Below are 59,653 nucleotides of genomic sequence, written 5' to 3'. Positions count from 1 at the left end.
TTATAGTTTTGGTTGTTGAGCTTCTTGATTCCTCCAACAACTTGAAGATCACCCATCGTATCGGCAAGACTTTGACTACACCGAACAAGCTTGAGTGACTACCGTGCAGAGTAATACACTACTCTCGACACAAAGAAGCTCCCTCTCAAGGTTTGTGATAACCCTAGCAATAATCTCAAGAAATCTTTTCTGATGTGGAAGATCAGTCAAAACTGCAACCACAGAGCATACTGGAATTTCAAGAGACTTTACAACCAATGCTCTACCAAGAACGATCCTTGACCGACTTGGCTCTAGATACCAATTGTTGAATAAGAAGAGTATCCAAGATAACTCTAATGATCCCAAGAAGAAGAAAATAGAGCACACTCTTAAAGAAAGCTCACAAAACAAACTAATTAGCAAAGCTTTTCTTATTTAGCTCTAGGCTTTGTTTTTCCTTGGATGATCTACAATGCTTGGGGACTTGGGTATTTATAGCAAACCAAATGAAAGCTACACCACACACTTACTTCACCTACAACATCCACCTACTTCACCTACAACATCCACATACTTCACCTACAACATCTACCTACTTCACCAACCTCACACACTTACTTCACCTACAACATCCACCTACTTCACCTACAACCTCCACTTACTTCACCAACCTCACACACTTACTTCACCTACAAATGACATTGATTCTCAACATACTTCAGATAACAATTCACGGACTCACACAAAAAAGCTACATTCTAGTTCGGAATTTTATCGTTCTATGTAGCTTCTGGGTATCTCATTCACGGACTCACACCAGATGATCAGAGGCCAATCAGACAGAAACGCTGCACATGGAGACGTGTGATAGGTTTGAAGGGTAAATCAGACAGAATCTAGAAGGACTTGCATGAAACAGAAACACCGTGTGAAAAATTAAAAACACGGCGACATGTGATAGGGTTGAGAAACACCGCCACCTTGATGTACTATTTCTCCAAACAGAAGCATGTCTTCAGCTTTCTTCAGAGCATTTACCCTGTAAAGTTGAAACACACTGTAAATTAAATAGATTTACCATTTTGCATCTGCCTTCGTCTTCAAGTTTCGTTGGACCTGATCACACAGTAGACGTGGGAGATGGGGACAAGGCTCCGTGTGGGTTTGCTGCTATTAGGGTTTTGTTTGAATCTTTGATCACACGCCATGGCAAGGAATTATACCAAATATACATTCCCATATTCCTGTCATTCGTGCAGGCAACACAAAGCTTATTGTTGTTCCGTACAAACTACCTCTCGTTCATGCAGTCAAGTCAAAGCCTTTTGTTGTTACGTACAAATCGCATGTACGCAATCTGACGCATATTTATAATCGTCTATACACGTGCTAAATTTTGATTTGTCTGCAAAGAGAAATCACCTATATTCTACACAAAATTCTCTTGAATGTGTGTGATCTTTCAAATTAGGCTTGACAAGCTGTTAACCTGACACGAAACGACACGAAAATAATAGTTTCAGATAAATTCGTTAATAAATCGAATCGTTATCATGCATTAAGAACTTGTTAACGAGTTGGTTCGTTATCGGATTACCTATAAAGAACCCAATAAAATATACTTTGTATAATCAAAATATTAGATATAATAATTTCTTGCATAACTCGTTAACTAACATGTTTTAAAAACCGGTTAAGACAACAGAACATATTAGACAAACACGACAAACATCATCCGTTTACCAGGTCTACTTCAATCGGACACAAGACTTTATCGCGTGGACACTTCTTACATTTGGCCAAGGAAGCAGAAGCCGCATCGTACAACTGCTTTATATAGGAGCGGGGATTTGGACACTTAATACAAAAAAATGGCGAGTCGGAGCGAGGATCGGTTCGAAATAGCCTTCTTCGACGAGTCGCCGATACGGTCTACGACATTCTCCACGGTTAGCTCCTTTCCTTTTAATTTTTGTTTTCTCAGTTTCTAACTCTGTGTTTGGCTGCCGAGAAAATTGAGGGAAAAATTTGGACTTTTATCTTTAGTTTTGTACGAATGAATTGATAATTAACGTGAAGGTTTGATTTTTATGGATGATTGTGTGTTTGGTTGCTGAGAAATAGAAGGAAAATTAGCTGAAACTAAACTAACTCAGTTTTAATTTTTGAGTGTTGCTTTGGATTTTCATTTCTGTGGTGGTTGTTGGTGGATAATTTGAGATCCATTTTTCGAAACGGCATTTGATGAGTGAAATTTGATTTTGCGGTTGTTGTGTATAGAACGTATATGGGCTGGTCACAACATTCTGAGGTTTGATTGTTATCGGATTCGGGAGGCTTTCGCACGCATTGGTCGGCCTGCACCAGAACCGAAAGGTACCATTGATTCATTGGCATTGTTGACACAGCGGTTCGGAAGGAGAGCTGGTAACATGAAGGTATTTATTTTCTCTCCATATGTTGGTAAATGTTACCGGTTAGATTTTGATCCGAATAAGTTCTTTAAATAAGGGGCAAAATGAAATATGTGGTTTTGAGGAGGGGGAGCATTTGTGCAGTTTCTAGGTGTTGATGTATGTTACTTGTGAATGTTATCGTTGATACATACATGACACATTATTTCGTGCAGATGGCCTCTCTTGCAACCTATTTCGGGCTTGGACAGCAGACACACAGGTATTTCTGCAAACCTACTTCGAGTTTAAACTAATTACTCTTGCCTCCAATTTTGTTTCCTTGAACTAATCTTTTATGTAATGGTTTGTCAGGAGTTTGGATGACGTTCGAATGAATCTTGAAGTGCTGAAGTATTGTGCAACCGTGTTACTCTTGGTAATGATATGATTTTTGAAAGGATGGTGAACCCATACTTTCTTGAATAATAAAGCATTTATATGAAATTTCATATGATGGTTTTTTAATGGTAGTAACTTGTGAGGAGCTCAAACGTGAAGGGCGGGGGGTTCACGATGTCAGAATATAAATCAATAGTATTTCCTTCATTTTTTCCCTTTGTTTTTTCAAATTTGAAATGTATGAGGCGTAAAACGTAAGACCAGTCTTTCTAAAACAGTACTTGGCTCACATCCTAAAAGTTAGACCTTTTGAAACTCAAGTTGAGCTGCTTGACTCAACAAAATATATCAATAGAACTAACTATAGTCTGATCTACTCACAGGAGTCGAGCCTCCCAGACATATTCACAGAGAATAGTTGGGTTTCTCCAAATGCTACCACAAGAAGTCGTAGTGACGGGAAATCATCTGCTGAGGGGTCTCGCATAAACATGAATACTGAGCATGCAAATCAAATAACAGGGGAGAATCATCCAATAACATCTCTTAGGACTAAAGACACTGAAGAAGTCTCTAATCTGATTGAATCTAGCACCGCTCGACCAGATCCCTTTGACATGGGCCCACTTAACGATGAAGTGATGAAAGAGCTGATTCAGCCAGACATTGCCATGGTAGAAATACCTTTGAAAGAGTCTGTTGAGAGTTCTTCCCCTTTTGCTGCATCGGGGAGTTCCAATGGCACTTTGGACTTTTTGCAGCCTGATGAAATCTCTATTCCTTCTATCTGTGCTTCCCTTGTTCCGTTGTATCGTGGGAGTCAGAGGATAAAGTTGTTACACAAAGATGTAAGTTTGCAGCTTTGCTGTAGGCATATGAAATTGCGGTTTGGAATCAATGGAAAGTTTTTTGATCATGCTGGCCGGCCACGATTGAATATTGTTTGTTACGCATCACAAAATTTGTGCAAAGTTCTTGATGCATGTGATGGCATTGCACAAAAGTTGTCTGTGGATTCCGGTAGCAGCTCCGAATGGAAGCCTGTTGTGATCCGAAAAGAGGGTTTCAATAACTATCCTACAGTGAGATTACAGTAAGTTTTAGTCTCTCTCTCTCTCTCTCTCTTTCTCACACACACACACACACACACACGAAACACATTATTCCTGCAGTCTATTGGCTACTGAGAAAGAATATTCATCTGATTAGTTGTACTTTTTTGTGTATAATTTGTTTTTGCAGCATACAGACAGCAGTATGTGGGGATATTGCAATATACGCCACAGAGATATATCAAAAAGAGCCTTCTGGTGCCGAGGAGAGGCTTGTATTCACCAAGTTTGATGCTTCAGCACTTAGCACCCTTTTCAAACCGCAGACTTTTATGGATGCATTCTTCTCCTTGGATCCGTATGACTATCAGCAGAGTGCAGGCATTCGGTTGGTGGCAAAGAAATTGATTCTTCATTCCAATTGATGGATGAATTTGTATCTCCGATTTATTTGATGGGGGAAGTTGCTCTGTAAATATGACAAGTAGATTGACATATTCAGGATGATAGTTGTGCCATGTAATTGCAGTCTCTGTTAATGTTAATTCTTTCTTATTAAAATTCTGTGCTACCATATATGTTCTTTGACTGTGCACTCTGATCAAATTAACTTATTAGTATGAAGTTATTATTACAGAAATGGTTTTCGCACTTCCCTTTTCTTCTCATATGCTCTTTCCTTTTGTCCTAGCCTTTGAATTCAATAAATCAAAGTAGATCAAACAACTGATACACCGAGAAAGAGAAAACGAGGGTGTGAAAATCATTACTGTAAACTATTCGAAAAGAAAACTCTTAATAAGTTTGCAACTAATTTGGCAACATTGTCTCTTGTGGCCAAGATGGGACCCACTTTGAGATTTGCGATTGTGAGCAAGAAAATAGGAAACTTGTATACTAATGAGGCCAAAAATCTCCTTTTAATCAAACCTTAAAAATTCATAAGACTTGAGCTCCTCCTTGATCACCAAGTTAATTATGGCTCCTGCATGCCGGCGCTGCCGTGCCATGTTAAACTCATGTGGTTTATATTTGTGAGGATTCAGAATCTTGTCCTTGAGATTTTTCAGTTCGGTAAAGGATGTGATGGATGATAGCAAAACAGAAACGGGGGCAGACATACTCTGGAAGCTTTGGAGTGTAGGTTATTTTCACTTCCAATTTTGGAAGGACAACCTTATCCCAACAACTGACTTGTTTAAGGAACTGTAACAATCTTTAGCAGTTGAAAAAATTTGTGTTAACTAGTTTGACTTATTCTGCAATAGGGATTAGTTTCTGCATGATTGAAGATGGCGGCAGACAGACGGGAGGACAAGCCAAGCCATCGTGGGAGAGAGCACGTGTGCGAGAGGAATAAGAGCTGGTCTCTAGTCCACCAGGCAAGAAGGCAGGTAAGAGAGAGCAAGAGTAGCCAATGTTAAGATGTTATATTAAGATTGTCCCTGCAGGCCCTAATTAAACATGTTTTGCTGAGCATGTGATTGAATTTTCGTTGGTGGCATGTGCTGTGCTTGATATTTTGTCATTTGGTAAAGGATGTGGTGGCTACAATGTTTTTCATGTCTGATTCTGTAAGATGCATGTACTTCTTCACTTCTTCTCTGGTAATTTCTAGCTATGTCCACATGATGATTGTATATATAGATAGACACAGATCAATACAATGCTCTGCTTCAACGAAAATGGTGTAATTCTGGTTTACTGTAGGTAACCCTTAATTCCATTTTGATTGTTTCGATCAGATGAATCTTGATTTTGGATTGTGCAACAGAAATATGGTACTCTGCAGATCCGAACATGTGGTGGTTAAGTCTGAAATGGTTCTGCTGCACTTAGTTTAGCTGTTGTAAAGCATGAGACAATGGGGGTTAATCCTTAAAATGGGGAAGGAAATAGGAGCTTAATTTAGAACTCTGAAAAGGTGAGATGTTGCAGTTGGGTAAAATCCGAGACATATATATAGACATATGTGTATAGAATTTACGATGAGATCCTCCAAAACATCCGACTGGAGGCCGTGAAACCCGACCAAAAGTTTGGTAGACCAAACTTTTTGTTGGGAAGCTGGTGTATTTGTAGCATGGGAGCGAGTCTGATTGATGCATTGCATGGATATATGCACTTCTTGAGCCTTTGTGTTTTTTGTGTGCTGGTTTGAATTGCAATGGAGAAAGATAAGCAGATCGATATTGGTAACAGCAGCAGGCAATATGGTGGCGGTAGAGCTAAGAGCAAGAACATGTCCGTGGATCGCAGTAGGGTAAGAATTTTGCTGTGTGATCGCGACGCTGGGAGTTGCGAGGAGGTTTGCACATTGCTGACAACATGCAGTTATCAGGGTACGTACACAAACGTAAATACTAATGTATGCGTGTATATATCAATATGATCAGTCCTTTTTTCTTCTGCATTTTTAATTCAAGTTTCCAATCTTTTTTTTTTTTTTTTTTTTTTTTTTTTTGCGTTCCAAACACCTTTGACAGTAATATCAGTTGCCTCGGCCGTGGAAGTGTTGGATGCGCTGAATGCCGAGTGGTCATTCATTGATATCATACTCGCTGCAATTGACCTTCCTATAGAGGCAAGCATGAGCATGCTCAAGTATATAATGCAGGATCTGCATTTCAAACACATTCCAGTTATCAGTAAGCTTTACTTCTTCTTGTTTCGCCAGCCTTCTATATAACAGTTTTCTGCACCATATTCTTGTATTTAATAGAAACCATTGCACTCGGTTTTGCTCACTTGGGGAGCAGAAAAGTGAGCAACTCCGAGCGACACTTAATCTAATGGCTCATTATCCCCTATATCTGGTATCCGGTTCCCACTGGAGATCTGACTGCTAATATTATCAAGTGCTCGCAGACGCTCTTTTTTGTTTGCTTTAGAAAGCATCCTACGTAATGCACTATCTGCACATTATGGAGTTCTACGGATACAAACAATATTTTCTTGGAAAACCATGTAAAAAGTGCATCACACTTTGCTAATCTTCTTGTTTTGAAGTGCTGGCGACGCAGGATGAAAGCCGTTTCCTTTTCAATTTCTTAAAATTTGGGGCCACTGATTATCTGGTGAAGCCACTGTGCATTGATCAAATACTAAACTTGTGGATGCACACTTGGAGGCAGAGGAAGCAACCTAAGGTAGGCATCCCTCTTGAGTTTTCGATAAATAAACAAGAAAAACGACCACGAACAAAGAAAGATGTAAACATTTGAACCGTTGTTTGGAACTGAAACCTCATGGAAATGGCAACATTGTGGTAAAATCTTTCGATCTTTTCAGGGGCTGGAGGCGCTGCAGAAGAACATTGGTCTGGTGGTTTCGTCTGAAGCAACGATGAACAACATCTTGGTCTTAGATGACACGGAAGAAGAGTTTGCAGAGGATTCAAAGCCAGCTATGTGTATCAAAAAATAAACAGCGGAATCAGAATTATGCTGAGTATTTATATTGCAAATAAAATTTGGTTATCGGGTGAGAATTTCGAACCAAATTGTTGTCGGAAAATAAGCATATGCTCCATAGAGGAAAGGCTTAGGCTCGAAAGTGCTTTTAGAATCTATTCATTCTTGTTTAAATTTGATGGTTGAGGCAAAATCTTGGCTTAAACATGAGATGTAATCAGCACTGAAATTTCCTTATCATCGAATGAGGATCATGATAATTCTTCAATCACATCCGTTTATCGTATTAATGAACATCAGAATGTATTAACTAACAATTAACCACATGGCAAGTGGTGTGTTTCGGCCTCGAATTCACACCCTCTTTTTAATAAAAAAAATAAAATAAAATAAACAATTAACCATATGACACCCAAATAGAACTTGGTTGCTGAAAAATCAGCAGCAACTCTTGCTGCTAGCCAATCATAGATAAACACGTGTTCAAGTAATTGGTTTTTTAATCACAAATTGGACATGTGGCCATCTGTAATTGGCTATCAGCAGAAGCTCCTGTTGATTTTTCAGCAATCAAGTACCATCCATGACACCCTACAATGACGCTAGCTATTAACAAGCGTCATGGAGGGAGTAAGATGACGCAATATAAGAGAAATAATTTGTTTTATTTATATATATATGTTTCACACCTAAAAAGGGGTGTTTGTTCTCATTTACAGAACCTTCATAAAAGGTTAATGAAAAAGGCTTGTGATTGATTAGGACCATTCACCTTTGTTCTTGAGATCTCTAGTTCGAATTCAAAATTATCAAAAACACAAAATGCATTTTCAAGTTTTTAATTTTTATTAATGCTAAATGCTAATACAACCAAAGTAGAGAACATATAATATTATGCTCTCTCCGTACCTTCAACCTTTCTCCTTCCCAGAAGAACCAAACGTCTGTAAGATTTCAATTTCAATGGTTCTATCTCTCAAACCCCTGAAATGTTCATGGCTGCTAAACTACCAAGGCTCCATAAAAATGAATAATCAAGCAACCCCAATAACTCATATTCCATATTTAGAAATTATCGTTGTACCAAGAACTTGGTTCTTCGACCCAAAAACAAAAACAAAACAAAACAAAACATGTATTTACATCAATCTTGGATCAAATTATCCCGATAAAAAATATCAAAGAGCATAAGGAAGTTGCACGGAGAGATCCATGGCAAAATTAACAATTCTGTTTCAATGGAGAGAGTTGGTTTCTACTCCTTTATGGGATCATTATTAGTTCTCTCTCTCCCTATCTTCATCTTGCTCAGGATGGCAGAAGCCCATAAGACGGTTGATGCAGACTTCTTCTGTTGTTTTTTGACAGAGTAGTAAGTTGAACATGATACGCATGGATCATCAGAATGTTCATTGACTATTAGGAAGCTTCGAAGATGGTGTTGAAGGTGTTTTGGGGGGTAAAGATGGCGTGGTTGTACTGATCATCAGATATGTAACCACAGAAGATACTCCAACAATGCCTTTAACAAGTATCTCCTGCATTTAGCGTGAATGTCCCGATCCTTATCTTTCTTCGAGAAATAGGAAGAAACTGAGCTAGTTTTAGTGAGATCAATTTCTGATCGTGCAACTGAGAATGCATGCATGCATCTGCTGAGCTTCCATCCAAGCAACGGTTACATATCGCCTTAGCTATTTTGATCGATAGGGGCAAGTAGGAAAGCTATCTACAACTACAAGTTAATGGTGCTTCGTTAGGCAATAACAGCAGCTCAGCTTCATCCATGTCATGGTGCAGTAAGATGGTCCCAGTCCCCCCAACTCTCAACGTGCGCGATAGATTTACGTCGATTCTTCTTGAAGTTGGCTTAATTGTGAAAGCTTTTCTTTGTTGGGTGAGTTTCCATCTGCCTATTAAGTCAGTGTGTCTTATTGACTACACTTCCTCTTGCATTTATTTTGGCTTCTCCAGCGCACTTGCTGGTGAGTGCATGTATTTGCACCTAGAGCAGTTCGACAGATAGAAAGTTCGAGCAGCAAACCCATTTGGTGAAGAGGGAGTTGGGTGTACTTGGCTTTTGTAATTACTGTTTGATATCAATGGAATTTCCTTGCCGTTTCCGAACTAGACGTACGCTTTTGCCAAACCAGTACAAATCCTCATGGTATTTCGATTTCTGAATTTATCATATTTTGCCTTGTTTTGAACAATTCCATGTGCTTAATGTGCTTGAAATTTGATTTGGTAAAGGATGTGACAGCCACCTGCTTGTGATATCATTTTGTAAGCATGTGGAGCAAAAATCTTGGAGAAGAAGAGTATAGGCTAGCAGATACATCCTCTCCCATGATACACATGCAGGCATCCTGCTTATGTTTTTTATGATTTGAGCGACGGTCCACATTAAACTAGTCTAACTACGGGAATAGAGATTTAAATTTGTGTGTGTAAGGGTATAGCACATTGATCTAGCTAACTTAGCTTATCGCGTTCTGCGCAATACACACTTTGCTTATGACTCACCTAAATGTTCTTCTTTAGTTATGGGGGTTGCTTCTGTTTTGTGGTTAGGATAAGTGGGTAGTGATTTTCATGCTTCCATTTTCTCCTTATGTACTCCTCAATTTTCCGTGAATCTTAATTTTTTTTTTAATTTATTCAATCCAAAAGAAAAACAAGGAGGAGTGCACGAAAAAAAAAAAAAAAAGGGTGGAAAATATGCAAATCAATGTAAAATTACAGTTCGGATTGGTTCCATTCATGCATAAAATTAGTTGTATAATGTGCCAAATTATTAATTTAGTTTTTTTTTTTTTCTTTTGACAAAGGATAGAATTGTATTAATAATCAAATACGAATAGAAACATTTGCATCTTCTGCTAGAACATTAAACAAAAATTCAGGTCCTAATTCATCTCAATCATAGCTCCCTCCATGCTTAAGAATGTATGTCGTCATCGTATGGATTACACGATTGCATTGTCGAGGGGTAAAGATAAACTTCACCGATTAGAATGACTGCATCATATCCCAAATATCAACTAAATAGACCTCCATCAACACATCAGCTTGAATCTCCTTATTTAACATTTGAACCAATCCTTTCAAATCAGACTCCACCTCCAGTACCTCCATGGTAGCATGAAATCCCCTTAAAATACACATCTCCAGCCCATGTCTTATGGCTGCCGCCTCAGCCAGATCTGATGACAAGAAGTACTCCCCACCATTTCCTTTCATTCATAACTAACTAGGAAAATATTACATATTAATGGCTTTCATACAATAACATAGCAATAGTTGAGAAAACTTATTACCATCAAAATTTGAGATTTACGCTCTTCCTTAACATATAATCTTCTCTAGCAAAACCCAAAAAATAATAGAAAAATACTAAGAAGACTTTGTGCTATCTCATACTTTTTTACAAAATGTTTTATAACGTTATCACGAAAATTAACATTAAGCATTGAAGTAACAGAGAGTCCTCACTTTGAGAGAGTATTTCTCAAAATAATATCCAAGAAATAAATAGATTATTATTTTCAATAAAAATAAATAAATAAAATGTGAGTCCTGTTCTAACCTGAAAGGTTGAAACACCCTCACCTTTGGAAAGGGATTCTCTTCGTATCATTTTCGCCTTATCCTCTAAATCAAGGAATCCATACTATAGAAATTTGATTCAACAACTGTAAATCGGGATCCATTTTAAAAATTATAATAACTTCAACTGTTGAATCAAATTTTAATAAATTGGATTCTTTGATTTGATAGAATAAAAGAAAGGAATTCGAAGAGGATCATTTTCCCTTACCTTTTGGCACTTTTGTTTTCTGTCCCCCAACCTTCCACGTCTCCTCCTCTCTATCCTACGCCTAATACTCCCCCACGCGCACGTTAGTGAACCTTACACGTAATATTTATACAGATTTTAGTGAGATTTATTTAAAATTTCACTTTTATTTTCCTGCTAACTTTTCTTTTTTGTTTTTTTCCAACTCCTCGGCTGGTGCTATCGTGCGCCGCTGGTGGCCGGTGAGCCGAACTTGGAACTCTTTTTAAGTAACAATTCTATCGGCTTCTCTCCCGGGGTCAACTCGAATTCCCAACCGTCCGATAAGCTTGCTCGGAGCTGCGATTGTACGGACGGGTTTGGGGTTTGGGGTTTTGACTAAGAAATGGAGTCAGCGCTTGGGATTGGGGATTGGAGACCAGCAAAACCCTGATTTGGGATTCTGATTGGAGCCCTGGAGATGGAGCGGTGAGTATTTTGGTTGGATTTATGAAGGTTTTGTAGGATCGGAGAGTTTGCCTGGGGTTTTTGGTGGGTTTTGCTATGGAGCTGAATTTGAACAGAGAGTCTGAAGCTGATGGCAGTGGCGGCGGCGGCGTTTGTGGCGTCGGTGGTGGTGCTGATGGGTTCATCGACAGGAGCAGGGTGAGGATTTTACTCTGCGATAACAACGAGTACAGTTCAGAAGAGGTTTTCACGCTTCTTGTGAAATGCTCTTACCAGGGTATGAACGTATTTTATTTTTGTAAAAGTTCATTACTTTGATCGTATCTTCCTATTTGAAGTTTGGAAATTGTTAGAGCTTATCATTTGTTTGGTTGCTAAGAAAATGGAGTGAGAATTGCGAAAGAAAGGCCAAATTTTTAACTTTTTGATGATCTGAGAAAAAAAAACAAGTTGGAGTCGCATTTTCTGTTGCTTTGTGCTGTTTTTTGTTTTCAATCTACAAAGATAAAGTGCACTGAATTGATCCCAATTACGGTATGTGATAACGTGAATTGTTTGTCGTTGCGGATGTTTGATCGTTTCTAACTTTCTCGAGTTTCCAAACGAATCCTTTAGAGTTTAGGTGAAATATGGTGTGAATATATTCAAATAAGTAAATGTTTGTGAAAAGTAATGCTAAACATGCGACCGGTTGAAATAAGAATTTTGAACAGTAAGGTTTAGAAAAACCAATGCAATTGAAGATGATTTGTGTGCTCAATTCTGACTCTCGATTTCATTGCTTTACAGTTATTTCCGTGAAGTCTCCTCGACAAGTGATTGATGCATTGAATGCAGAGGGGCCTGATATTGATCTCATACTTGCCGAAGTTGACCTTCCTATGCGCAAAGGCATGAAAATGTTGAAGTACATCACACGGGATAGAGAGTTAAGGCGCATTCCTGTAATCAGTAAGCATGTCTTATCCTATTGTTTCCATTTTCTTTCAATGATAAATGTTTCATGTTAAGGAAAATTATTGTATTAACCTCACTGCTGATCCTTTTTTTTTTGGGTCAGTGATGTCGGCACAAGATGAGGTCTCTACTGTTGTTAAGTGCTTGAAGCTTGGAGCAGCTGACTATCTTGTAAAGCCTTTACGCACTAATGAGCTTCTGAACTTGTGGACACACATGTGGAGAAGAAGGCGCATGGTTTGTTTGCACGACTTTAATGCTTTTGTTTCTGAGCTGTTCTTCGAATTACCCCTTGCTTTATCAAAATCTTTCTCGATAGAAATAAACACAATAGGGATGCCTAGCAAGCTAGCAGGTTAGAAGTGACCGTCATGTAGGAGTTGATGTTTCATTTGGGCTGTTAGTATCTTTATATGACCCTTTTAGGTGGATTTACTATCTTGGATAGTTCAGAACAAAGCATGCAATCAAATTACTTGGCTTCTCACTTCTCAGCCTTCTCACTTCTAAAGCTAAAGTTCGTACTCTTTTAGTTGAATGTACTCTCGTGTATGTAATACCTCTTTTTTTCAAGTTCCTCATCCCTAACTGATGCATGTGCACTAGGATACTACTATGTCCTCTCAAATTAGTAACTAAAACATTTTTATTTTATGTATTTGGCAGCTTGGGCTAGCAGAGAAGAACCTTATAAATTATGTTGATCTGGTGATATCAGACCCTAGCCGATCTAATACGAACAGTACTACTTTATTCTCGGATGAAACAGATGATAAATTGGGCAATGCAGAGACTGGAACCCCAGCTCCTGAGGAAGATAAGGTGACTGTTTACTATTTATAATTTACTTTTTGAAGATGAGTTTTTTTTGTTGGGATATAATATTAACTTAATATTTATTATATATAGAGTTAAAGCATGATCGTTAATTAATTAATTTTATTTTTTAGTCTACTCCTGTCATGGAGCTTCCAGTCGAGAATATATCAGAATTTCGGCCCGATGTTCCAGGAATAAGTGACCGGCAAACTGGTGAGCCACTTGTGACTTTGAGAAATTTTGTTGTATCGTGTCTTGAACACGTGTTCACTTGAAACACCATCATGTATGGCTAATACTATTGTGTCATTCATTCGACTTCACTAATTTGAGTAAGGCAAAAACCTATCTTTAAGAAGAATAGTTTTTCAGTATGACATTTTCATCTTTTACACAAATAACTTTTTCCATTTTCTCTGATTATATTCTTAGGAAAGTTTTTATCTGCCCCAAAGAAGAGCGAACTGAAGATTGGCGTTGGCAAGTCATCTGCCTTCTTTACGTATGTGAAATCAAGCGAACTAAAAATCAATCCTCAGGTGGTTGCACATATTGAAGACATTGCCCCTGAAAATTTGAGGATGGAAGAGAAACATGAAGAATGTGTTCACCAAGTGGTTGATGATCCCCAAGTACACGGAAATGGAGAGGCGTGGGAAAGCAACTCACAGGGAGATGACTTGCCAAGCAGTAACAGTATCCCAGATTCTCTTTCTTTGGAGAGGTCTAGTACCCCGTCTGGATCAATGGAACTTCAAAATCAGAGGAGTTTTGAGGAAGACAGATCCTCTCTGGTGCCTGCACATCCAAGAAATGAACCTCAACATGATTTTTCTGGCCTACCTACCCAAGCCGCCTATCAATATTATATGTCGGGGGCTGTCAATCAAGTTATGATGTCATCGTCACCCGAAGTTTATCAAAAGAATCTGCATGACATGAAAAATCATGCTATGATGCCACAATACAATCATTTTCCACACTGCCCTCCACACCCAAATGGGATGGCTTCGTTCCCCTATTATGGTGCATGCTTGCAACCTGGTCAACAAATGCCGAATGCTCAGCCATGGCCATCATTTGGAAGTTCAGCATCCACTGAAGTGAATCTAAATAAGGTTGACAGAAGGGAGGCAGCATTGATTAAATTTAGGCAAAAAAGAAAGGAGCGGTGTTTTGATAAAAGGATCAGGTATGTAAATAGAAAGAAACTTGCCGAAAGGAGACCTCGTGTGCGGGGACAATTTGTGGGGAAGTTAAATGGTGTAAATGTGGATCTTAACGGCGAGCCTGCTTCTGTTGAAGATGATGAGGAGGAGGATGAAAGGGATGACGAGGAGCTTGCGCCAAGGGATTCCTCCCTGGAAGAAGGTGCTTCTTGATAGGAAGTGATTGTATTTGGTTACGTGGGAGAATCATAAGAGTTGAATCCCTTTTCATTACGGAAGTTCCTGCATCCCTTAATGTTACCTATATGGATGAGTGGGGATTGTTGTTGCATGGTTCAATTGAAGTATACTGGGTGCATCGTCGTATTGGTTGGACATTGATCAAGGGTTCAAGCTACTGGTTCTATTTCAGTAATCAAAGATGAGATCATCGTAAAGTATCCCGCCGTCCATCTTCTTGAGTTACAGAATAACCCAACAGACACTCGGTGTGGAGCTCTCGAGGTCGGGAGCCTTTCATCCTTGATTCATCCATGTCCGAAATCCAAACCGGAATGGAGCTCATCTTCCGAATTTTTCTGTCGAGAAGTTTTAGATTTAAACAATGACTTAAACAGGAGTACGGTGTTTTCTCTTCTTATTAGCATATGGAATTTTATGGTAATTTTTGTGAAAGTTTTGAAGATTTATTGTGCCTCTTTCCTTCTTTGACGTAAAAAGTATAGTTTGCAGAACAGAAGACACATTTGTGACTTCCCGAAAGGCGGCCTCTGTGCTCCCCTGATACACGGTCTACCCTGTTTTCTCCGGCCAACCCCGGCCACTCTGTTCGTCTCAAACGAATCCATGGCTGCTTTCATTCATTCCAACACCAAATTTTGCAAAGATATAACGAAAAGACAGCTCTGTTTGCCCTTTGCCCGAATCAACCAGAAACGATATCCAATAACATACACACCAATATCAGAGTGAAATTCCAGACCAATATTAGCTAGCGCGTAATCTTAAGATAAAGGATAAACAAGATTGCAACGGCAAAGACTCCGATGATGGAGCCGACAATCCATTTGTTCCTGTTCATACTCCTCGTCATGGCGGTCAGCACCTTCTTGCTCTTGCTGATACTTTCATCCGCCCCGTGGAGCTGGCAACACAAAGAAACGAAATTAGGGTTACCACCCCGACAATCTCATTTTCTCGTTAGCCTAATTCATCGGAGATTATCTAATGTAACCGTGGATATATCCCCCTCGTCCTATATCTCTAGTCACGTCAGCAACAAGCATATGCTTTCCAGGGAAAATGACACAAAGCAAAAAGAGGAGGTACAGGCATAACAGACATACTGTATTGTGAGCATTTAGAAGTGACTGGCGTTGTTGGTGCAAATCTTGGAGGATTGAGACCCCAAGCTCCTCGGTTTCCAGCATTGCTCTTCTACTCTCCTTGATTCTGTCCGTCGACTGATTTAACATGTCGGTCGTCATCAACAATCTTCCTCGTTGATCGTTAGATGTCTGCCACATAACCAAAACATCCTATGAACAAGAACCCTTGACAAGCTAACACGCATTGAAAGAGGTAAGGTAAAGAGATGATGCATTACCGTCAAGGAATCTGCCATTCCGGGCTCCAACAGCTTGTCCCGAGCTGCGAAATTCACGACAGGTGATGCGATTCTCTTCAGTTGGCTCTTCAAATTGTTCAAATCAACCTTGTATTCTCTTAGCTTGGCAAGAAGAGCAGCCTTCACACTTGGTTGCAAACTCCTTGCCTCAAGGTCCATTTTCCTCAGCTGGATAAGTTCTCCAACATGGCATAAATCATCAATCTAATATCATAAACAGAAGAAAACTTGGGTACGGTTGCTAGACCACGAAATCCGTAGAGCACCTCTCACAAAAAGCACAAGACCCTGTGTTTGGATTTCACCAGAGCCTACGTTGGTCCCATATGATGTGAGAGCTGCCCTAATCAGACAACCGTACTAAAGTTTTTCTACGTAAACACAACAAACATGAAACATCTAAACCATGGATTTTAACTGGAGTTAGTGCCATACCAAAGTATCTGCATCCTCTAATCCAGCTTTTACCTCTGAAATTATCTGCTTTTTTTTCTCTGCAAAGCAAGAATTCACATGAGCACCATCTGCATTCCAAAGTCTCTCATAAGCACCACCTTTTATGTAATTCTAAAGTCTATCGTTGATCGTTTTATGTTACAAATTTTCAAATTGAACCAAAAAATAAAAACAACAAACAAATGCATGATGAATCCAACCAACACTCTATGTTTGAATTACAATTCAATATTTTTTTTATTGCACCCGACATTAGCAGTTGACCGCTGACGGACCCGAATGCATGTGTCATGCATCATATTCTTATCAAACTCAAAAGAAAAGTGAAAAACAAATGCATCTTTTATTTAGATATATACTGCTCCAGCCAACTATTCTTGTTTACCAGGAACGAGTATCTGACATGGTAAAACAAGTTTAAAATTACTGCTCTAATTAACTGACATAATTCACGTTTGAAAATCTAGTTATCATGCATTGTACACAACTATCAATACTCCTCTAAAAACAAAAGAAAAGGAGAATTATATAAAATAAAATAAAAATAAAAAAAATAATTGCATTTCATTATTCAGAGATTTTACCACCTCCTCCATCCACGGCGGTGGCAGCCGTGCACTTGCTTGAGAGATTAGCTGAGAGCTCGCAGTATTGGCGCTCGTACCCCTCAAACACCTCACTCATCCTTCTCGATCTCGATTCCACCGCCTACCCAATTCTCCTGGATCCGATTAGTGCCTAAATTTATCAACTTTCTGTTAATCAAGCTCTGAAAATTGAACCAGTTTTCAATTTAAGACAAACTGATCGAATTTGAGCTTTTGCATGGCTGGGAGTTTGCGAATGTTCCCATCATGCCCTTGGTTGTTGCGTTGGATTACGTACAAGGGACGGGTATTGACGTGTCGTTACATACATGGATATACAATAATAAAATTTCATTTTAATCCCTAAGGAAGATTACTTTTTCAATAATACGGTATGTAAAATTAAAAACTAAAAACAGTCCACCATGTCAGATTATAATATTTCATATCACATTTAATGATTTTTTTATTTATAAATTTATGGAATTTTTGGTTTCCCTATTTACCCTTATTTCTCACTTAAAATCAATTAGAGAAACAAATATATAATTAACTTTCCAAGAATGCTTAAGTAACTAGATCCATAATTAACATGATCGCAATAACAATAACATTACCATAAACCTCCATGTGTTATTCCAATTAAAAACCCCAAAAAACTCAAAAACAAAAAATCATGTTGTATTCGGAAGAAAGAAGGAAAAAGGGACTTTTGGATGCCAAATTGACAGTGAATTCAAAGAAAAATGAAAAAAACAATACACATAGAGAAAATGGAATGTGAAATCACAATCTAATTGACCGTACCGAATTGATCGGACCTACACTATATAGTACCTAGCCGACCGTACCGAATAAATAGGACCTATTTGACAGTATCTAAATGAACAATTTTGTATGTAGAACAATATAGTGCACCTATATTCTCTATGCATTCGTTTTTGTTTTTATAGTTTTGGATTCAATAAATTAAAAATGAATCCTAAGATAAGTGAAAAGAACAATTTTGTATGTAGAGAAAATGGAATGTGAAATCACAACCTAATTGACCGTATCAAATTGATCGGGCCTAAAATATATAATGTACCTAATTTATCAGACCTAGTGAACTAAAACATAAAAAATACAAATCGTAACAAATTGATCTTACCATATCTATCGAACCTAAACTATATAATGTACCTAATTGACCGTACCGAAACTATCGGACATAAATTAGTGCATTCTTGTAAATAATTGTAGACAAAAATGATGGCATTCTTGTAAATAGTAGTAAAACTTGTGGTTTTATTATAAGTGACATCATGGTGCATTAAAATGAATGATCTTTTTTTGATATTGAAAACCTTCCGAGTTATATTCTAAAAATCATTTTTGACAAACCCTTATCTCTAAAATCCCCCATATTATTTTGTTGAAAATTTTTATTTGAACTCATATAATCTCTTTCTACACCCAACTTAAACTTTAAATGTGAATTGTCTTTCTTATCCTATTGCATAATTACCATCAAGTACACGATAAGATTAACAATAAAACTAAAATTTATCAATAAACTCACATGCAATAATTAAACCCTAGTTTCACACAATGTTTATCCTACGTTCATTCCGGCTAAAACCCTAAGAGCTCATATAGAGAAAACAAACTTTTTTATTTATTTATTTTATTTATCAATGGATAGTGATTTTGAAGTTTTAAATCCTCAAACTAAGGTATGAATTGATTTATGCAATTTTTTTCGTTTGATTTCAATTTTTTTGGAGTTGAGAATGTGAGTTTTTAAGTTTCAATTCACAACCATCAACGCTGAAAGTTGAAAAGATGAGTTGTAAATGGTGGCGAAGCCATTTGGTTTCCTCGAATCCACTCCATTAGCAAGGTTGAAAATCTAGGGCTAACCTAAAGTAATAAGGGTTTGCTACCACTTAAGAAGGTAAATGAGCATGTTGTTTGCTAACACTTACCTTAGATCATGGAATAATTGAAAATTGGTTCATTAGGAGGCAGCAGGTACCACAGCAAAGAGACACTAAAATACAAACAAATTAGCTAGCAACAATAGCCATGGGAGCCGTAGTGATGTACGCTGCAGCTCCAGCAATGGGGCACATCATCGTAAGAATTTATATTAATTTCTACACATAATAATGTTGTACTACAACAATTACGACGTAAATACCTTAATGAAAGCAGGCCGTACGAATTTATGCTTATGCAATTTGGGATTAAAGAGATATTAGTTCTTTAATAAAAATGATTCAATTGGAATTTTATTTTCTAAATGGATGTAAAGAAAAATTTACATGTTGAATTGAGTTTGTGAGGGTAGATTAGGTAGTAAACTTGAGTTTAAAGAGATATTATTATTTTAGTTAAAAATAATATGGGTGTAGAGAGTAAGTTTGGTGTCAGCTAACGGGCGATGTTGGGGCTGAGCTTTTTATAATGCACTCCAAGTGTTGGACGGATTTCCTGTATTGATATCGAAATGGCAGCGGCTTTTGCTGCAGAATGCAGTCAGTGGTCGGAATCTCAACGCTTTTTCGTGTTTTTACTCCTCGACAGAGTTTCCTGTGTAGCATTGTTTCGAGTGCAATTGGCGGTCTGGATGATTTGGAATCGAGCCTAAATAAACTTACTGCTTCCTTAACATCATCACTTGTGACCCAAGTAATCGATTCTTGCAAAAACGAAGCACCCACTAGAAGAATGCTAAGGTTTTTTTCCTGGTGTCATAAGAATTTGGGTTATGGTTTGTAAGAGAAGGACTACAATTTTGGCATTCGGGTTTGAGGACCACACGGCAGCGAACATTTTACTCTCTGATATTGTGAAGGCCGGCTGCGCAATGGCAGCTTAAACTTTTGGTCTTGTTGCTGAGGCATTGGTGAAGTTGGGGAAGGAAGATGAGGAATTGGGTATGTTTAAGAACTTGGACAAGTACAAGTGATCTCGAGACGGTGTTACAGTCACTGCCAGTGTCAATGCGCTTTGCGCTTGAGGGCACGTTAAAAGTGCAGAAGGGGTTGTTTTGAACCACAGGGATAAGATTGCCGGTATATAGCCTTGCATTTATAAAAGTCTTTTGCATGGATGGTCTGTGCAGGAGAATGTGAAGGAAGCAAGAAGAATCATCAAAGAAATGAAGTCGATCGGGATTATGCCAGACTTGTTTTGCTACAACACATTCCTTCGGAGGCCTTTGCGTGAGAACTTTAAGCGCAATTCGTCTGGACTTGTTCCCGAAGCGCTAAATGTTATGATTGAGATGAGGTCTTATAGCATTTTTCCAAATTCCATTAGTTACAATATATTGCTTTGGGCGTATATTGTCCGGTTTATGATGCGTTGATTCCCAAGTTTTGTAGGGGAGGGGACCTTGAAAAGGGTAGAGAGCTTTGGGATGAAGCCGTATTACTCTTAGCTGCTCGAGCGATTTGTTGGACCCTTCGATCACTGAGGTTTTCAAGCCAGCAAGGAATGAGGAAAAACTCCGACTTATAGAATGCACCAATGCAAAGGCTGAGGTGAAAGTTAGAAGGAGGACCGGGAAGACAAAGCAGACGAAGAAGAAGAGAGATTTTAAGGGGGAATACTGAAGAAGAAACAGAAATCCGCCGCGACTTAATTGGTATGCCTGTAACTTGTGCAACTGTTGTTTTAGTTTTCTCATTTGATGTTTTGTTGCCTTATACACTTATTTGAACCCTTGGCCAAATGGATTGAATTAGACTTGGGAAGCGGGAATTCGAACTTTGGACCTCTTCCAACATCGAATCGAGAAGTATCACTAGACTAATAGCTGGTCAGTTGAATTTGATGAGGTTGGTGAACCATATAGTTTTTAGTGGCCAAAAACTTATGGTGAAGCGTTAGAGAAATTTAGGAGACTTGAGAGGTATGTGAATCAAAATTTTTTTCTTTCGATATCTTCACATTTTTGTCACGTTTGTAAACTCTGATAATTCACCGCATTGAGTAAGATTGATTTGGCTGAATTAATTATTAACCCTTTATTTAGTTGGTTGAATCCAAATTCCAAGTCTTTCCACCTAACTCAGAGCACTTCTGCAAGATTGCACTTTTATTAGGAATATCCGATCTTTGCCGGATCCTCTTTGTGAGGATCATGAAAATCTGTTAATCGTGTCCATTCATCGTACATTGTATGGTTAAAAATTATTTTAAATATTTTTATTTAAAACTAAGCACAAACAGTATTCGACAAAAACTGATCACACAATGTATAATGAACGAACACGATTCACTGATTCTCAAAATCCTCACCAAAAGGATCTGGAGAGAATCCTGCTGGTTTTATTAGATTACTTGGGGCGGCTCTAATAAAATTTAAATCAAAAGGCTAAATTGCACAAAGTCGTATGTGGTGTCGGTTTATGTACCCTTGTGGTTAAGCTCGCTGCCAATCTCAGTCCAAATCAAAGTTTCCATCCGATTCACTTCAACTTCGACCAAATGTGTGCATCACTTTAAGTGCCAAAAGGGTCATTCCAAACCTTGCTGAAGAGTCAAACGAGCTTTAGATGGCTTAAGGTAACCTTTCTACCCTTTGCACCTTGTATCGTGGCACGCACGACAGATTCTTTTATGTACTTAATTTACCATGGGACAAGCATCCATTTTACAAATAATTTACTTTTTTAACATGTGACATTATTTGATAGTAACATTACCGTGACTAAAATTTAGTTGCATAAAAGAATCTCTCAATGTAAACCTTGTGAATTAAATTCAAATGAACCATTGGATTTAAACTGATATCCACAAGGATGTGATTCGGGGAAGAGAATCCTTTTCGAATCAAATTTATAGGGATCTTAGGGAGTCCTACATCTTAGTCGTTCATTGTACATCGTGCGATCAATTTTCCTCATGTACTATTTATATTTAATTTTAAATTTAAAAAATCAAATAATTTCTGATCGTATAATACATGATTAATAGTTAAAATATAAGGATTTCAAAGATCCCATAATTTGAATCCGAATGGAATTATTAGGATTTTTTTTCAAGAAGGACAATTTGTGCAACTCCTAAAAGGCTGCTAAGATCAGTAAGTTGAAACATGGCACATGGTCCATGAGGATGAAGACACTGACATGACTGCTGAGGTGGGATCTTGTGGGACACTACTTAAAAAAATTAAGTAAAAAGTTTGGGAGGAGGATTCTCTCCTCCTAATTTCTCTCTTATTCTCTTATCTTATACTTGAACAGTTACGGTTAAATTACGTCAATATTTTATATTAATTTTGTTTTATAGAAACAATAAGATAAAAATAAAATGTGAGAGGAGGGGAAGGAATGAGATGAGAATAGGAGGGAAGAGAATCCTACTCTAAAAGTTTGGAGAGGGTAAGGAATAAAGATTCTCTGGACCAATTTACTCTTAATTTTCGGGACCCTCGGGTAAGGATCCTGTTTGCTCTCAATCAGCGCGGACCTTAAAATGCTCGCCCTTACGACCAGCAGGCCTGTCTTCCTCTCGTTATCACTGGCGTTAATGGTGAGCATGGCTCAAATTGGCAACCAGCAAATCCGTCTTTATCCATTTGATCGAAGTCAGAGCAATGGTGATAGTTTTCCTCTGAGTCGGCATCAAAGGTGTCAATTAATTTCCAGTGTGCGAGACCCAAAAGTTCTTCTCCATCTTCGATTTCCAAGAGGAAGATGAAAGGAATCTACACGAGGCGAAGAGGAAGGGAAAGAAAAATTTCAGACCGTAGGATTAAAATTAAACAGCTAAGATTACTTGGTATGCCGTGTTCGAAGGACACAGATTTCAAAATTGTGTATGCATTATAAAAAAAAAACTTAATATAGAAAATATCGTTAGTTAAAAATAAAAAAAATAAAAAAATATTTGAAAAGAAATTTCGAAATCCAGATCAGACAATAAAATTTAAAAGACATCAAGCCCCACGACAATCGATGTTGGACACATGTCCTGACATTTCCCCCATTTTTCCAATAATCTCCAAGCCTTCCTCCGCCATGCCCCACTCGTTCGCTCCCTCTAGGGTTTTACACCTCCTCACTCCCCTATAACCTCACCATACAAATTTACAAATACACCCCCATAAAACACCAAACACACTCGACCCACAAGGCGATTGGATATGGGGCAAGACAGTCCTTTCGCAGCTCAGAAGCGTACCAGCTCGGGCGGGCTTCCGACGACCACCACTGGAACCTCGGCCAACGGCCGTGCGGGCCGCGCTTACGGAGCCCTGCCACGTGGACGGCAGATCCAGAAGACATTCAACAACATCAAAATCACCATCCTCTGCGGCTTCGTCACCATCCTCGTCCTCCGCGGCACGATCGGCGTCGGCAACCTCGGAAGCTCCGAGGCCGATGCCGTCAACCAGAATTTGATCGAAGAGACGAACCGGATCCTCGCGGAGATCCGGTCCGATTCCGACCCCAACGATCCGGACGAGCTGACCGAGACCGAGATGAACCCCAACATCACGTACACGCTCGGACCCAAGATCGCGAATTGGGACAAGGAGCGGAAGGATTGGCTCCGGTTGAATCCGGATTTTCCGAGCTTGGTCAACGGTAAGCCCCGTGTTCTTCTCGTTACTGGGTCTCCCCCTAAGCCTTGTGATAACCCAATTGGGGATCATTACTTGTTGAAGGTAATTAAGAACAAAATTGATTACTGTAGACTTCATGGGATTGAAATTGTGTATAATTTAGCTCATTTGGATAAGGAACTCGCCGGGTATTGGGCGAAATTGCCGTTGATTCGGAGGCTGATGCTTTCGCATCCGGAGGTTGAGTGGATTTGGTGGATGGATAGTGATGCATTGTTTACTGACATGGTGTTTGAGATTCCGCTGTCCAAGTATGATAGTCATAATCTTGTGATTCATGGGTACCCCGATTTGTTGTTTGATCAGAAGTCGTGGATTGCGCTGAACACCGGGAGCTTTCTGTTTAGGAATTGCCAGTGGTCTTTGGATTTGCTTGATGTTTGGGCGCCGATGGGTCCTAAGGGTCCGATAAGGGAGGAGGCCGGGAAGATTTTGACGGCTAATTTGAAGGGGAGACCGGCATTTGAGGCGGATGATCAGTCTGCGTTGATATACTTGTTGCTTTCGCAGAAGGATCAGTGGATGGAGAAGGTGTATGTTGAGAACTCGTACTATTTGCACGGTTACTGGGCTGGGTTGGTGGATCGGTATGAGGAGATGATCGAGAAGTATCATCCGGGTTTGGGTGATGAGAGGTGGCCGTTTGTGACCCATTTCGTGGGTTGCAAGCCCTGTGGAAGTTACGGGGATTACCCGGTGGAGAGGTGCTTGAGCAGCATGGAGAGGGCGTTTAATTTTGCGGATAACCAGGTGCTTAAGCTGTATGGGTTTAGGCACAGGGGGCTATTGAGCCCTAAGATCAAGAGGATCAGGAACGAGACGGCAGCCCCTCTAGAGTTTGTTGATCAGTTTGATATTCGGCGGCATCCAGTGCAAGGGGGCAGCGGATCACACAGCTAGTGAGTAAAACATCCTCGTCACCTCGAATGTTTGATTATTTGGTAGGTAATGATGGTAATACATCAGTTACAGAAGAAGATTTTAAACTCGATTACAGTTCACGGTTACTTTGTATTTCGTCTGTTCAGTTGTCTTTCTACTTGTTTCCAACTTTCAAGAACGGTAGAATAGAATTCTTTTACAATCTTGATATCATTTTGTACTGTGTTCTAGTAAGCCTTAAAGAAGGAATTTTATTTATCGACCGCGGTATACTTTCCCATGTTCTTGTTGTCCCATGTTATTTTGAATACTATTTGTTCGAGATTTTCTAGTTTGATCCGGTGTACAGGACAATAGAAGTTCCGGCATATGTTCTCCTTGTAAGTGCATCCATCATAACCATATTTTCGGTCTAGGGTTTGTCAACTTAGGTTAGTAGTCAGGACTTGGAAGTTAACTTGGAAGCAACGGTTGTTGAATTCTTGAGGTATTGTTGTGATATGTTGTGCCACTTCAAGTTTTAGTTGTTGCATTGAGCATCGCGTTCGGATGTCCTCAACTCTAGGACGCGATGCTCTGCTCCGAAGTATTTCGGAAAGGATTTGACGAGCTCTACGTGATTGTTTAGATTCTCTTGTTCAAGTTTCTGAGATTTCTACCCGAGCATCAACCATGGATTATCTGGCATTGCTTGTACTTTGTTTCTGAATGTTTAAGGTGTAGAGAAATTTATACTCGGGCTTTAAGATGATCAACGAATAAATACCAAGTAGTTTAGTTACGTTCATCATTTTCTGAAACTACAACTTGTTTTCAAATTGAACGGCAGTGAAAGTTGGGTAACAACAACAAAGCTTGCGGACTCCGAAATCGTACCAATCGCAGGCGGATTGCGCCCTGTAAATATGTTTCCATGCACTCAAGAAACCATAGTTATGCGGTAATTTAAAACTAATTAATAATCCACATAAACTTAACACAGACATTGACACCCTGCATACTCTGTTACGAAAATTCTAAGACAAACAACGAAGAGGTAAGCTCAGTCGACCACAGCGAGAGTTTGATGCTCCTTGTCAAAAACGGCTGCTTCCACGTAGTGGTGTAGCCAGAATTTTTAAATAATAGAGTCATAATATCAACAAAAAAGCTTCATTGGGCCATTTCGTCGAGCACTTAGTAGGTACCTGCCAATTTCTGTCAACACATGCTGCAGTTTATGTCAACATATGTCGACAACTAGTATTATTTGTAGAGGCTTGTCGAGAGTGTATGCAAGACACTAGAGTAATACTAAAGACTGGGAAGGTTTTTCAACTAAAGTATTTCATATAAGAAGAGAGAAAATGAAGGCAAATATGATAGAAGAAATAAGAGCCGGAGGTTGTAATTTAGTTTATCTTAACTATTTATCGGGATCAAATACAACATACAGACAAATATACATTAAGTTTATGTAGTTATTGGAATCTAGGACAACCAATGACCTCATGCTGACTTCGTCACTGCTTCCACAAGATGTCACGGCTAGGGGGATGATTTTCCCGCCATCGTCCAGGAAGAATTTGACCAAATTATCGGAGTTGCTACACGGCCTTGTCGGCCCTCGATCAAATAAACAACAAAATAATAATACAAAATACTTCGAGCACACAAATTTTTTTTAACATTTCAAGGCCTTTATTTTCACTTAATTTTCAACGTTGGGCCAGCTTTATTGAGCTGATTTTCAGCTTTATTGGGCTGATTTTTGTTTGAATTTTGTCGTAGTTATTAAATAAAATAAATTTTAATGAAAAATTTATGGTATTATTTATTTTAACAAAAAATTATATTTGTATATTAATTCTGATACTATTTATTTTATCCTTTAATTTATTTTTTTATTAAATCTTAAAATTTTCAAATTTTTTCCATTGGTTTTCTTTAAATAAATTTATGAGTACTTTTGGTTAAAAGTTAGTTATTGTGGCCGTTATGGTTGGTTTTCCTTGGATTAGCTGATACAACCACCATTGGAAGACACGGCGGCGATCCAGAGGGCTTCCATGGAGTTTTCTCGAGCTTTTTAGCCGGCTTTAAAATGGCGGGCGAGCACTTCGATTCAGCGGGATTCGAATTCAAACGCATCCCCGAAACCCAACACAAAGAATGGTCCATGGTCGCCATCAGAGACACTCCCTCACCCAATACTGACTCCTCCGTCTTCCCTCCAATCAATCACGAAAATCTCCACCATCCATCACAACCCGATCGAAAGCATCCGGACCCGTTATCGTCTCCGTCGCTGTCATCTTCTTCGTCGCCGTCGCTGTCGTCATTCTCACCGTCCGATTCCGATGAATCGGGCCCGCTTTCGCCGCTTCCGTTCGATACCCTGGTCCGAAAACCTGGCGAATTCACCACCTGGGTAGGAATTGGCTTTGGGTTACTGCGTTCCAAGGTTTCTGCTATGGCTTCCTCATCTGGGTTCGATAAAGTTTGGAGCTTTGCCTCTGGCGCGGGAATGGCGGCTGTGGTGTTCGTGTTATGGTCCTTGTTCTTGCGGGCTTGGCAAAGGCGGTATCGGAATGATTTGAAATTGATCCGCAAAGAGAAAGACGAGGTTAGTTTATCATCCAATGGCTTGAATTTAGATGTTGCCTACCAAGTGTTTGATGCATTGCCCCAAATTTGATTGCCTTTTATGTGTTCGATGGAATGTCAATGTGGGTACTGAAAACTTTATGCCGGAGCCGATTGTCAAGCTTCCTTTTATTTCTTGTTGGTTTGTATGATTGCTTGAAGCAGATATCTTGTTTGTTACTGTCAATGTAGCCTTTGTCTGTGTACTGAATTGTTTGAGCTGATGAATCTGCAGAAAATCAATAAACTGCTGCACCAAATCGCGCAGATGAATGAAGTTCTGGTAGCTCGGCATAAAGCTCTCGCTTCAAAACTGGTTAATTGAATAGAGAAATATAACATCTTTAGCTGCTAGGTTGCTACTGAATTCGTGAAATTAGGATTGACCACGCAATAACAGAGCTGCGAAACATTGCGGTAGACTTGCAGTGGCACTCCGATGCTCCAGTCATCGCTGAGGAGAGAGGACACATCTCAAGTTGAAGCACGTATAACGGAAATGCTGGTACAAGTTTGAGCTCTGCAAACGATTTTGAGTGGAGAAAACAAGCTTGGTACCCAAGCTTCGGAGTTTCGAACATATAGCGGAGAAACTTTGATGCACAACATTCTTTATGCATGGAAGTCACAGAGTCTTATTAGTTTTGCTTGCATTTTAGTTCATGGTTTATGAACCCAGTTGAAATATCTTGTGTATATTTGGTTTGGGGCTCTTTATGTACATATGTATTGACAAATTTTAGTATTAATTAAAAGTTTAAGCTCATGAGTTCATCCTCGTTTAATTTTTCGTTCGATGCAGTTTAATTTTCCCTGAAAGATCACGGTGTTTGTGTTCGAGTCCTTGACAGTTCGCAGTCACAGATATGATATTAAAGCTCAAAACATATGGATAATTCTATAGATTGATAAGGTTCAAAACAAACTGTTTGGACAACTTAGCAGGCAATCACTAACATCTTACTGAGTTATTAAAAACCAAGAAAGAGAGACCTATCTAAGAAGCTTTTTCCCAAACTGTGAACTAACAGTTCAATCGATGCCATTTTTACTTTGATTCGTGTCGATGCTCGTCATCTGCCAAAGCGGAGCATGGAACTCGAACCCGAAGGGACCAAAAGTGCGAGCAGAAAATCGGAACTAGGGCGAATTTCACCTCCCCTGAATGTTCCCTTTTTTAGCAAACGCAGGAGAACCAATTGTCACTCCAGAATCATCACTCACGCCAACAGCAGAGCCTTCCTTTGATCCGTTTTCGCTTGCTTTGTCCAAAGAAATGAGACTGGAAGTTTTATCTTCCGGCAGATCAATCAGCGAGGCGGCCTCTTGAAGCTGCAAAGCATACTCCAAGTTCCACAACACATCTCCCATGTTAGGCCTATCTACGCCGTATTCTGCGAGGCATTTCTCTGCAGCTTCTACAAACTTCTTCAGCGAACCAGAGTCGACTGAGCTAGCGATATGAGGGTCGATTATCTTCTCAATCATGCCTTTCCTGTGCCACTGCATTGCCCACTCAGCCAAGCTCACCTGCTCTCTTGGCAGCGCCGGGTTTATGACAGGCCTTGCGCATAGCGCCTCGAAAAGCACCACACCAAAAGAATAGACATCAGATTTCTCAGTAAGCTGTTGCCTTCTGAAGTACTCCGGATCAAGATAACCAAAACTACCCTTGACGGCTGTGCTGACATGGGTTTGTTCCAGCGTAGGCGCAGCTTTTGACAAGCCAAAATCTGAAACTTTTGCTACGAAATTCTCATCGAGGAGAATGTTTGTTGTCTTTACATCGCGATGTATGATACCTTGTGCGGCACCAGTGTGCAGGTAATGTAAACCGCGAGCAGCGCCAATGCAAACCTCAAGCCTTTGTTTCCATGACAATGGAGGCTGGTTCGAGCCATAGAGGTGGTCGCGAAGCGGTCCATTCGCCATGTACTCATACACAAGGATCATTTCATTATTCTCATCACAAAATCCGATCAGCGAAACAAGGTGGCGATGGCGCAGCTTGGAGAGCATGTCCATTTCCGTTCTGAATTCATTAATGCCCTGCTCCGAATTTGGATTCCCTCGTTTGATCGCGAGCTTTGTGCCTTCTTCCAACTCCCCAAGGTACACTTTTCCAAACCCACCAACGCCGATCACTACCTTGTCATCAAAGTTTTGTGTTGCATTTTGTAACTGAGCGAAGGTGAAGGACCTTCCATAGGATGAGAAGTAGCCTGAGTAACCGCTTTTGCTCTTGCGCGACCCAAAGACGCTTGATTTGCGAGAGCTGTTCTTGCTGGAGAAGAAGCTAGATTGGCTCGAATGGAGAGGAAGCAACCACGACGAAAAGCTGTTTCGCTTTTCCCAGCCTTGAGGTCTTTTCCGCCACCGGACAACAACTACAACAACTAACAACATTGCTGTCACTCCCATTGCCAAACCAACGCCGGCAACTATCTTCTTCACGGTGCTTACTCTTCCCGGCCCCTTGTATGATCCATCAACCCCGAAAAGACCATCCAGGCTATCCGCAACGTTGGTCATCTTTAGTATCTCCAATCCATTAAGAAGTGCATCCTGAGAGCCTGACCCAGTAGTTCCGGGACCAACCTGAATTCTGATGGTACTATTTTCGCTTGAGACCGCGGTGGCATTGAGCACGAAATCTTTGTAATACGCAGTGGAGAGCGCGCCGGTGAGTGAGGAAAGGTCAAGGTTGGACGCGGCCATTATCCCGTTGATGTAGACATTGAAGTACAAATCGTTAAGGGTTTTACTCACAATGTCAGCAAAATGCAACCTAATCAAATACGAAAATTCTTCTTCGACATTCAACTTCCAAGTGAGGTTGAAATTCTGCTGGCTCGTAGCAGAGTCTCGCATGTCTTGAGCAGTTGAGTAAATCCAATTCGGGGCAATCAATGGAGAAGCGCCACTATGTGGATACTTGATGGCTTTCGTAGCCACAGACACGTTTTTAGCTCCTTGTGGAAATGCGTTGTATGCACTATCAGGCTCCCAAGTCCTTGACAATGTGTCGTTTCCTGGAGATATCAACTGCCCTCCAATGTTTATGCGGTAACGAACTTGAAAAGCGTAATTAGACAAGCTGTTGAAGTCTCCAACCGGAGAAACGGATGTAGCTGAATTGTTGAACATAGTGTCAGGGGCAGAGACAACCTCAATAGCATTAACAAACGCACACGATTTCTTCTTGGGATTGAAATGTAGTGAAAATCTGTTTTCCGTGACATTGAGGATGTACTCTTTAAACACCACCGTCGTATTGTCTGTCACGGAGAAGTCATGCAAGAGAACATACTTATCCGTGTTCACTGAAAAAACCGCGCTCGTCAGATTATACGTGTTGTGTGGAAGTGGATAGAAGTAAAGCCTGATCCAATGCTGCCCCGGTTTGTTAATGTAGAAAGAGTAGGTGGATTTTTCGGAGAAGATTCGCGCAGTGCGATACAAAGGTTGAGAGGAAGGTGGTATAGAGGAAGAGGCATTGGCAGTGATTGAATCAACTGAAGTTTGGACATCTTCGGTTGTGGACAAAAGACTAGACGTGTCGCGGTCTGATTTGAATGTCCTGCCATCGTCAAGCTTGGTATGTTGGGACGAGCCACAATCGATGAGAAAGCTATCGGAGGGAGAGAATGTGGCACTAGGAGGAGGAGGAGAAGAAGGAGAAGATTCGTGACCTTTGGCCGAAACAAAGTTGGCGAGGTTGAAGGCTGACGTGAATAGGAGAAGGAAAGGAAGGGATAGGGAGAAGAAAGGCCGAGGCATTGGTGATGATGCCCCATTGATCATTCTACCCATCGTCGATGTTTTCTGGCAGGGTTTACTTAAGGAGGACGCAGCAACGATGGCGCAATGGTGGCGGTGGTGGCAATGGAGGTGTTGATCATACTATTGGGATTGGATTGGATCGGACACAATATCAAAATGCAGCAACGTTAACTCAAGAACAATGGAGGTGGTGAGGGAAGAGGTATACGTGGTTTTTGGGCGGTTTTCGAATGTATAAAAATGGTTAAACAGTTGGAGGAAACAGAAAAGAGAAGATAAAGATTAGATCAGAAGAGACGATGAAGTTGTTGGAGGAAGAAAACGTGCAGAGATGTTTGTTTCTGTTGCTGTTTTTGTTTGTTTGAGTTTGTGTGATGGATGAGAGAGACTTGGTAAAAGAAATAGAGAGGGACAGCGAGCTATGCGTTGAGACCTCAAACCTCTATAAATATATACGCATTTGTTATCTTATCACTAACTACCTTACTAATCCAAATCTTGTCCTTAACACAAAATTATGACGCTGCGACATCGTTTCAAACATATCGAACATTGTTCGGCTCCCTTGCATGCAAAGCGCAACTTTTTATACAAAAATAACTAGTTACGCATGCATGTCAAATTGTGATATATTTATAATAAAAAATAACTACTTAAGACTCGTTTAAAATTGTTTAGGTAAGAAGCAATTCTGCTCATAAACACTTACGTTATAAATTCTTTCATTAAAAAACACATTGAAATTTTTATTAAAAGCCCAAGTACTTCATAAAAAGCACATGAAAGTACTTAGGAAGAAGCATTTTGACATACGCTTATCTAGAAAGTGCTTCCAATATCAAAAAATCACTTCTAACTTTCTTTTGTCGAAATGTTTTTTATTGTCAGAAAGCATTTTAGTTACTCGAGAATTGGTGCATGCACACGAGAGATTGCAAGTTAACCAAACCATGCATGAGTGTTTCCCATGTCGATAATTATATGAATAGTAAATCAAGTTTAAGAGGAACAAACCAATAGTTTGACGACAGAGATGGACGGCTTCGAAGAAGTTAGCAAATAAACATATTAAAATGCAGGCCAACTTTGCTTGGGGTCTAATTAAGAGTCAACTCTTCAACTTTGTACAATAAAAAAAGGTTGATCTGCTTTTCGAAAAATGTTAAGAGATTCTCTCAAAAGTGAGAAGTTTTATGAACTCTCTGTCATCTTATGTTTTTGATACAATATTTTATAATGTTGACACAATAATTGACATTAAATTGTTAGATAGCACAGAGTTCATATGAGTCCTGCTTTTGAGTCTCCTTAGCATTTCTCTCGATTTTTTATCTATTAGATTGGCACGTTAAGAAATGTAGTATGTCGTCAATTCTTTGTTGTTTATTAATTTCCGTACTGCTAAGTAATCCAGACTATTAAAGAAAAATTTATAAATTCAAAATTTTAGAAACTTGATTTTATTTATGGTAATTATTAAACGGGTTAAACCCAATGTTACAACAAAAAACAAGGGATCCACCAACATTTTGTGGATCAAAGAATGCTGAATTTTCAGAGAATGTAATTTTGCTTGTATAACAATATAACTTCTAAACTGTGCATTCATATGAACTAAACCCAATTACAGCTTTCCCTCATTGCACTTGACAACCCTGCCCTTCCGCTTGAAGATACATCCGTCCCCGGTGTATTCTCTGCAGACCGAAAAATGGATAAGAAACCGCCTGACAAAACAAACAACAGAGCTTCGCAGCTCTGTAGTTCATACGCCATGGCGTTGACGTATGAACTTATTCTAAATGAGATCTCAAATAGCATGTGTTTGTTGAGAAGTATAATTCATCGGTAGGCCTTACGTGTCCATGAAATCGCTAATGCAAAGACGGGAGACGAGTAAAATACCTCTTTTGTATCTCGCAAGCGTAGAAGATCCAACCTTTCATGAGGACGCCGGTTTGATAAGGAGGCAAGCTGCATCCAATCATACATTAATGCCGTTAATAACATGATTGCGCCCTCGATACTAACTGCAAATGAACAGACAATTATAAGGTTACCCAAAAGCTGAAGCGTTCAGGATCTTGTAGTGAAGGCATCATCGCTTCCACACCGAGAAGTTTCTCCAGTCGTCTTCGATCTGCAAAGAGACGGTCATACATCATGGGATACCAACATAAAAATAGGGGCAGAAACCATTCTCATGTGCACTGACTTCACATTTATACTCTTGAAAAAGACTAGACGTCATCCCTGAGCATTTTACCTTGACGTGCTGCTCTTTTACCCCGCGCTATCCATGATCGAGCATATTCTGCTGCATTTCTTGCCAATTCCTGCAACTGTACAGATATAGAAGTTAAACCACTATGCACAACCAAAACGACAGGAAAACAAGGAACGACATTATCGTCCTTCTTCCCATTTCGAGAAACCAAATTATCATAAACTTACTTCTTCTCTCGCTTCAGACCCTTCTGGTAGAATGTCTTGTACCCATTCAATCTCTGCAACACGGTACCTGAGAAGCACATTAAAATGACAAATATATTTAGCAAGATGCCAAGAACAGTTACTGGAGACTGAATGAATAGCTAGACAGCTCACCCATCTTGGTCCCAAGATCGAATTATGCGAAACCTTCGCCGACTTTCAATCTGCTTGAAATTTTATTGTTATAAATATATGACTGGCTCTATGAAAAAGAAAATCACAAAATACAGTATGCCATGAAACATAAGGGATAGTAGGTCGGTTTTAGGCATTCAGTTTAAGTAAAACGGGTTTAAGTAAAACGGCACTAGTATCTAACCTCTAAATAAAAACGCCCATCTGGAAGTGGCTCACACCTACATAGATAGTAATTAGTAAAATAGTTATAAGAAAAAAAATCCAAAAAATAGAAATATTAAGAGGCAACATTCACAGCGGAGTTTACAAATGACATTCTGCATAATATGAACTTAAGAAGGAAAGAAGGATGACGAAAGACATACTCGGTAATTTCCACTTCGCAAGCAAAATCAGCTATTGAACCTGTTGAAGAATCAATGATAACCTATAAAATACAAGAAAGCCAGAGTCAGTGAAAGTTATACTTTGTATCAAACTTCATATAGGTACAAAATGTTGAAAAGGAAATAAAAGGACCAGTGACAATAATCTACCATTCCCATCCGACGATTGCCTTCCATTATCCTCCTTACCTGTTGTTTAAGTAACAAGTTAAAAACAAAATCTATAATTATTCTATACAAACACATGGACCATACAAATGTACCAAGTCGATAAACAAAAACTTTGCCAGATAAGTTTGTCAACATAGTTCTTTTGCATAAAATGTACCTCTATGTCTCAATATTTCATGAATGTCATATGTAAAAACTATAAATTGCTAACAAACTTACCATAAGTCTATACCGCGGTTCAAAAATGTGCAGTGAAATCTTCTGGAATGGGAGGACAACATCCATTACAAAGAGTGGCATCAAATCAACACCAAAGTTTGTCATTTGGTCATTCTCTAACTTCCTTTCGGAAAATTCTTCTGGGAAGTTCTTTTGTATAATGTCATTGAGTGTAACACTGGAAAAAATGAAATAAAAACATTGCATGATGATGATAACAATTTGAACTGCTCCAACAAAATGATTTCCCAGGAAATACAGATTGACAAATTATTAATATAGTACTTGAATTATTATTATTATTTTTTTGTTTATTAGACAATATGGAACCATAAATTTACTAATTGTTATGCCCTATATTTGAAACACGCCAGACTCAGTATATACAAGGTGAAATGCTGAAACGTTGCCCAGATGTGCACCCATTCACCCAAAAAAAAAAAAGCACGGGTAGAAAAAACCATAAAGCAATAATTACGATGCCAATTGATACAACCATCTCATTTAATTGTTATAAATTAGCAATTTACCTGATTGCACATGTTCTAGGACTAATGAAAAGAACTGTTCGGCACAAAGGACATTTGTTACCTAAGATAATTAACACAGGTCGGTGAAAGAAGAAGGGAAAGGAAGATATATAAAAGCTCAATTAAATAGAATAATACCAGCAAAACACTCACCTCGATCCATTGACTGAAATAGGCATGAACGACAAAAGGAATGCCCACAAGGAGTTGTGACAGGTTCATATAGTAATTTTAAGCATAGTGTGCAATCAAAGTCATCACTGCGTTCTGGTTTTCTATGGCTTCTCCTCCCTGTGAAATTAGCTTGTATTCTCTCTAAATTCTGGAAAGATTCCTGGAGATAATTGCTACAGAATACCACATAAAAACAAATTAGAAATTCACAAACAGAATCTCGTACAGCCAGTGGGTTTGAATAACATATAATTATATCCATTTATTTAGTAATCAGAAAAATGAATAGCATTATATATTACCTAAAAGGATTAACCTGAAGACCCGAAAGAATAACATCACGGGCCATTTCATATTTCTCCAACTGCCAATGCAAATGAATGCAAACTAATCAATCACAAGTAAAAAGGTGCAAGGGTGAAACCAACCATTGCAGAGAAAAATAATAATAAATAGTTGTAACCTCATCATATTCAATATGACAAAAATTATGAAAAGGAGCCACACAGCGTGACCAATTTACAAGTAATTAACCCCTGGGTGCCTCTTCCTCTTAAGAAAAGTATAAAGGTAAAATAAATAGCAAAACATTCTCACCAAAATGAGAGTTTCGGCCTTTAATATGTACGCCTTTTCTGAATTACTTCGAAGGTTGACTAACTTCTCCGCATCCTTTAACGCAAGCTGAAGATTTTTTAAGCTCTTTAGAATGTAACCAACGGCTATCTGGTTGAAAAAGACTTTTGTTTCCTAATGCATAAACAGTGAGCCAATAAGACATACTTCAGCATGTGTTGTGGGATCCAATCCAGTCCGTGCTCTATATTCAGAAGCCGATGCCGGTATGCGTTTAAGGAATTTACTGATCCTGCTTGTTCAAATGGTGTACAAAATTAGGTCAAAATTCATCTCGAAGATGCTTGAGAAAAGCATAGCCTAGACAGTGAATGGCATAAAAATTAAGGTAAACGAATATAATATATAAAATTAACCTGATATAAGCAGCACTTCGGTTGGCAAGAATAATTGGATCACACGGTCTAATGTTATTGGCTCTGGAGTAACAATTAATTGCCTGATGAAATGAAATTGATTAATCAGCAATGGACAAACAAGAATTCAGAGAAGCTAACCGAAAAAATTTCTGTCTAAAACTTAAAACTCATGAAATTACAAAAAATATTAAGCAGAATGATAAAGTGCTAATAATCATTCCAGTCACCAAGATAAATGTATCATTTGATTGTAACACTTTTTATTACCTAAAGAAATAAGCATGCCCAATAGTGGCAACACAGTATCAAGGAATACTCCAATGATAATAACGACAACCACAATAACAGTACTACAATAATCCCAAACTGATAACCCTTGGTGCCCCTTAACATAACACAAAACACAGCAAGAAGGAAACCACCAAAACAAAAAGGTTTAAAAACCAAAAGTTACATGTCCCTTCAGTTGATGGAAGAACGACATTGGTTGAAATACCATGTCTTCTTTTGTCAGAACTAGTACAGCATATAATTACCTCTTAAGGAATATACTCAAAAAACACTGACTCTCTGCTTCCCGTATACTCCTCTAAGAATCTCATATCAACGACATCTACCTGATCACAATCACCATTTCCAATAAAACTAAGGTTACTAAAAGCCTTCTTCATCTAAGGAAATCCACAAATACAATGGAAGAAGATTATAGTCATCCCTCATATCAGTCCTCACAACTCATATAATTGGGTAACACTTAGTAGGTAACTCCAAAGACAAGGTTTCCTAGGATAGTTGCAACAAATTAAGAACACTAATAAACCATATCGTGTGGATTTTAAAATTTAGAAGCTCGCATAAAAAGATAATGTACACACTCAGAATGAAAGTGATTGATGCTAACATATCACCTCCTCAAAGCGATTCTCTCGAAATGCTTGATTTCCATTCTTCACAAGATCAAAAATGTGACCAAATATGTCCCAGGGCAATGATGGCTCTCCTTCTTTAGCCTGCATTTCAGACATCGCCATACCATCAGATTCATAAGCACTGTCCAAAAGTGTCAACGGAAAAATGTTTTCTCACTTAAAAAAACTGAACTCTTGCATTGGTTTCGGAAAATTTATAGAAGTAAAAAAACCTAGTAAGAACAATGACAACGAAACTCAAATTCATATACTCTTGACTTGACTTACAAAAATTAGGAACTCCACTAAACTAAATCAAAAAACCTTATCATGTCGTTCGAGCTTAAAATACATTGCCTTCTATTCTTTATTTTGTTACAAATATTGTACTGACTGAAGCAGCCATAAGCCAAGATAAAGTTACATACATGGGCTCCAGTTCAAGTTCTAACACTCCACAACAACAACAACCACCACCACCAAGCCTTATCCCACTAAGTGGGGTCGGCTGGATGAATCCTAGAACGCTACTGCGCTCGATTTTGCGCCATGTCTTCCGTTAGCTCTAAGTACTTACACTCCAAAGTTCGAAAAAATAAACAACCAATCAATTGCAGCAGCTATATAAACCAATGAAAAAAAGAATGTGAATTTGACATGATACTTTATTTAACTGGATACAAAGGAAAGAAAACAAGCAAACTAAAATAATCAATTTGTTTTTCAATGAAATCTTCGTAGCAGCCAAACACTACAAACAAAACTCAAATCCAATCGATGATGAAAACTCCGTTCTTCGAATTCGCTGGCAAAGAAAATGCCGGGAAAACACAAAAAACTTCAATCTCTCCACCGAACTAAGTTCCCAAATTACATCTACCAAGCATATTGCAGCTAAAATTTTCTTGTTTCCTCCACTCCTACAGCTTTAAAATATTAATAAAAATATCGAGTTTAAATTAAAAAATATATTTTTTCTCCCACATGTTCTTCTTCCATCGATCAAATAACTAAGAAAATCATGTTTCCATCGGAAAAATAAACATAATCCAGCTACAAATTCTCCTCATTTTCCCACATTTTCTCAGCAGCCAAACAGGCCCAAAAAAAATTTAACAGAAAAAAACGCACACTCACCGAAATGTAGTCCTCGACGTCGGCAGGCACGTCGGTGCCGAACCCGGGCGAAGACGGCTCAGCCTCGCTGGACATGGAGGAAGCCGAATCCAATCCAATCCGCAGAAAAAAACTTGAAAGTTCGAAGCTTTGAGAGAGAGAGAGAGGGTGAAGAACGAGGCTTTGAAAGCTCGGGGGAAGCGCTTATAGAGAAGCGAAACGGGTGTGAGTGCGAGTGCTGCTTCTGCACGCTTCGTGTTCGTTTCTGTGCCCCTTCATTTCACTCGCGGACCACATTCCACGACGTCGTCTCAGCGGCTTTTCGCTCGAAGCGCTTTTTTAACTAGCTGTTTTTTAGCTTCTTGTTTCCGGATCCTCTGTGGCCCGTTCTATCCGAGCTCGCGATCGCCTCCCGTTCTGTCCAGCTCCATATATGTAGGGAGACGAGTTGTCACTAGTCCGGTACGCGTGTCATACCTTCATTGGCTGATATAATTTCCACGGATTTTATCTCCCGGGAAGCACTTAATAAAAAAAAATTCAATAACAATGTAGCCACGTGGACGAGAGAGTTTTTAGTGCATTCGATACACAATATATTAATATATACAATTGAAAATGTATTTGAAAATAAAACTTTTTCCGATTGCATAATAAGTTATATCGCTACAATCGTGCAAATCATAATTAAAAGTCGAACGCCACAAATAATTAGTTATTATTTTCTTATGAATGCAACAATATATTTATAGAAGGGTTAATAACAAGTAGTGATGAATAACTAAACCGTAGTACTAAGCGACAGTAATTATTAAATATTTATGAATGTGACTAGAGCATTGTGAGTAGTTATGTTTCAAACGTTTGGAGGAACATGAATGAGTTGGATACAGAGTGTGAAAGCCGTCTTGGTCTTAGATTACCGTTTGCTGGTTGAAACGACAACCGTCTTACAAATACCATAAGACAAAACTCATGTTTAAGTTATCCACTAACCCCAATCTTAATTCTTAATAATTATATTAGTGAATCCATGTGAGTTGGAATGAAGACCAAGAATTTACAAGTCAATAAAAAATGTGGGTCAAAATGAAAAAAATAAATATTTAAAGAAAGCCCAAGAAGAATGAGGAGTACGGGGTTTTTTTTAATGTCTCGATGACATTATCTGAAACATTATAATTGGTTTAAAACTTTAAAAAAATATAAAAAATTTAATCTATAACACTTAGTATTTTATTGTGTATTCTCAGTACTCTGAAAAATTTCTCGAATAAGAGCAGATTTGGGTAAGAGTGAGTTGGGATTATGTGGACTAGGGATTTTTAGGGTGGTGTTTGATTGAGATAAGGCCACGTTGACCAGGTTATATCCACATTATTTTTTTCTGTCCTGTTGGTTTTATTATTGTTATTATTCTATTGTTAAATTGATAAGCAACTGAGCATCTGTCTTTGTCTTAATTCTGGCCTGCTTTCCCACTCAAAAAGAACACTTAATTGGTTTGAAAGTTAAAACTGTCATTGTAGAAAGTACTACTGTTTATAAGCGTTTTTAGATGGTAAAAGAGTTTTTAAGTTTTTTTGCTAAGTAGTTATGGTTGAAATGGTATTTGGATAAATTACGTGGCAAGTTTCGTATCAAAATCTGGTTTGCTGTTCAACGTGATCATTTGGTTTAACGGTCGTTGTTCTAAAAAATTTCGCCTAACACTGTCTAAGCTCCGTTTAAACGCTAAACGGTTTACCACCATCTCGATTAATTCACGGCATTTCAAACTGTAATAAAAATGCAAACTTAAATGCATAAAACAAACGAGCAAGATTCAAATCTTGTCTTGTATTGGATTGTCGCTATGAATTTGGAATCAATGAAACTTGGTCTACCCCAAGTGTCTTCTTCTCATCAGGCATAAATGATGGCCTTATAAAATGTCTGTTTGTGAATTTGTGATCCACCTTATTTTCAAAAAACAATTATCTAATGAAAAAATGTATCACTCCAATGAAATAGGTGAATAGGCAAAAAAAAATTTATATTTTTTTTTCACCTTTGATATTTATTTTTATCTTTTATTTTTTACTTTGTCCCCTCATCATATAGAATACATGCTCATTTCGACATGTTATTAAAATGATTGAAAACTATTTTGATAAAAATGTTTTTAAAATCAATCCTTAGTAAGATCTTGAAAAAAATACTTGAAATATTTTTTACAAAAGGCACATATTCGGTGGTTCTTCTAAAAAAACACTTAAGACATTTTTGGAATTCAAAATTAATTTCACCATAAACGTTTTTAGTTATTTTAAAAACACTTCTAAACAAACTCATTTTATTATAAACAGATGTGTGAGGTCGAGTTTTGCCTGCACATATACAAGTAGTCAATTGTCCATGTAGCTTGTGAAAACGAATTTGACTTTTCATTTGCCTAATTCAAACTGTCCTCTTTTAGTCATTTGTCTAATCGCACTTTACAACGACTTTTTTCAAGTACAAATAATACTCTTACAATGAGGCTTCGTTTGGTACCCTATATTAGAGCACTTCCAACGCGAGAATCTCCGGTAATACATTATGTTATCCATCTATTGAAAAGTAATTACTTTTAATGAATAGTAATTATCTTTTACATCTTCATCATTGCACTTTAATAGTCCTGATAATAGGTAATAAAATATTAATATATTTTTTATTTATAAAATAATACAAAATAATTTTATTTGTAATTTCGGATAAGATTTTTAATCGCTCTCATTGCGCCACGTGTCATTATCCGAAAAGTTATAAAATAATACAAAATAATTTTATTTGTAATTTCAGATAAGATTTTTAATCGTTCTCCTTGCGCGACATGTCATAAAATCCGAAAAGACAATTATTGGTGATAGATTTATGATAAGATTTTTAATTGTACTTATTGCGTCACATGTCATTATCCGAAAATACAATTATTGGTGATGGATTTCCGATAAGATTATTAACCAATTACGTCGGGCCACGTGTCATAATCTGTTTACAATATTTGAGGATAGATTTCCATCAGATTTTTAATGAATGACAGTATGCCACGTGACATTATCTACAACCTAATGCTTTCTGAATCCTCCATATAATCCACCATCCAACCTCACAAATCTCACACCAATTTTCTCAAGATCTCTATCATTATTTATAGTTTCTACATCATTCTTCACCAAAATCTCTATCATTATTCATAGTTTTTGCTTCATTTTCACAATGTCTTCTTCTTTAAGGATGATGTGGGAAATTGATCAGCAAGAGGAAGAATTGTTTAACTAATCAGAATGAATGTTCAATCTCCAAGTGACCTAAAATGAAAGGGAAGAGTATGAGGAGTGTAGAAGGAGAAATGACAAAGCAAGAATGGGCAGAGCCTTACATTCGCATCGAGTCATCCAAGCTGTGGGTCAGATCTGCAGGCCCAGCCATTCTAGAAACCTTGATAAAAGTAGGCAATAACGAGGTACGGAACTCTTGGACGATTATTTTGTCCATAATAATGCATTCCTTGATACGTACTTTAGACGTCGTTTTAGAATGAAATGACATATGGAGCATCTGCAGACCAAATGAATAATGCTTTTGACGTCGTTTTAGACGTCGTTCAACAAAATCATGATTGTTGTTTGCAACCATGAATCTTACTTTGTGCAAAAGAATAATGCTTTTGGTGCTATGAGTCTCCTTTCTCAGGAAAAAATTACTGCTGCCTTGCGGATGCTTACATATGGAGCATCTGCAGACCACGTGGATGAGATAACGAGGATGGGGAAATCAACCATTCTTGAGTTCCTGCTGAAGTTTTACGGAGCAATGGAATCTATCTACACCGCAAAGTACCTCTGGAAACGTACTGACATGAACTTGCAAAGGCTTCTGAAGAACAGCGAGATGCGAGGTTTTCCTGGGATAATTGGAAGCATCGATTGTATGCACTGGACATGGAAAAATTGTCCAAGTGCATGGCAAGGCGCTTATAGGAACATAAAATAAGCAAAAAGTATCATTTTGAAGGCGTTGGCATCTTTTGATACATGGATTTAACACACCTTTGTCAGGGTTCTGAGAGCTCAAAATGACCTCAACGTCCTTACCCAATCCCCAGTGTTCAACGATGTCCTGCAAGGAAAGGCACCAAAAGTCACGTACTGCGTCAACGGACATATGTACGACGGGCCATACTACTTAGCAGATGGCATTTACCCAAGGTGGTCAACATTTTGTCAAAACAATGCCACGTCCACAAAAGTGCAAAGGAAAAACACTTTGGAAGTTGTCAAGAGGGGTGCATAAAGGATGTTGAGCGTTGTTTTGGTATTCTCCAAGCTCGATGGGCGATCGTCAGGGGTGCCGCCAGATTGTTTGATGTAGAGTCGCTTCAATCCATCATGATAACGTGCATCATTCTTCACAACATGATTTTGGAATATGAGTACGACTATGATGCCATTGATGAATATAAGCCAGTCAATTAAAGAACACGTATATATTGTGCTCATGATGCCACTGAAGAACCCGTGCAACATGAGCATTAGAAAGGGATGGACGTTACAATAATTTGATCATTCAACAATATACTGCACTTTAAAGGCCATATATGCACAATGCCCCGCAAATTGATTTGATAGAGCACCAGTAGAAATTGAAACAAGCTCAAGATACTTAAGTTCATTTAGTGTGTTTGTGTTTTTATTTTTTTTGGTGTGTTTATTTAATTTTATTTGGTATGTTTTTTTTTTAGTTAGTGAGTTTTTAATTATTTGGTATGTTTATGTAATTTTATTTGGTGTGTTTAAATGTCTTTTGAATAAAGATTCTCTTATTATAAATAAATTACCAAATTAAATAAATATACTCTTAGTTTAAATAAAGTACTAAAATCAATAAATTGGAAAACAACATAAAGTACTCTATTCAATAAATAAGAAATTACAACCTAAAGTGATTGGAAAATTATGGGCTCTAATTACAAAAAGTACTCTGTGTTGGAAATGTGCCCTAAAACCAATCATATGATGATACTTTACGGACATTTCAAACTAATGTAGTTTAAATGTAAAGGGCAAAGATTATTTTTTGAGCCGTCTCATATAAATGTTATATGCTTAAACGATAAGTCCAAGGAATATGTGATTGGAAGAATGCGATCTAAAGAAGTTAGATTCATGAGACCATTCTTTCGTTGACACATCCTAAATGTTCCTGATCATAGGATTGTCAATTGGGCATTGACAATCCGTTAAGATCAGTACGTGTTATGTCTTTTCTCAAGGAGAGTGACTAGTCTCGAGTCATTGGTGTGTGTGACATCAAGACAAGCATGTAGGTGCTCAATAGAGAATGAGTTCACTGAACACGATCAACGAGGAGTTCTCATATTCATGTCACATGAGAACTCATGGTTGGGATAATGCAAAGTAGTCTTTTGACTTGAGGCATCACAGTTGTCTTGTGGTTAGGTCCTTAATCTTTGATTATGTCAAAGTCACTCCATCAGGAGGGTGTCCATGGCATCGTTGGGGTTAAGCCACTTAGCCATGGAGGCAAGTGAATGCGCAACAAGGGATCTCTAACCTTCAAACTGTTTGAGGGAGAATACTCTATGATATGATTAAGAATCTTTGGCCAAAGTATGAATGAGATTTAGGAATATGTTCCAAATCACATTCAAGGTAATCATATAAGCACAAGACTCACATTGGATAGTAGACATGAATTAACTATCAAACCAAATAATGTGGTCAAGAGTATTGTATTAGAGAAAGACCGTATTGCATTTGTAATCCTAAAACTGAATAGGTTCTCCACCTCTTCTGATTAGCTTGGGTAACCATGACATGCTGCTAGACGTCAACCATGGTTTGTGGAAGCCCTAAAAGTGTATTATCACTAACGGGAGAATTGAAAGTAAGTTTCAATTCACAATCGATTAGAAAGAGTTTTAATCGCCCACTGCCTCGCTAAAAGGAACCTAATGGATCGTTCACCGAGTAAGGTAGAGTTTGAAGAAACAACGGAGATGAGTAAGAATAATTAAATGGTTTAATTATTTATCTAAGGCTAGGATTAATTAATATGTTAATTAATCAAACAAATAAGTTCGTTAAAGACCTCGGGTTAGTTTTGGGCCACAAGGCCCAATGGGATTTGAATGTCAAGCCCATTAACTCAAGTTGTATGACAACTTTAATAAACAAAGGGCTTGAAAGCCCAATAAACCCTATAGGCTTGCCATGTTAGAAGAATAGGGCTTTTGGTCCATTAGGTCACTTATTTGAAGGGACTATATAAAGGACTTTATAGCCTAAAATTTACATATGATAATTTTTGGGGAAAGGATGAGAACACAAGCTCTCCTTTCTCTCTAAAATTTAGGCCACCTTGGAGGGATCATCTAGCAATCAAACTCCTACAAGGTCACTCATTTTCTCTTCATTATGCCTTGGTGATGAATAATTAGAGGTTCTCAATTTTGGGAACTTGGAGAAACCTTTTCATCCATCCAAATCCATGGATCTAAGATGCAAGGAATGAAGGCCCTCTCTTTGGGTGATTAGCTTTTGCTTATGCAAAGAGGAATCTACAAAGGTATTGATTTCTCAACTTACTTTGTTTTGAGTTGAGTCTTGGTTCACCTATCTACTAGGCTTTGAATTTCATGGGTAAATGTTTTGTTTTTAAGTGCATACAAGCATGATTCCGCCTTTAATTGTTAATTGCATGCTATTGATGTTGCTTAAATGAACATGTTTTTCACAAATATTCCTTCACTCTGTTCATCATTACTTGACACACCCCGACCGAGGTAGGAGCGTGCTGGCCGTCACACAAAGGCGACGTAGCCATGTGCACGTGCGGAAGCTAATAGAGTAGTAAGAAAAAGTACGAATAATTAAAAACTAGCATTCAAGTACCAGAATAAGTGCTAGTTAGTGCGATACAAATTCAGAGCAGGTCTATAGCAGTCCAAATAAAATAACAACCGTAGTACGCCCGAAGGCGAACCTACAATGTGGAGTGTCTGTCAGAACGCCGAAAAGCTCGCAAGGGAAACCACCGCAACGGCTAAGCAACTAGAACCTGGAGGGGCGCAAAACAAAAGCGTGAGTGGGCAAAAACAAAACTCTTTGAAACCCATTTAGCAAAACACAAACTAACCCCTCGCCGTAAAACCTGTATACGTCCCAGAAAATAACATATGTACGTATGTATAGATATGCTCAAACATGTTCAAGGGTATGCCAATCATGCTCAATATGTGCTATGACAAAATCTCCTAATGATATGCAAGTGCTCAGGTGTGAGTCGTATCAATCACACAATCTTCTGACAACCGGAGTCACCTAACGCGACCTGTACGGCTGTATATAGAGCTCAAATGTCAATCTCAATAATTAAACCTGCCCACGAGTCGGAACCACCTAAAGGGTCTGTACGACAGGCCTGGGTGTAACATGTATATACGCTCTAGTGCTACGATCACGTGAAGGCTGTGCGAATAATCGCGGGTCACCTACGAGTCGGAACCACCTACTGTGGTCTGTACGACAGGCCTATGCACCTAACTTGGATCCAAGCTGAGCGTATGGTGCGGGAGGTGAACAACACGTGAAGGACTGTGCCCTACTCTGGGCGGGAGCACTAACACCGGGGGTGCAGGTTATGAGCTCTCTAATCATCTCTAACCACTATTTAATGCAATCGTTAATTAACGCTTACCTGGCACTCACCTATGCCTCCGCAGCACCCCCACACAAATATATATGACGTATGCATATGTATATGTATGCCACAAATGATGCATGCAACGATGCATAAACGATAAATAATAAAGTACATGGCATAAGGCAATTAACCCTTTTTAAATCAATTTCTGGGAATATAAATGTATATAGGTATATACGGAAAACAAAAGCCCACTCACTGGTATGTAGAAGGGTCGTAGCCCCCCTGCCTCGAATGTGCACGCTCGTCCTCGGGATACGTGTCACCTATATGCGAATTAACTATAAAAACGTTAACTTTAGAGCACATAACCGTCCGTTCAAAATAACTTCTCATACATTGCTCAAAATGGACAAATGAATATACCAACGTGACCTACACAACCTCACGATCACAACCATATTTTTAAAATAATTTTTGGACCACGCACGCGCCCCCACGCGCCAGCACAGGCACGGGTCCACGCGCCCCCACGCGCGGCCACGTGACCTGCACACTGACGGCGTCAGGTGACGCCGTCAGGAATATTCCCTGGAATATTCCGTTAACCCTGACTGACGCCGTTAGCTTCTGTTAGGAATATTCCGTTAACCCTAACGGAATATTCCTCTGTCTTCTCCGGCCAACCCCCCTCGCCGGCGCCGTCGCCGTCGCCGGCGCCGTCGCCGGAAAACCTGCAACTTAGGTTTTCTCGCTCGTTTTTCAACCGTTTTTCAAGATTTTTGCACCAAAAGAAAGCTCTAGACTAGTAGAACATGTCCCAACAAGTTTTAAGGGCTAAAACCTAGAGATTATACCTGTCCAAAAACTCCAAGCTCGGCTAACCTCGAACCAGGCCTTCCCGACGTCCAAATTCGTCCAACGAGCTACTCCGACGCTCCTGGGAACCTCACCAACACCTCTACAAGCTTCAAAAGTCCAAAAACTCAATGTATAAAACTTGCATGAACAGTACTCAATTCGGCCATTGTTGAATCGACGTGAAAACGAAGTATTCCTCACCTGAAAATGGTATGGTTGAGCTCGCCTCGACCTTACGAGTTGAATGGTGTAGCTGGTTTCCACGATCTGTTAGGATTGTGTGGGTTGTGGGTTTGTCCGTACGTTTTCAAAGGGAAGGAGGAGAAATGGAGCTCGGGGGAGAGAGAGAGAGAGGAAAGTCAGAGGGAGAGAGAGATAGCAAGTGTGAATGTGTGTGTGTGTGACCCCCACACCTGTCCACACCACACTAAACACCAAAAACCTAATAGAACAAACTAGGGGTAAAATGGTCATTTCACACGTACGGTTCGATAGTTTCGGGACGGGATGTCACAACCTACCCACCTTATTAGAATTTCGTCCCGAAATTCAAAACAACCGAAAACGACTCCTAGTAACCAAAGAATAATCTAGGATACAAATCCCTCATCCGATCTTCTGTCTCCCACGTCGCTTCCTCAACGGAATGGTTCCTCAACAAAACCTTCACTAATTTCACCGTCTTGTTCCGCAGAACCTTCTCTTTCCAATCGATGATCGTCACCGGTTCCTCGTCATACGTCAAGTCTGGATTAATTTCTAACGGTTGAGGAGGTATCAAATGGGATGGATCAGCAACATAATGTCGGAGCATAGACACGTGGAAAACGTTATGCACTCTGGCTAGCTCCGGAGGTAACTCCAACCTGTAAGCTACCTCACCAACTCGCTCCACGACCATGTATGGTCCGATGTACCGTGGACTTAATTTGCCTTTCTTACCAAATCTCACTACACCTCTCCACGGCGAAAGCTTCAGAAATACCCAATCTCCGACTTCGTACACCCTGTCTGTAGCATGCCGATCCGCTAAACTCTTTTGTCTGTCTTGTGCCGCTTTCAAATTAGTCTTGATTACCTGGACGTTCTGGGTAGTCTCCTCAACGATCTCCGGACCTACTAAGACCCTTTCTCCGACTTCTGACCAACACAACGGTGTGCGACAAGCTCTACCATACAAAGCCTCAAATGGTGCCATGCCAATACTTGAATGAAAACTATTATTGTAAGCAAACTCCATCAAATCTAACCGCTGGTGCCAAGCGTCACCAAACTGCAACACCGAAGCTCGCAGCATATCCTCTAAGGTCTGTATAGTTCTCTCTGACTGCCCGTCGGTCTGTGGATGATACGCCGTACTATAAAGTAATCTCGTGCCCAAGGCTTCCTGGAAAGCTACCCAAAACTTCGATGTGAATCGTGGATCACGATCCGAGACAATACTCACCGGAACACCGTGGTACTTCACAACCTTCGAGATGAACAACTCCGCTAAACGGCTCAAAGAATACTTCTCTCTCACTGGAATAAAATGGGCCGACTTAGTGAGTCGATCAACGATCACCCAAATGCCGTCAAAGCCATTATGTGTACGCGGCAACTTGTACACAAAATCCATGGTGATATTTTCCCACTTCCACTCGGGAACTGGAAGCGGCTACAACAACCCAAACGGCTTCTTCCTTTCTGCTTTAACTTGCTGACAAACAGCACAACTGCTCACATACTCGGCTATCTCCCTCTTCATACCAGGCCAATAATAAAATGGTCGAATGGTATGATACATTTTCGTAGCTCCTGGATGCATGGCGTAAGCCGAGATATGTGCTTCATCGAGAATTTCTTTCTTCAACTCCACGCTCTTAGGCACGAACATTCTACCATCTAGCATCAACATGCCATCCGAATCTCGAACTCTGAGGTCTCGCCTCCTTCCTTGCTCACGAGCTTGAATTAGTGCTTGAGTCTCTTGATCAGCTACCTGAGCTTCAAGTACCCGATCAATAAGAATTGGCCTAACTTGGAAATTAGCAAGTAACGCCACTTCTCGATCTTCAGCTTCTAACCTCACTCCCGTGGCACGCAAGTCAGCCAAAAGAGAAACACGACTAGCGTACAACGCATTAATGCGGCCCTGTGACTTCCTACTAAGCGCGTCAGCCACTACGTTCGCACGACCAGGATGATAATCAATCGTGCAATCGTAATCGCTGAGCAACTCCAACCACCTCCGCTGACGAAGATTAAGTTCCTTCTGAGTAAAGAGATACTGGAGACTCTTGTGATCTGTAAAGATCCTGCACTTTTCTCCGTAAAGATAGTGTCTCCACAACTTCAACGCAAAAATGATAGCAGCCAACTCCAAATCATGTGTAGGGTAATTCATCTCATGAGGTTTCAACTGCCGCGAAGCATAAGCAATCACCCTACCCTGCTGCATCAATACACAGCCCAAACCATTCAAGGAAGCATCGCTATAAACCTCGAAATCACCGCTATCGTCTGGGAGTGCCAAAACAGGTGCATGAGTGAGACAATGCTTCAACTGTTGGAAACTCTGTTCACACCTATCATCCCACTCAAATTTAACATCCTTCCTTGTTAACCTCGTCAGTGGTAAGGCAATCACCGAAAAATCCTTAACGAATCTCCGATAATACCCTGCCAATCCAAGGAAACTTCTCACCTCGGTGACGGTTCGCGGTTGCTCCCAATTCTCTACCGCTGCAACTTTCTGAGGGTCAACCAAAATACCCTGAGCAGAAATGACGTGCCCCAAGAACGCAACTTGGTCTAACCAGAACTGGCACTTGCTAAACTTAGCATATAGTTGGTGTTCCCTCAACCTCTTTAACACCAAAGTAAGATGTCGAACATGCTCCGCTTTCGACTTAGAATACACCAGAATATCGTCAATAAAGACAATGACAAATCTATCCAAGTAAGGCTGGAATACTCGGTTCATCAAATCCATGAAAGCGGCTGGTGCATTCGTCAACCCAAATGGCATAACCAGAAACTCGTAATGACCGTAACGAGTCCTGAACGCCGTCTTAGGGACATCATCCCTACTGATCTTCAGCTGATAGTAACCAGACCTCAAGTCTATCTTAGAGAACATGCAAGCACCTCTCAGCTGGTCAAACAAATCATCGATACGAGGCAAGGGATAACGGTTTTTAATCGTCACCCGATTGAGTTGCCTGTAGTCGATGCACAGTCTCAAAGTTCCATCCTTCTTCCTTACGAATAACACTGGAGCGCCCCAAGGTGAAGTACTAGGCTGAATAAAACCCTTATCCACTAATTCTTGCAGTTGCACTTTCAATTCCCTTAATTCAGCAGGTGCCATACGGTAAGGAGTCAACGAAATAGGATTAGTACCTGGAAGCAACTCGATAGTGAACTCTAAATCTCGATCTGGTGGTAACCCAGGCAATTCCTCGGGAAAAACATCTGGAAAGTGTCGGACGACCCTCACGTCCTCAACACCACAAGGAGGAACCTCATCCAACACCACATGGGCTAAATACCCCTGACAACCCTTAGTCAACAACTTTTTCGCCCGTAGCGCCGAAATAACACCATGTCTCACCCCACTCTGCTCACCAACAAAGGTAACCACGGGTAGTCCAGGACGACGAAATGTAACTACCTTCCCGTAACAATCAATATTGGCACGATTGGGGTGCAACCAATCCGCGCCCAAAATCACATCAAAATCCACAATATCTAACGGGATAAGATCAGCGGGCATAACCACGCCCTCCACTATCACTGGACAACCTGGGTACACGCGATCCACAATACATCTCTCCCCTCTAGGCATAGCGAACTCTAAATCATACCCTAGGGGTGTGGGGCGAGGTTGCGTCACTTGAGCAAATGTATGAGAAATCACAGAATGTGTAGCTCCACAATCAATTAAGACTCTAGCAAAATAACCAAGAATATTTAACGTACCCATAATCAGATCCGGGTTGTTCTGAGCATCCTGCAAAGAAATGTTGTGTATACGCCCCTGGCCCTGATGCCGTCCGCCACGACCTCTGCTCGCCTGAGCACCACGACTCTGCGTACCACGCCCCTGACTGGGCTGACCGGTCTGTCTCGAAGACCCTGCACTACTGGTAGCAATCTCTCCTGTCTGAAACTGTCCTCCTTGATACCATTGAGAACCGCCGGCTGAAGCTGGAGGATACGGCATATAGCCGCCCGAATACTGAGGGTAACTACCCTGGGAGTAGGGGTCCTGAGGATACTGATACTGTCCCGAGGCATAGGGTACAGCATCACCCTGGTAGTGGTAGGCACCACCTCGACCTGCTTGTCCGTAACCACTAGGACCCTGGATCTGTTGAAGTGGTGCAGGTGGTGGCATAAAGGTCTGCTGTGGTTTCTGCTGCTGCTGGCCCTGGGGACAATGTGCCGCTCTATGTCCCACCTGTCCACATGTGAAGCAACCATTGCTACCACGTCTACACTCACCAAAATGCCGGTTGTTACACCTACGACAAACTGGGGCTCTGCCTCGCCCACCATCGCCCTGCCTCTGGCCTCTAGCGCCACCAGAAAATCTACCTCCACGACCCTGCCCAGTGGCACTGAAGCCACCACTCGAAGAACTAGAACTAGCTCCACCTCTCTTGAAGTTCTGAGTCTGACGGGGCCCAAGCGATGCTTGACCTTTACCTTTGTCATCTTTCTTCTGGTTGCCGTCCTTTTCTTCATCAGTATCGCTCGACATATTCTCCGAATCCTCGATCCTCAGTAGTATCTCATAGAAGTCCCGATAAGTCTCGCTGTGGATTGCAGACGCCATAGAACGCCACTTCTTCCTAGTGCCCAAACGGAAAAGACGGAGCATCTCCGCCGGATTACCAGCGACATCAGGGTGGTAACGGGACAAGTCCGTAAACTTACGGTAGTACTCATTCGCTGACATCTTCCGCTGTTTCAGTTCGGAAAACTCCTGTTTCTTACGGTCAATATACTCAGGGGGCACATACCTTCTCCTAAACAACCTCGTAAAAACATTCCACTCGACCCTCTGATCCGGAGTCAACCTACGAAGCTCCTGCTCCCACCAAGCTGCCGACTCCGTATCAAGAAACCAAGCGGTCGTCTCAACCCATCTCTCCATAGGCAAGTTCCCCTGATTATGTAGCACCCGAAAAGTCTTCTCTATATGTTCTAGCCAGCGCTCTGCGTTCTCGGGTCCCTCACTGCCCTTAAACTTATCCAACTTCAGATTGTACATAGTTTCCAGAGGAGTCCTCTGGGGAGGGCGCATCACTGCCTGAAGGGCTGTAGCAAAAGCTTCCCCCAATTGAGTAATATCGGGGAACGTAGGCTCAGAAGAGCGACGGGGTTCCCGACGAGGCGGCATAGTTCTGACAGAAGACACCAAAATTATTAGAATACTCACAAGGACACAGGACTGCCAAACCTAGGCTCTGATACCAAAATGACACACCCCGACCGAGGTAGGAGCGTGCTGGCCGTCACACAAAGGCGACGTAGCCATGTGCACGTGCGGAAGCTAATAGAGTAGTAAGAAAAAGTACGAATAATTAAAAACTAGCATTCAAGTACCAGAATAAGTGCTAGTTAGTGCGATACAAATTCAGAGCAGGTCTATAGCAGTCCAAATAAAATAACAACCGTAGTACGCCCGAAGGCGAACCTACAATGTGGAGTGTCTGTCAGAACGCCGAAAAGCTCGCAAGGGAAACCACCGCAACGGCTAAGCAACTAGAACCTGGAGGGGCGCAAAACAAAAGCGTGAGTGGGCAAAAACAAAACTCTTTGAAACCCATTTAGCAAAACACAAACTAACCCCTCGCCGTAAAACTTGTATACGTCCCAGAAAATAACATATGTACGTATGTATAGATATGCTCAAACATGTTCAAGGGTATGCCAATCATGCTCAATATGTGCTATGACAAAATCTCCTAATGATATGCAAGTGCTCAGGTGTGAGTCGTATCAATCACACAATCTTCTGACAACCGGAGTCACCTAACGCGACCTGTACGGCTGTATATAGAGCTCAAATGTCAATCTCAATAACTAAACCTGCCCACGAGTCGGAACCACCTAAAGGGTCTGTACGACAGGCCTGGGTGTAACATGTATATACGCTCTAGTGCTACGATCACGTGAAGGCTGTGCGAATAATCGCGGGTCACCTACGAGTCGGAACCACCTACTGTGGTCTGTACGACAGGCCTATGCACCTAACTTGGATCCAAGCTGAGCGTATGGTGCGGGAGGTGAACAACACGTGAAGGACTGTGCCCTACTCTGGGCGGGAGCACTAACACCGGGGGTGCAGGTTATGAGCTCTCTAATCATCTCTAACCACTATTTAATGCAATCGTTAATTAACGCTTACCTGGCACTCACCTATGCCTCCGCAGCACCCCCACACAAATATATATGACGTATGCATATGTATATGTATGCCACAAATGATGCATGCAACGATGCATAAACGATAAATAATAAAGTACATGGCATAAGGCAATTAACCCTTTTTAAATCAATTTCTGGGAATATAAATGTATATAGGTATATACGGAAAACAAAAGCCCACTCACTGGTATGTAGAAGGGTCGTAGCCCCCCTGCCTCGAATGTGCACGCTCGTCCTCGGGATACGTGTCACCTATATGCGAATTAACTATAAAAACGTTAACTTTAGAGCACATAACCGTCCGTTCAAAATAACTTCTCATACATTGCTCAAAATGGACAAATGAATATACCAACGTGACCTACACAACCTCACGATCACAACCATATTTTTAAAATAATTTTTGGACCACGCACGCGCCCCCACGCGCCAGCACAGGCACGGGTCCACGCGCCCCCACGCGCGGCCACGTGACCTGCACACTGACGGCGTCAGGTGACGCCGTCAGGAATATTCCCTGGAATATTCCGTTAACCCTGACTGACGCCGTTAGCTTCTGTTAGGAATATTCCGTTAACCCTAACGGAATATTCCTCTGTCTTCTCCGGCCAACCCCCCTCGCCGGCGCCGTCGCCGTCGCCGGCGCCGTCGCCGGAAAACCTGCAACTTAGGTTTTCTCGCTCGTTTTTCAACCGTTTTTCAAGATTTTTGCACCAAAAGAAAGCTCTAGACTAGTAGAACATGTCCCAACAAGTTTTAAGGGCTAAAACCTAGAGATTATACCTGTCCAAAAACTCCAAGCTCGGCTAACCTCGAACCAGGCCTTCCCGACGTCCAAATTCGTCCAACGAGCTACTCCGACGCTCCTGGGAACCTCACCAACACCTCTACAAGCTTCAAAAGTCCAAAAACTCAATGTATAAAACTTGCATGAACAGTACTCAATTCGGCCATTGTTGAATCGACGTGAAAACGAAGTATTCCTCACCTGAAAATGGTATGGTTGAGCTCGCCTCGACCTTACGAGTTGAATGGTGTAGCTGGTTTCCACGATCTGTTAGGATTGTGTGGGTTGTGGGTTTGTCCGTACGTTTTCAAAGGGAAGGAGGAGAAATGGAGCTCGGGGGAGAGAGAGAGAGGAAAGTCAGAGGGAGAGAGATATAGCAAGTGTGAATGTGTGTGTGTGTGACCCCCACACCTGTCCACACCACACTAAACACCAAAAACCTAATAGAACAAACTAGGGGTAAAATGGTCATTTCACACGTACGGTTCGATAGTTTCGGGACGGGATGTCACATTACTTAACCAATTTGTGGTGCTAGAATGATTTTCTCTTGTCGTGCTAGGATCATCTCCTCTTGTACGCCTCTTTCGCACCACTTCTGCTTTCTCCAACTCCCAAAAATATTTAGAATTTGGAGACTTCCCTTCTAAAGGCGTGTTCATAATGTCACGATCTCATTGAGCCATTCTTTCTTCTCTAACATGTTCCATTTCTTGCCTAAGTAGCTCTCTTTCTCTCTCATTAGCTTAAAATGCTCTCTCAACAGCTATAGCTTTTGCCTCCTCTCTAGCCTTATCAGCCTCAAATTTTGGCATTTCCAGCACCAAAGTCAATTTACCTTGGCGGGCAAGTTCTTCCATATACTTTTCATAATCATTCTTGGAAACACTCCCTTTTCACTTTAAAGTCTTCTTACCTTAAGGCCTAATCGGATAACGGGTCGATCCCAATGCTTGTTCGCTGGGGGAGGGGGCGACACGTTTCAGGCACTTCTTCTGCTTCATCTTCATGAACATGCGAGGTATGATCGGGTGTAGAGTGTAGAGGGGTGTTGTTCATGAAAACTTATGGACCGACAGACACAACTTTGAAGTTAGGACAATCTTTCACAATGTTCCAACACTCCCACAGGTTGAATGATTTATTTTTGCTTTTGGTTTTGGCACCATACCAAGCTTATACTTGAAGTTGCTATACAATGCGGGATAATAAATAATTATAATGTAGGTAACAAATAAATAATACAAACAAATAATTATAATGAAAGTAGGTAACAAATAATTATAATGTAAATTTGGGTATAGTACAAACAAATAAATAATATATTGTTACCTGATCCGTGTAATTTTCCCTACTTCAAAGATTAGTACTAGCTTGTGCCAATGCGTCTCTCCACATACTAAACGATTGGCTAAGTAATTTTCAACGACTGGACATTGATTCTTTGGTTCTTTTCCCACCCATTTTCTCAAGATAATTGGTATGAATAAGACTCACATTTCTCGCAATTGCATCTCATTACCCGTAAGCGAACTATGAGTAACTTCAACCTAGCTAGTACACAACGCAACATCTTCAAGAAGCATCCAATCCGTACATGCATCAGTAGTCATTTTGTTGAAAAAAATTGGATTGAAACTTTGAGATGAAGATAGGAATGTGGTTGAAAGTAGTTGAGAAAATATGAAATTGTGGTGTAAGATAGATGATAATGAGAAGATATTTATGGAAAAGAAAAACAGTTTTTTTTTTAATTTTTCAAATTTTTTTTCGGATTTTTATTCATTTTTTACAATTTTTTATTCAACTAATTAATCTATGCTGTTAGATATAAAAAAAATTGAATTCCAACACTCCAGATTGTACCATGTGGCACAACGGTAACATCTATGAATTTCAAACTATTTTTTTTATAAAGGAAAATAATATCAACCGTTGATCTTAGATCCAACGGTTGATATTAAATAAGATTTTTTTATTTTTTTTTACCGTTGCAAATTTGACGGTCTACATTTTCTTACCGTTGAGATCCAACGGACCATGGGAAGCTACGTGGCTTCCCAACAATAACAATTTGAAACTACATTGTGGGCCCCATTAGCTGAAAACATGTCTGGTGACACGTCCCCACGCTCGGGTGTAGTGCACGTGCTTGACATAAAAAAATTAGAAAAAAAAGGCAAATGCCTGGCTGATGTCAACCTTGCGTTAGCTAGCCTTCGGGCTCGCGAGCTGGCAATTCGTGACAAGCTTGGTGCTCGAGCCTGCCCTGTCCCTCGAGCTCCCACACGCTGAAGTCAATGGGCCAGGCTCTCGGGCGGCCTATACCCTGAGCAAAAGCCAACACTAGAAATGCTCTTAGGCATCGAAAATGACCAATAATATGGGGTCGGATGGTTGGCGTCCATATGTGTTAAATAGGCACATGATTAAATAGTCCGGATCCATCTATTTTATACGTTGTACACCCGCTTAGTTATACACTTTAAAACCACTGTATTATTTAGTCGGGTTGAAAACACTCTTGCTTGCTCTCTCCGTCCCTCTCGTCGCTCTCTCTCGTCCCTCTCGCATCGCTTGCTCGAGAATCTCAGATTCTTCTTCTTGCCTCTCTGTTCTCCCCTCCTATTTTTCTTGCAATTTACTGCGGCATTTGCTGGTGGGACTGCTGCACGTAATTGGCGACGGGGTAAAGCGGGAACTGTTGGACGTCGCGCTGGGCTTCTTCCTTGAGATATAGAAGAGCTCGCCCTCGTCCAGGTCGTCGCCGTCACTCAACATTGCTAGGGATCATGTCCCTCTCTCTCTCTCTCTCACAACTCAATTTTGCAATTTCAGATTCCGAATTTCCGAAAAATCCAGAAAAATTGTGAATGTAGAAGGAGAGATTTCATCTAGGTTTTTGGATTAAACAGTAATTGATTTTTTGTTATGAGGTAATTAAACTCAAAATGTGAAAGATTTCATCTGGGCTTTTGAAGGAAATTGAAGGTGGTGATGAATTGATGATAGATTTAAAATTAGGTTTTTCTGGGAAATATTTCAAATTGGGAAAGATGATCGGTTTTGCTGGGAATTGATATTGAGATTTGATGAGAATCGATAATAAGATTTCAAAATTATGAAAGGTTTCATCTGGGCAATTTCATCAGGGAAAGATGATGGAGAGAGGAAGACGATGACCTGGGTTTTTTTTCTTCTTCTTACTCTTATCATTACAGTGCCAAACATTATATAAATAATACGGTAATTAGTCTGATGTTACACCAAACATCCAATTAATTTAGTCAGAATTATCCAATGACTATTTATCTTATCCGACTGAAATAATCAGTACAATCTGAGCTGCCAAACGAGGTCTAAAATGTACAATTAATACAGTCGATCCGTATTGAAATAGCACGAGATACCTCTTTATTTGGTCTCACTTGTTGCAAGTCTTTGTGTGGTCTCACATGTTGTAAGGTTGTGTTATTGTAGGTCTTCATTTGGTCTAATATGATTTTATTTTAGTTTTACTCGTCGTTTAATAAGTCGGTCTAATACAACAGTGTTAATATGTTCCACTTTTAAAATATATTTCATTATTTCTTAATATTCTACTTATCTAAGACATTTTTATATCGTCTTGCATTCTAAATACATTGAAAATTTTCTCATCTACCAAGAGAGGCGCTCACATGAAAACTAATTGAAATACAAGATCGAAACTGAAATAACGTAAGAATAGTGATATTCAAATACTCATTTTTAATTCTCACATGTTTCTCTTAATTTTTTTGTTGTAAAATAGAATGGTTTGAAGAAGATCGATGATAAAAAATTAACAAAAGTGCGTGGAATTAAAAATGCGTGGATACATCTTTCGCAACGTGAAGTGATATAGAGGAGGAATATGCATGGATGCTGGATGCCATAAAGACACGTCCATCTCCCATGCAAATAGAAAGTAGTTCGGCCCTAACCCAAAAACTAGCCTGGGCCTGTCATCATCAGCCCAATCCTCAGCCAGAGGCCTTGAAATCATCATCCACCATTTCTTTTTCCAACTCCAACTTAGGGCCTAAGAGCTTCTTGCACTTATCAATAAACCGAAAAGGGCAAAATATAGGACAAATAATAAACAAAAAGGGGTTTTATATTAGCACTCCACGTAATCTTGAATGCACCTTACATTAGAATTTAATATTATATGACTCATGTACCCTATTATGCAATGACAATTTTGGCCTTTATAGGTTTTGAAAAAAAATAAATTTTCAAAACACATTCCAAATCACTTTTAACGTGTTTTTTTATCTTCTTCAATTATCAAAACCTATCCCACTCTTCATTGTTGAACAAAATCCTAACCAATGAAACTCCAAAAACGTTGATTGGGAAAAATTATTTTTGACGAATGGAACATGAAATCGATGTTGCGAAAGCTTCACATGAGGTGAGACTTCTTATTTTTCATTGTTTTAGTGATTTCAAAGACATCTATAATTACTAAATCTGGCTTTTGTTTTGTTATTTAAGCTTCTTCACTCTTATTCATCTTTTAGTGAATACATGAAGAACATCCAAATGAAGTCTCAAATCATTTAAGCTTCTCCATTCTTATTCATCTTTTAGGGTAGTTTGAAATCGTTGTTATTATTATTAAAAACACGTTCAAATGAATCTAAATATTTTTTTTTTTCAAATCACGCAATTTGAAATCATTCGGCAAACTAAACGTTCAAATGTTTAGATTCGGTCTCTGAAAATTAAAATGAGTGTTATAAGATTTGAAAAATGTGGGTGTATGTAGAAAATGTAAGATGTATGTTGAGAATGTGGGGTGTAAGGGTATCATGGAGAAGTATGTTGGGTGTATTATGAAATTTTAATTGTAAACGCAAATGTAGAGTGTATTAAATATGTGAATTTTATTCAACAATATGTAGAGTGTTAATATAATAAGCCAACAAAAAAGTGAAGACAAATTAATTTGGATTTGTAATCCTAATGTTTCGTCAAAGATAGATTGATATATATCATGCTAAAATTATGAAGAGAGTTTCCTACATAAAACATCGAACATATATCCGGCTACACTCAAGTGGTTCTCAAGTAAAAGACGTCAACCACTTGGTAATAAAGGAAGCAACATAACTCCTTATAAGCGTGGAGAATACAAATTGGGTGACGAGAAGTACGTGTGACTGTTGGGCTTCACATGTGGTACAATCTGCTCTGATACCATGCAAAAAGTTAGAGTTCCACAATAAAATCACTTGACAACAAATCACTTCGTAAAATAAGGAATGACCCAACTCATTATAAACTCTTACATAGTTTGGTCACTCACTGTCATGTGGGACTTCATTCTCACATTCTCACACATCGGAGTGCTGTAAGTCAGTTGACTTAATCCATTGACACATAAGTTCGATCTAATATATAGATTAGCATGCCTTAACCACCAAGTTTATTTAGATAAATAAACCCTCTTCAAATATTTTTAGGCACTTATGAGAGAGTTGGCAAGGTATGTGGATGGGATCCAAACAATAACGTACGTAATCAACTGAAAAAATAATTAGTAAAGGTGGTGCAGTTTCTTGGTGGATTAATGTTACAACAAAAGACAATAGGATTAAGTCAAAATAATCTTCCTGCTAACCTGAGTTCATGGTAGCAGTATAACTTCAGGCAAGAAAGCAATGGATGTTTTGGTAAGTTTCCACTCAAAATGTGGAGAGATTCTTGGTTTTTGTG

The 59,653-nt window shown here is 39.7% G+C and overlaps 8 protein-coding genes across 9 annotated transcripts in view; 6 read left to right on the top strand and 2 right to left on the bottom strand.

The window, feature by feature from the left end:
- LOC103931207 (protein NEN1-like) overlaps positions 1-4,480 on the top strand; it is a 10,515-nt gene extending 6,035 nt beyond the window's left edge. The window contains exons 2-6 of the mRNA XM_048587580.1: positions 2,263-2,420; positions 2,612-2,658; positions 2,751-2,814; positions 3,161-3,870; positions 4,020-4,480. Of these exons, the coding sequence (XP_048443537.1) occupies positions 2,263-2,420; positions 2,612-2,658; positions 2,751-2,814; positions 3,161-3,870; positions 4,020-4,254 (1,214 nt within the window). The 3' untranslated portion in view covers positions 4,255-4,480. The remainder of the gene's footprint in view (positions 1-2,262; positions 2,421-2,611; positions 2,659-2,750; positions 2,815-3,160; positions 3,871-4,019) is intronic.
- Positions 4,481-5,830: 1,350 nt separating this feature from the next.
- Positions 5,831-7,489, top strand: LOC125478868 (two-component response regulator-like APRR1). The gene is made up of 4 exons (XM_048587582.1): positions 5,831-6,171; positions 6,316-6,477; positions 6,839-6,978; positions 7,121-7,489. Exons 1-4 carry the CDS (start codon positions 5,997-5,999, stop codon positions 7,253-7,255), a joined length of 612 nt encoding a protein of 203 aa, XP_048443539.1. The 5' UTR covers positions 5,831-5,996; the 3' UTR covers positions 7,256-7,489.
- A 3,970-nt stretch (positions 7,490-11,459) lies between these two features.
- LOC103931191 (two-component response regulator-like APRR1) lies at positions 11,460-15,129 on the top strand. Its single transcript, XM_048587579.1, has 6 exons — positions 11,460-11,765; positions 12,278-12,439; positions 12,549-12,682; positions 13,112-13,267; positions 13,396-13,477; positions 13,697-15,129. The coding sequence occupies exons 1-6, from the start codon at positions 11,585-11,587 to the stop codon at positions 14,644-14,646; spliced, it is 1,665 nt and encodes a 554-aa protein (XP_048443536.1). The 5' UTR covers positions 11,460-11,584; the 3' UTR covers positions 14,647-15,129.
- Positions 15,130-15,239: 110 nt separating this feature from the next.
- LOC103931169 (vesicle transport v-SNARE 13-like) lies at positions 15,240-17,326 on the bottom strand. 2 transcript variants are annotated; one of them, XM_009340590.2, is made up of 5 exons: positions 17,104-17,326; positions 16,496-16,584; positions 16,040-16,228; positions 15,780-15,950; positions 15,240-15,577 (listed from the first exon to the last, which is right to left on the bottom strand). In XM_009340590.2, the coding sequence occupies exons 1-5, from the start codon at positions 17,198-17,200 to the stop codon at positions 15,425-15,427; spliced, it is 699 nt and encodes a 232-aa protein (XP_009338865.2). In that variant the 5' UTR covers positions 17,201-17,326; the 3' UTR covers positions 15,240-15,424. The 2 variants fall into 2 exon arrangements, with proteins under 2 accessions (XP_009338865.2, XP_009338881.2); XM_009340606.2 differs by having other exon boundaries at positions 16,496-16,554.
- Positions 17,327-18,279: 953 nt separating this feature from the next.
- On the top strand, positions 18,280-20,705 carry LOC103931886 (pentatricopeptide repeat-containing protein At5g61370, mitochondrial). Its single transcript, XM_048587922.1, is given in 5 exon segments — positions 18,280-18,325; positions 19,685-19,895; positions 19,897-20,432; positions 20,435-20,515; positions 20,518-20,705. Coding segments are annotated over 5 exon segments (1,062 nt in total).
- A 2,353-nt stretch (positions 20,706-23,058) lies between these two features.
- LOC103931163 (probable xyloglucan 6-xylosyltransferase 5) lies at positions 23,059-24,890 on the top strand. Its single transcript, XM_009340585.3, has one exon. It carries the CDS (start codon positions 23,246-23,248, stop codon positions 24,626-24,628), a length of 1,383 nt encoding a protein of 460 aa, XP_009338860.2. The 5' UTR covers positions 23,059-23,245; the 3' UTR covers positions 24,629-24,890.
- Positions 24,891-26,548: 1,658 nt separating this feature from the next.
- On the top strand, positions 26,549-28,014 carry LOC103931152. Its single transcript, XM_009340576.3, has 2 exons — positions 26,549-27,215; positions 27,471-28,014. The coding sequence occupies exons 1-2, from the start codon at positions 26,694-26,696 to the stop codon at positions 27,558-27,560; spliced, it is 612 nt and encodes a 203-aa protein (XP_009338851.2). The 5' UTR covers positions 26,549-26,693; the 3' UTR covers positions 27,561-28,014.
- A 358-nt stretch (positions 28,015-28,372) lies between these two features.
- Positions 28,373-38,538, bottom strand: LOC103931144 (probable receptor-like protein kinase At5g61350). Its single transcript, XM_048587921.1, has 19 exons — positions 38,170-38,538; positions 37,033-37,134; positions 36,122-36,204; positions 35,913-35,997; positions 35,727-35,813; positions 35,432-35,493; positions 35,109-35,302; positions 34,956-35,016; positions 34,426-34,603; positions 34,186-34,224; positions 34,015-34,076; positions 33,831-33,867; positions 33,626-33,675; positions 33,473-33,539; positions 33,285-33,360; positions 33,079-33,158; positions 32,924-32,992; positions 32,678-32,745; positions 28,373-30,890 (listed from the first exon to the last, which is right to left on the bottom strand). Exons 1-19 carry the CDS (start codon positions 38,242-38,244, stop codon positions 28,388-28,390), a joined length of 3,978 nt encoding a protein of 1,325 aa, XP_048443878.1. The 5' UTR covers positions 38,245-38,538; the 3' UTR covers positions 28,373-28,387.
- Between the last annotated feature and the right edge of the window lie 21,115 nt (positions 38,539-59,653).

Source organism: the organism of the source record quoted next, unplaced genomic scaffold (assembly GCF_019419815.1).
Source record: "Pyrus x bretschneideri cultivar Hongxiangsu unplaced genomic scaffold, Pyrus_bretschneideri_v1 Contig27, whole genome shotgun sequence".
NCBI classification, from domain to species: Eukaryota; Viridiplantae; Streptophyta; class Magnoliopsida; order Rosales; family Rosaceae; genus Pyrus; species Pyrus x bretschneideri.
This window is presented reverse-complemented; position numbering and strand designations above follow the sequence as displayed.

What these genes read in the sequence shown, in the direction of transcription:
- LOC103931152 (XM_009340576.3), top strand. Translation starts at nt 26,694, where the DNA reads ATGGCGGGCGAGCACTTCGATTCAGCGGGATTCGAATTCAAACGCATC. An exon ending in TCCGCAAAGAGAAAGACGAG is followed by an intron (nt 27,216 to 27,470) that starts GTTAGTTTATCA and finishes ATGAATCTGCAG; the next exon opens with AAAATCAATAAACTGCTGCA.
- LOC125478868 (XM_048587582.1), top strand. Translation starts at nt 5,997, where the DNA reads ATGGAGAAAGATAAGCAGATCGATATTGGTAACAGCAGCAGGCAATAT. An exon ending in GACAACATGCAGTTATCAGG is followed by an intron (nt 6,172 to 6,315) that starts GTACGTACACAA and finishes CACCTTTGACAG; the next exon opens with TAATATCAGTTGCCTCGGCC. An exon ending in GGCAGAGGAAGCAACCTAAG is followed by an intron (nt 6,979 to 7,120) that starts GTAGGCATCCCT and finishes CGATCTTTTCAG; the next exon opens with GGGCTGGAGGCGCTGCAGAA.
- LOC103931191 (XM_048587579.1), top strand. Translation starts at nt 11,585, where the DNA reads ATGGAGCTGAATTTGAACAGAGAGTCTGAAGCTGATGGCAGTGGCGGC. An exon ending in CAGCTCCTGAGGAAGATAAG is followed by an intron (nt 13,268 to 13,395) that starts GTGACTGTTTAC and finishes TTTATTTTTTAG; the next exon opens with TCTACTCCTGTCATGGAGCT. An exon ending in AATAAGTGACCGGCAAACTG is followed by an intron (nt 13,478 to 13,696) that starts GTGAGCCACTTG and finishes TTATATTCTTAG; the next exon opens with GAAAGTTTTTATCTGCCCCA.
- LOC103931144 (XM_048587921.1), bottom strand. Translation starts at nt 38,244, where the DNA reads ATGTCCAGCGAGGCTGAGCCGTCTTCGCCCGGGTTCGGCACCGACGTG. An exon ending in CCTAGAACATGTGCAATCAG is followed by an intron (nt 34,604 to 34,955) that starts GTAAATTGCTAA and finishes CATTTTTTCCAG; the next exon opens with TGTTACACTCAATGACATTA. An exon ending in TAAAAGAGCAGCACGTCAAG is followed by an intron (nt 33,159 to 33,284) that starts GTAAAATGCTCA and finishes GTCTCTTTGCAG; the next exon opens with ATCGAAGACGACTGGAGAAA.
- LOC103931163 (XM_009340585.3), top strand. Translation starts at nt 23,246, where the DNA reads ATGGGGCAAGACAGTCCTTTCGCAGCTCAGAAGCGTACCAGCTCGGGC.
- LOC103931169 (XM_009340590.2), bottom strand. Translation starts at nt 17,200, where the DNA reads ATGAGTGAGGTGTTTGAGGGGTACGAGCGCCAATACTGCGAGCTCTCA. An exon ending in TAGAGGATGCAGATACTTTG is followed by an intron (nt 16,229 to 16,495) that starts GTATGGCACTAA and finishes GAACTTATCCAG; the next exon opens with CTGAGGAAAATGGACCTTGA. An exon ending in TTCTAAATGCTCACAATACA is followed by an intron (nt 15,578 to 15,779) that starts GTATGTCTGTTA and finishes TTGTGTTGCCAG; the next exon opens with CTCCACGGGGCGGATGAAAG.